Source organism: Bombina bombina, chromosome 6 (assembly GCF_027579735.1).
Source record: "Bombina bombina isolate aBomBom1 chromosome 6, aBomBom1.pri, whole genome shotgun sequence".
In the NCBI taxonomy this organism is placed as follows: Eukaryota; Metazoa; Chordata; class Amphibia; order Anura; family Bombinatoridae; genus Bombina; species Bombina bombina.
Genome location: NC_069504.1, coordinates 17,995,308 through 18,067,396, shown reverse-complemented (window position 1 = coordinate 18,067,396; position 72,089 = coordinate 17,995,308). Strand labels below are relative to the sequence as shown.

Sequence of the window (72,089 nt, the reverse complement as noted above, 5' to 3'; positions counted from 1 at the left end):
CACTCCTCTCAGGTAACCCCTCTTGGCTACCCCAACGTTGGCATACCTAGCCAGTCTATTGTTCTTCCAGAAGCCCTTCCCTTAGGCCGTTCCTTTCATATGCATTCAATACACTATTTTAAGGTCTAGGAGGCTTCATTCCTTTTACCAATTACCACCAAACCAATTTCTTAACACTTAACTCTATTTTACTGATCCAACCTTATTTAAAATAAAAACACGGTCAAAGTTGTTATGGCAAAATATGGAAAGGTCATGATTTATTAAATAAATTGAATTTTGCCATTTTACTTTTAAGTTTTGTAGAGCAAAATTCAGCCATATCATAAATCAACTTTACAATCCACAAAAATGCCACTGCAGTAACAAGAATTTTGGGACCCACATCCTGTTCATGGGTTGGTGGGAGCTGTTCCACGTCTATGGAGATGGGAACCGTCACGAAGGAGAAATTGTGTGGTATGGGCACTACATTGATAACCTCCTGTTTATCTGGAAAGGTGATGAGAGGAGTCTATTGGACTTTGTCCAGGGCCTAAACATCAATGATGCTGGTATCAGCTTCACCTTGGAGTTTGATAAGCAGGAGGTCAATTTTCTGGATGTTACATTAAAAGGTATTCATGGAAAAGAAATAGAGACAAAAGTCTTCTATAAACCTATTTCGGGTAACTCCTTACTACATGCTAGGAGTTGCCATCCGAATACAGTTTTTAAAGCAGTTGCCAAAGGGCAATTTATTCGCCTAAAGCGTAATTGCTCCAGCAAAAATGTCTATCAACAGGAAGCAGGTAACCTTACAAAAAAGCTGAGAGAGCGAGGGTATTCGAGGAAAGTGATAGAACAGACCAGAGGAGTGGTAAATAAGATTGAAAGAGAAGACCTATTAAAAAATAAAAGTAGAAGTACCAGCCAGAGAGCGTCTAGACAAAATATGGAGAAGGAAAGCTGTAGGGTTCTGTTCATAACAGATTACTCTAATCAGTACAATGAAGTATGCAGAATAGTAAAATCTCACTTCAATATGTTGGCAGCAGATGATGACCTAATGGGGTAGTGAAAAGGGGCTGCAAATTTGCATATCAAAAGAACAGATCAATAGGCAATATGATAGCACACACAGATATCTGAAAGTGGTTCCTCATGGTTAAGACTCAATGGCACATACAAGTGCAATTTTGCAGCTTGTAAAGCCTGTGAAAAGGTGACCACAGGAAACCAGTTTCAGTCTACAGGAGAAAATTTCTCCAAAAAGAATTGTTTACACTGTCGTTCAGCTTATGTGATATATCTTATCACTTGCTCTGACTGTCGGCTACAGTATATAGGGTTAACAACAATAGAGGCAAGGACAAGAATGAAGGAGAATTTGTTAGATATTAAACAAGGAATACTTACTACTCCATTAATCAAACATTTCACACAATTACACAACAAAAGATAAGATAGTTTCAGCTGGACCATCATTGAACAAGTGAAAAATACGAGTAGAGGTGGTAACAGGGCTGAAAAATTAGCAAGAATGGAGATTTATTGGATCTTTCGTTTGAAAAGGGACTCAATTCTCAGTATGACCTGATCAATTTTTGGTAATACATTTGCTATTCTGATAGAATATCTAAGTTAAAGGAGCAAGAATTGTACTGTATAGTTTAGAGTATGTCTGCATCTAGTAAATTTCAGGGACATAAAAGTATTTGCATCTCGTGAATCTTAGGGGTGTAAGAGGGGGTCACTTCCATTATTATATATGTATTGCTGGAATAACGATATCCTCAGCAAACTTGGAATATGAATCCAGATTAAAACTGATTGTTTATAGTGATATTACCTATAAATTTTAAATGCTGGCTTACTAGGCATTGACAAATGTTAAACCAATAAGAAGGGACACATAGTGACCTCATAATGGTTATATAGTGTAAGGAATAATATAAACTCTGCACACGAAATATAACTAAACACACTAAATAAGTGATTGAAAGTATTTAGGTGTAGGTTCATATCAGAGGCCATGAATTGGTTAAATAACCAGTGAGATCTGTATGGGTGGAATTTGGGCCGATCGCACAGCTAGAGCATGTTTTTAAGGAAGCACTATACTAGTGCTATGGCTTAGAGTACGGCGTAAAGCCGAAACGCGTCAGCCGTTAACTATTCTAGCTAGGGACCTTGTTCTGTCTCTCACTGTATGCTGATGAATTACAACTGTCTCATTAAATAAAAGTGGTTTTAAGCAGATCCGGTGCTCCTTGTTCTTCGTTGTTTAGAGGTACTTCAGCCTCTAGGATGAAGAGGAACAAACATTTCCAGGCAAATTAAAGTATGATTGTAAACTGCAGTGGTTTATTTTCCTGAGTTAAACACCAAGGCCCAGATTAGAGGTGGAGTACTGTTATGCAGGGAGCCCTTTCTAAAAATAGCACACAATCTGGTATTAGACGTCCACAATAAAACAGAAATACGGCATAATATGGCCCACATCCCTTCAGCATGCCCTATACTTTTACTTTGTATCGTGACCTCGCTAAACATCGCTTATATTACCAGTTGTGAGATATCTGCTCTAGCACAAATAGCAGCACATGAGACCGGAAATAAAGTGTTAGGGCTAAAATAAAAGTATAACAAAACACATGTAAACTAAAAAGTTCTCTCAGCAACAGCACTTAAAGTGATAGGTACAGCTGAAAACATACGCCTATGCTGTGCATCCAATGTCAACCCAAGAAAACTGCGTTCATAGCATCTCTATAATACATTCCTTTATTTTCATACCACAAATGACATAGCAACGTTACAAGCAAAGCATGATTAAGGGTGTTTGCCGAAACGTCAATATGTATTTTGTGCTATTATAATGAAGGATTGTTTTATGGTGGTGCTGTTTTCGTGGACAAAACACAAGTAAAATATATTAAAGTATTTTGCTCAAATGTATAATTATTAAAAGTAATATATATATTTTTATTAAAATAAATCTTTAAAAAAAAGATTTAAATAGATATGGTACATGACAATTTTGTCTGAGAAGGGTCCAAAGGTGTGTATTTGTATGTGTTTATGTATATATGTGTATGTATGTATACACACACGGTAATATATTCAGAGATATTACCAGTGCCATGTGCTAACTCAGTAAGGCAGAAGGAGATAAGATCATGTGACGGATACCGGCTACCCCGACTGGGTAGCTGCGCCAAAGAGCCCTGCTTTCTCCCTGGAGCCTGCAGCTGTATAGCTGGAAAGTGATTATAGCCAGAGCCCACTCAAATAATCAGAAAAGACCAGTATTCAGGTCAAACAAGAACAGACTTTATTGTGAAACACACACTGCTTATATACACATTCAGGGCCTTATCTGATCCCAAGATCTCCCGACAATCCCGCCCCTCCAGACAGTCTGGCACCTCCATAGAAGCAATAGTCCCATAGAGTCCCAGTGATAAAGAGGTTTCGCGGTGATTACGGGGGATAGTCCAAAAAGCAGCATGATCCGTTACTGGGGATCGGAGTTACAGCCTTGGAAAGATATGGATGTGGGGGTGTCCAAAACACCCGGTTTCCAAGGGAGCCCCATTCTCACAATCACCTCACCTCTGGTCCTCCCTAGGGGCTACCAATCCCCAAATGAGCGGAGCTCTGGGGCAACTGGCTGCTGGAGCGACCTGGGGTAAAGCTCAGTGGGTATCCAGTGCAGCCAGCCGGCAGTTCCAGAAGCCCAGCCAGCTGAAGAGGGTAGATGCTTTCCTCCATCCCATTTCAACCTCTGCAGAATCAGGTTCGCCAAGATGTTCCAGTATTTGCTGCCTACACCATAGAAGCTCTTCTTCTGTATCTGCATGTAGAGGGGGGTAGAGCGCCTCCTCTCCCTTGTTTCCTGGGGCTGCTGAAGGTGCTGGGCCGAGGCCATCAAGGGATGGAGAAATCGTCTCCTCCCCCAAGAGGCAGAGCCAGTTCCATGGAAAGGAGACAGCCGGTCTCTTTCCCTGTTGCTCTGCCCTGTTGCCATCTCTTTGGCTGGAGGCTCCCCCAAAAAAGTAAATTAAATCCACAATCTCTGGGTCCTGGGTCTGGGGAGAGAAGACGACTACCTCCTCTCCCTGGGACTCCAGAGATGTCACAGGTGTAGGGCAGAAGTCAGCGGCTCTCTGCCCTGTTGCCAGCGCTTCTGCTGTGGTGGTTCCCTTGTAAAAGACCATAAGCTCAGGCCCAGGCTGCTGATCGAGATCTAGCAGCTCTTGGTAGCTCATTCCTGGTGACCACTCGTCTGAGGAAAAGTCCAATACATTCCTGATCACTATACTATAGCTCCCTGCAGACTCTGTGGCATGCTGCTGAACGAGATCTAGCAGCCTCTTGTATGCCTTTTCCAGCACCCATTTGTGGGCAGCTAGGTAATCCAGATCGTCTTGCAGCCAGGCTACCACTGAGAGATTCAGCAGTCTCTCTCAGTACCTACTAATGTCCTGCGATCTCCCCTCCACTTCACTTCCAAAGTCTGGGTCCCCTACAAGCTTTATAATAGTAATCCAGGGCCGCCAAAGTCAAAGCCCTCTGTAGGATCATCCTTCTCCATATCTGGACATACTTGGGCCGCATACCACCGTAGTACTTGGAACCATTCCTCTACCTACATCTCTGTCTGGACCATAGCCATTCCCCCCTGGATTGCTCTCCCAGGAAAAGCTCTTGTGAGTTCACCTGGAGCCAGTACCTTTCCTCTGCGGTAGGCAGAACTTTTCCATAACAGTCCTGCTCCTGTTGAAAAGCCTCCCACCGTTGCCGGCGGATAATGTCCCTCCATTTCAGCTCATCCTGTTCAGAACCAGGACCATCCAGCTGGGCCGGCGCATCTATCACTCTCCATAGGAACTTGACTTCCATAAGTGCAAGCTACTGTGGCACTTCTCCTCTGTCAGCAGGAACCATGTGGAAGAAGCAGATTCCTCCGCTGCCAGCCAATGTGACTGATACCGGCTACCCCGACTGGGTAGCTCCGCCAAAGGGTCCTGATTCCTCCCTGGAGCCTGCAGCTGTATAGCTGGAAAGTGATTATAGCCAGAGCCCACCCAAATAGCCAGACAAGACCAGTATTCAGGTGAAACAAGAACAGACTTTATTGTGAAACACACACTGCTTATATACACATTCAGGGCCTTATTTGATCCCAAGATTTTCAACCCCTCCAGACAGTCTGGCACCTCCATAGCAGTCATAGTCCCATAGAGTCCCAGTGATAAAGAGGTGGAGGTTTCGGGGTGATCCCGGGGGGAGCAGCAGCACTTCCAGGGTGTCATTGGAAAGGTCCCCAGATGCCACAGTCCAAAAAGTGGCATAATCCATTACTGGTGACAGGAGTGACAGCCTTGGAAATATGTGGAGGTGGGGGTGTCCAAAAAGCTCCCTCCCGACAATCACCCCACCTCTGGTCCTCCCTATGGGCTACCAATCCCTAAAAGCGTGGAGCTCTGGTGCAACTGGCCGCTGGAGCGACCTGGGGTAAAGCTCAGCAGGTATCCGGTGAGGTGCTGCCGGCCAGCCAGCCAGCCGGCACTTCCAGGTGCCCAGCCAGCCGGAGAGGGATTAGGCGGGTGTCCAGAATGATGCAGTTACAGGAGCCCGGGCAGCCGAGAAAGGTTTTCCCGGTCAGGGATCAGCTCTTTTGTGAGAAGGTACAAACAATAAAGTAGCAATATTAAGAGTCTGGGAGATCCCCTAAGCCCTGTGATGGCCAATTCCATTGTAAAAGGGAGTGAGCTGGGCAGTAGGGGGTGGGGTATAGCCTTGGCAATCTGGTATCTGTGACAGATCAGTTAATTCATGGTTAAAAACATGGTGTAAAAATGAGGGGTTTGACTTTTTAGAGCACTGGGCTGACTTTTCACTAGGTTACAATTTGTACAGTAAGAATGGATTGCACCTGAATGACATGGGTGCAGGTGTGTTGGGGGAGAGGATGGTAGCTCATTTAGATAATCTTTTAATCTAGGCAAAGGGGGGAGGTTCAATCCAAGCATAAAAGAACAGACAGATCAGTCTGTGTATATGACACACCTAGAAAATGTCAAGGAAGAGATGACAGATGGGTACACATAGGAAATGTCACATTAGAAAGTTTGGAGGAAAGCACACCAAGTAACAGCAGAAAGCAAAAGAAAATTAAATGTATGACAGCAAATGCAAGAAGCATGACAGGTAAAATGGGGGAGCTGGATCTCTTTATTGCAGAGGAGGACTATGATATTATCAGTATAACTGAAACTTGGTGTGATGATTTACATGACTGGGCAGTTAACTTAGAGGGTTATACTTTATTTCGGAGGGACAGGAATAATAAAAGGGGAGGAGGAATTTGCATGTATATTAAACTTGACCTTAAACCTACAATAAGGGAAAACATTTATGATGATACAAGCAGTGGCGGAACTACTGGGGATGCAGAGTCCGAGACTGCGTCCAGGCCCAGGAGGTCCCCCCTCAGGGGGAGCCCACCTGCCTTCAGCACAAACATTTTTTTTATTATTTGATTTAGCTGCTGCTGCTGAACGCTACATGCCGCCATCATAGGCAGCGTTTAGACAGCAATAAATCACAGAGCATGCTTCTTCCTATGTGTGTGCTTGCTGTGCCGCTACACAGGTTAGCACAGTCTTTGCTAAACGATTCCTGAGCTCCCATAAATATGCCGTTGGCTGAGCTCTTAATTGACGCCTTCTCAGGATTTCCCATTAGCTCTCTGCACTCTGACATCACTGAAGGAAGCAGCAACTATCCATTAACCCTGTGAAAGACACAAGGCTTCTTCTCAGTGAGTTATAAAATTCTAGTGTTAAAAAGTTTTTACTGATTAATTAATTAGCCCAATTTATGCAGGAATTTCCTTTGTTTTAGTTTTTTACTGCCATCAAAATTGTACATATAAATCTTTATAACACTAAATTAAGTCTCTTCTTATGGCTAGATCTATTTTTATTCAGAATCTTGTGTTGCTTGTAGTTTTCAGAAACTATTGGTGTACATTGATAAGAATTACCCACTTGATGATGCTTTGGTATTATTATCTATTTACTCTTGATATATCTCTATAGCTATGTCATCTATACCTATATATCTCAAGAGTAAATAGATAATAGGGATTGCTGGTCTACATGCTGTGGATCCGCTTCAATGTTCATAAATCATTCAAGATCTCCTCCCTCACACTTCCACTATAACCTGCCCTGATCTCGCTACAGCCCACTATAACAAAACTCTCTCCTCTGCACTAGACACACTTGCCCCTCCCTGACTGCGCAAAACATCACGCCGTAAGTTACAGCCCTGGCACTCTCAGCAAACATGCTATTTGCAAAAATGCTCTCGTACTGATGAGCGTGTCTGGAGGAAAACTAATTCGGAACCTGATTTCATACACTATAAGTTTATTCTTCATACACTTCTGCCCTTCACTTAGCCAAGCAAACCTACTTTTCTCATATCTACTCTTTCCTCAAACCCTAAACGACTCTTCTCCACCTTTAACTCTCTCCTCTACCCACCTGCTCCACCCCCCCTCCCGTCTGTCATTAGTGTTCAAGACCTGGCAGACTACTTTTTAAACAAAACACTTACTATCCGAAGCAACATCCCAACACCAACCTGCAATATTCCAACAACAGTATTTAAAATTATATTTATACAGCGCCAACATCTAAAGGATACAAGCTCCCAAAATGAGATCCCTAAAAACGCAAAGAGAATAGCTATATCAGTGACGTGCGGTGGGGTCAGAGGCGGGTGAGGCATTAGCCATGATACGCCAGAGAAACATATATATTAACCCAATGAAGGAAATTTAAATTAAACTAAAGCATTGTTTCTCAACGGTGGTCCTCAAGTATTCCCAACAGGCACGGTTTTCATTATAGCTGAACCAGTACACAGGTAAAATAATCAGCTGATGGATGAGAGCAAGTTAGTAACCATGGTGTTACTGACTTGCTGATTACTTCACCTGTGCACCGATTCAGCTATAATGTAAACCTGGCCTGTTGGGGGTACTTGAGGACCGTGGTTGAGAAACAATTCTGTGGCACAGTACCAGTTAATTAGAAATTACTACTGTGTTGTAAAAAGAGAAATAATTTACTATGGTAATAATAATAAGATAATTTACTATGGTAATGGTAGGTCTGAATGCAATTTCTTTTTCAGCTTCTCACACTAAGAGTGGATTTGTGGCACCTCTTAGTATGCTAAGAGGTGCCACAAATCCACTCAGTGCGAGAAGCTGGAAAAAGACATTGCATGCTTCCCTGCTCAATGGAGCACACACAAACTGACCTTGCAAAACTTTTAGCCTGGATTGCTAAATAGAGTTTAAAAGGTGCAAACTCCAATACCAGCAGATAAAATGCATATCTTAAACACAGCTGCAATACCAGCAAATACAATTTTGTATATATGACTGATCATGTGTGTGTTTGTAAGTGTGACTGTTGTCTGTATGTTTGTTAGTTTAGTGTATTTGTGTGACAGTGATGTGGTTAGTGTATTTGTAGATGTCACTGTGTGTATGCATGACTGTGATGTGTGTGTTTGTAAGTGTGACTATGTGTGTGTACTGTATTTGTGTGTTTGTAAGTGTGACTGTGTTTTTGTATGTTTGTTAGTGTACTGTGCTGTGTGTGTGACTGCATTGTGTGTATGTTTGTTAGTGTATTTGTGTGACTGTGCTTGTAAGTGTGACTGTGCTGTGTGTATATTTTTGTGTGTTTGTGTGCTTGTAAGTGTGACTGTGCTGTGTGTATATTTTTGTGTGTTTGTGTGCTTGTAAGTGTGACTGTGCTGTGTGTATATTTTTGTGTGTTTGTGTGCTTGTAAGTGTGACTGTGCTGTGTGTATATTTTTGTGTGTTTGTGTGCTTGTAAGTGTGACTGTGCTGTGTGTATATTTTTGTGTGTTTGTGTGCTTGTAAGTGTGACTGTGCTGTGTGTATATTTTTGTGTGTTTGTGTGCTTGTAAGTGTGACTGTGCTGTGTGTATATTTGTGTGTGTTTGTGTGCTTGTTTTAAATTTCTAAATTTGTATTAGATCTGCAATCAGTAAAATACCTTAAAATAAATCCCTAAAGAGAAAACAAACAAAAATATAACTTCCACTTATATACCTGAGCTCCTCATTTTTATAACTATTAAAAACAAATAAACCTAAACATCAAAAATTCACTAAACAAGAAATTTTCTCTGCATACAACAAAATAAGGGTTAAGGATTTTAGAGCACAATCTTTTTTTTTTCTCTTCCAATTCTCTTTATTGAGAAGATGCAGATTGACATAAAATAAAAAAATGTTACAGTGTGAGGGTAAAAAAAAGTAAGTTTCTCCCCCCCCCCCCAATTTCCTTCTCTTATTAAAAAAAAACAAAATACAAATACATGTCATCGATAATAACAAATATTAAGAGCAATCTCACTTACCATATACCTGTAACTAATGTTTTGCTGACAGAAGGTATATACTAGAAATGACCACTAGAGGTCCTCAGACCCACAAAAAAATCCCTTTTGTGGAAGGGAAAATGTAAATAGGATCGTTTCCTGTGATTAGAATATTAATAAAAAAAAAAACCCCAACTAACGGCTAGCAAATAGTTTAGCAGTGGGCCAGCACTGAGCATTTGCATAATATTCACTGCCTCATTTGCCTCCTGTTTCCCTTTGCAATTTTGGGTTGAAAAGCTTACTTGAATTTAGCAGAGGTATTGAAACAAATATGTCTTGGGCTGACCGGCTGTAGACTCATTTTATTATTACTTTACTGTAATAATAAAATGAGACTGCAGCAGTGCAGCCCAAGACATATTTGTTTCAATACCTCTGCTAAATTCAAGTCTCTGCTACATGTGCAGGAGCGCAGCCAATATTACCATTCCAGAGCAACATGCTGGGCAATCCGGTCACCCTAGTCTACAGAGTTAACACTGTATTGAATTGAAACAAATATATCTTGGGCTGTAGTCTCATTTTATTATTACAGTAAACAAAGTAATAATAAAATGAGTCTGCAGCCCAAGACATATTTGTTTCAATAATACAGTGCTAACTCTCTCGGTCTGTGACTTGCTGACCGGGTCCTGTGTAGACTAGCTGGGCTAACAGTGAGGAAAATCTACCTGACCCGGTGCCAGGCACTGCTCTTACCTGTGTTGTTGATCAGTCTCCTCTCCTGGCTGGATGCGACACCCGCCACCGGTCCGGTCCAAACTCCACTGCACTAGCTAGTAGTTGCAAATCCTTCCCAAATTGATTTGCGTGCGTTTAGGCTGCATCCTGACCTGACAGTGAAGGTGAAGTAGGAGTGACCCGACCCAATCAATTCCTTCCCGCCCGGCACTCAGCCCAGAGACTCAGACTTGCTGATGTCTGATTGGCTGAGAGGCGGCCAGGGCTCCAGAGGCTTTCAGAGTCAAGCCTCCGGTGGGAGCAGTATGGGCCGCATTGAGAGCACTTATTCTCCTCTTGGTGGCAGTCTCTCAGCGGCCCATACACTTCCACAGTCAATACATTCATATTGCGCAATGGAAGGATAGCTGGCCTCTACTTCCTTGCGCAATATGAATATATTGTATATTACTATTACGTTTTTTTATACAAGTTAACACAAGCACAACTAGTCATAACAAAATAATAAAGTACTGAATTTGGTGGATGGGTGGGGGGGTCACCATTTTATTAAAAAAAAAATGAAAAAAAAAAAAAGATTTTTATTTATTTTTTTATAAAAAGGCTGTAATACATAAATTGGCCAGGGGAGGCACTGCCTCACCTGCCTCCTATGAGTGCATGTCACTGAGCTATATATATATATATATATATATATATATATATATATATATAGAAGAAGGGAGTGCCAAACATAGGTTTAAGTATCTAAATATATTAAAAACTATAATTAAAAATATATTTATTATAACACTCACATATAATAGGGTACCCTATACACATTAAAACCAATAAAAACAATAGAGTAAGTTAGCTCTCAAATGTAAGAGGACATAACCAATGCAACATAAAAATAAATATAAATGTAAATTGTAGTGATTTAAAAAGTCCCAAGTGATAAAGAATGTCCTAATGGATTATAATATCCTTATCAAGTGTCCTATAAAGTGTCCTGTGTCCTGTGTGTCCAAGTGAGATCCTTGTATGAATAATCAAAAAATGTGTCCAAAGTTTGTCCAAAGTTCCAGATAGTAAAAATAAAAATAATAATAAAAAAATATAAAAATATAAAAAATATATAAAAATAAAAATAAAGTGTATACATATATATGAAAAAAATAATCCAAAATGGTTGATCAAAAAACCAATGGAATCCAGTATGAAGTGTTACCTGTGGAAACAAAAATCACATAGTGCAATAACGCTAATTCAAATGAAAACTTAATTGGAAATAGGCTTACCCTATATTTAGACTTGAGCAGTCACTACGTCAACGCATTTTGGCCCCAAACCGGGCCTTTCTCAAGATGTCAACTGCTATTAATAACATGGCTTAAATAGCCTATAAAGACCAATAAGAATGGAGGCAGTTTCCCGCCTCAAATTGCCATTACAAGTGTCATGAAAATCCTATAATGCCCTTAGATTAAATGGTGACCGTTCATGCTTATAACTGGGTAACTTCTGGTATCGATCATATTGTTACAAACCGATTAAATTTTAAAACCAAAGCTACAAATCTTCGTGATGTAAATTGCTCATACTGTTCATTGTCAATAAATGTGACAGAAGGGTCTAGATCATTAATCCATATTCAGATATTAGATTCTATAAGAGACATTACGTCACTTCCGGGTGACGCGTCACTTCCGGTTTGCCGGATTGTTCGTGATTTCCGGTTCCAGCTATGTCATCGTAGCTGGTAGTATGTTGGAATTCTGGGAAATGTAGTTTTCATGAATGATTGTTTTTTAAGGGTGTTATTAGAAAATCAAATAATTGTCAATATACATATGTATATATATTGAAGGCTAATATTCATTATCAGTATGCTTGAGTCTAAAATACAGATAGTTATGTTCATTTTAATATTAAGGATCGGTGGGAAGATTTAATCTGTATATACCACTAATACAAATAACAATAAATTATATAGATAAAATATTATACCGAAATACAGTAATATATGGCAATGATTTGTAAAGTAAGAACAATAAGACAATTATAAAAATTATAAAAATTGTAAAAATGTATTGATTTCCTCAAACCCTAAATGACTCTTCTCCACCTTTAACTCTCTCCTCTACCCACCTGCTCCTCCCCCCTCCCGTCTGTCTTTAGTGCTCAAGACCTGGCAGACTACTTTTTAAACAAAACATGTACTATACGAAGCAACATCCCAACACCAACCTGCAATATTCCAACAACAGGCCCAGTTACTCCCTCTGCCACCCTCTGCATCTTCCATTCAGCCACTGAGAATTAAGTTTCTTCCTTACTATCTTCCTCACGCCTCACTACTTGCCTGCTTGACCCTATCCCTTCCCATCTAATACCCTCCCGGTCTTTTACATCTTCAACCTATCTCTCTTTACCCGTTCATTCCCATCTTCTTTCAAACACGCAAAAGTCACTCCCATACTCAAAAAACCATCTCTCGACCCTAATTCTCCTGAAAACTTACCGCCCCATATCACTGCTTCCACTAACATCAAAACTCCTTGAAAAACTAGTTTACAATTGCCTAACCCACTTACTGTCCACCAACTCCTTGCTTGACCCCCTGCAATCTGGATTCCGCCCACAACACTCAACTGAGACTGCCCTTACCAAGGTTACAAACAATCTTATTTCTGCTAAAAGTAATGTCCTCTACTCTATACTCATCTTACTTGACCTCTCAGCTGCCTTCAACACAGTTGACCAGTCCCACCCCCTCCTCGTACAGATACTTAGCTCTTATGGCCTCTGTGACACTGCTTTTTCTTGAATTCACTCCTATCTTTCTCACAGATCTTTCACTGTGTTATTCGCCGGGGACTCCTTCTCTCCAATGCCTCTGTCTGTTGGAGTACCTCAAGGATCTGTTCTGGGTCCTCTACTCTTCTCCATTTATACTTCTTCACTGGGTAAACTTATCAACATTTATGGTTTCAAATATCCCCTCTATGCTGATGACACCCAGATCTACCTCTCAACCCCTGCTCTCTCTCCCTCTATCCTTTCTCATGTCAGCGACTGCTTATTTTGTATTTCTAAGAACAGGAGAAGTGGACCGAGCGCTACACCCAGGGCCTTAAGCTTATTAACTATATAGCCTCCTAGAAGGCTAACAATATAAAAGTTAAAATGGGGAGAGAGTAAGCGCTAAAAAGCTTAAAAGGCTAGTAAAAAGTACATTTTAATACATATAAAAATTTACAAATGGCAATCAGACGCATGGATCCATGTCTGATTTAACAAAAAAGTATATATAATAAACAAATCTAAAAGTATCTAAAAATATCCAATGGAGTAAAGCATGTGACGCTGACTTAGTGAGCCAGTGATGAGGAGTTACAAGGACATGTACATCCAATAATATAAACAACCTAAGTGAGTGATTGAGTGCACACAATAGCTGTCAACAAAGAAAAATAGCATTCAAAAAAATAGTGTTCACAAAAATTGGCGTACATAAAAAATGTTCAAATGTTCAACCGGTTATATGTAAGTGAATCCAGTAGTGTTTCCTCCAAAGTGACGTGTAGAAATATAACGTGAAGTCAATAATAGTAGAATGTAAACGTTGAGTGGGTCAAATTATTGTGGTTCAGCTTCTAAATTAAAAAATTGTAAATCCGTGAGGTGTATAAAAATAAAAATAAAAATAACTTGTGAAAAAATCCACGTGGAAAACTTGAATTCAAATGATAAACAAAGGTCAAAAATCAAAAGACAAAAATATCAAAAGACAAAAATAGAAAATCAGTGATAATATTAAAAAGCACTAAAGATCTAGTGCTTTTTAATATTATCACTGATTTTCTATTTTTGTCTTTTGATATTTTTGTCTTTTGATTTTTGACCTTTGTTTATCATTTGAATTCAAGTTTTCCACGTGGATTTTTTCACAAGTTATTTTTATTTTTATTTTTATACACCTCACGGATTTACAATTTTTTAATTTAGCAGCTGAACCACAATAATTTGACCCACTCAACGTTTACATTCTACTATTATTGACTTCACGTTATATTTCTACACGTCACTTTGGAGGAAACACTACTGGATTCACTTACATATAACCGGTTGAACATTTGAACATTTTTTATGTACGCCAATTTTTGTGAACACTATTTTTTGTGAATGCTATTTTTCTTTGTTGAAAGCTATTGTGTGCACTTTAATCACTCACTTAGGTTGTTTATATTATTGAATGTACATGTCCTTCTAACTCCTCATCACTGGCTCACTAAGTCAGCGTCACATGCTTTACTCCATTGGATATTTTTAGATATTTTTAGATTTGTTTATTATATATTTTTTTGTTAAGTCAGACATGGATCCATGCGTCTGATTGCCATTTGTAAATTTTTATATGTATTAAAATGTACCTTTTACTAGCCTTTTAAGCTTTTTAGCGCTTACTCTCTCCCCATTTTATCTGGTATTTCTTCCTGGATGGCCTCTCACCACCTAAAGATTAACAAGTCCAACACTGAGCTCCTTCTAATCCCCCCCTCAATTTCTACGCTGACTTCTGACTTTTCTATCCCTGACGACGGCATCACTATTTCCCCATTGCCCCAAGTCCGCTGCCTCTGAGTTACACTTGACTCAAATATATCCTTCATCCCCCACATCCAATAGCTTTCTACATCCTGCCGCAACCACCTACGCAACATTTACAAGATTAGCCCTTTTCTGAGCGCTAACACCACAAAGCAAATAATCCACTCCCTTGTTATTTCCCGACTTGTCTACTGCAATAACCTACTTACTGGCCTTCCTCTTTCATGCCTTTCGCCCCTTCAATCCATCCTAAATGCCTCTGCCAGGCTAATCCACCTTTCCCATCACTGTATCTGCTGCACCTCTCTGCGAGTCCCTTCATTGTCTCCCCATTCACAGCAGAATTAAATTCAAAATCCTCACCCTTACATACAAAGCTCTCACCAACGCCCCTCCCCTCTACCTATCCTCTCTAATAAACAAGTATACTCCAGCCCGCCCACTAAGATCCAACAATGACCTGCTCCTTGCATCTTTGACTATCATCTCCTCCCATGCTAGACTGCAGGACTTCTGTTGTACCCTCTGAAACACTCTCCCTCATGCTGTCAGGCTTTGCCCTAATCTTTCTTCATTCAAATGCGCCCTGAAGACTTTTTTGTTCAGAGAAGCCTACCACCCAACTTAATAAGAAATTAATTTTACTTACCTAACAAAATTTCCCTCATCTAACTCTGCATTAAAGGGCCACTAAACCCAAAATCTTTCTTTCATGAATCAGATAGAGAATACAAATTTAAACAACATTACAATTTACTTCTATTATTTATTTTGCTTCATTTTTTAGATATCCTTAGTTGAAGAAAAAGCAATGCACATGGGTGAGCCAATCACACAAGGCTTCTATGTGCAGCAACCAATCAGCAGCTGCTAAGCATATCTAGATATGCTTCTCAGCAAAGAATATCAAGAGAATAAAACAAATGAGATAATAGAAGTAAATTAGAAAGATGTTTAAAATTGCATTCTCTTTCTAAATCATGAAATAAAAAATGTGGGTTTCATGTCCCTTTAACATCATTCTCAATCTTGTAATCCTCACCTCCTGTTTTTCAACCTCCTACCCTTTTATATTGTAAGCAGGGCTGCCATCAGGGGGTGAATATGGTAACTCCTGTCAGGGGTCCCATGAGGCAAGCACAACTATTATTTAACAAAATATATATATATTTGTTTTTACATTTTGTCAGCCACCAGAGGGCGCTACAGCAGAGTGCTATTGAGTGTGGGAAATGTCATTACAAGGAATAAAACATTAGCATTTGAGAGGATTTTTGAGTGTGCACTAAACCACTATGCACAGTGTGAGACAGACTTGGCACTTCAGTTTGTACAGTGTGTGCCTGAGTCAGGTGGTAGATCACTTTCTTTTGCAGAGTAGGTAGGATTTTCTTAGTAAATGTTTTTATGTATTTGTGCAATATATATATATATATATATATATTACATTACAGTTTACTGCCCCTTTATGCATGGACTTTCCAGATACCAGGAGGCATTTTATCTAAGATGATTTTTACATCTGCATAAAATGTTATACTCTCAGGCTAAGATTGCTCAGTGTTTGAAATGAGACAGGTTAACTTAACACTGTTCAGTTTACACTACAGCTGACTTCATTTTGAAATACATAGAAACAAGTCTAAATCCTGCATTTAACCATGTTTAATGGTATGAGATCTAGTGCCACAGCTTATATTTCCACCAAGACCATATAGAGTACAGCATTTTTAAAATCCATAAGTACAGCTGACAGGTGTGAACATTTGTACACCAGATATGAAGTGGTGCTCTTGGTTGGGGAAAATAGGGGGGGGACCCCAAACATATGTCAACCTTTTAAAAGTACTTTTCTTTTTCCACCCGTTCTGACAGATCAATAATGTACAATATTGAATTCACAAAAGTATGTTTGTTTGCACATTTACAAATATGATTCTTTAAAAAGTGATCGCTTAATTTCTGCTATTTTTTTTACCATGCATGTCCCACACTGTTGGTTTAGGGGATGGTAATGTGCAGAAATTTTACCTCCTGTGAGTGTTTCTGTGGGTGTCTGTGTTTATGTCTTTGTTGGTGTCTCTATGAGTGTGTATGTATTTTTTTACCTGTGGATCTCTCTGTGAGGGTTTGTGTGTCTGCCTTTGTGCATTATCTGTAGTTGTCTCTGTGAGGGTGTGTGTGTATGTATGTCTTTGTGTATTTTCTGTGGGTGTCTCTCTGTGTGTGTGTCTATGTATTTGTGTATTTTCTGTGGGTGTCTCTCTGTGTTTTTCTATGTCTTTGTGTGTTTTCTGTGGGTGTCTGTGAGTGTGTATGCCTTTGTGTGTTTTTTGAGGCTGCCTCTATGGGTTTTAGTTGGATGTATGTGCAAGTTTGAGTTTGTGTGTGTGTCCATTGTCTGTTCCTTTTTAGGACATTTTGACCTTACTACTGATTATTTACATCTTTCTACAGAATTTGAGACTAATGAGACCTTTCTGGAAGTCACCAATCCACCACTTAACCTTTAAATTATTGTTTAGGCATTTCAAGGTCCTTCCTTTCAGCCACTGCATGCTGTTGTCATCATATAGTTGAAATCTTCCTTGAGAAAAAGATAATCAAAATTCCATATTTTGTCTTGTTAATCTCCTTTTTTGACAAAAATGTAGCCTACCTCCTTAATTGTCAGGACAATGTAAACAAGTGCTTAGTGTCTGTGTGGGTGTCTGTGTCTGAGTGTGTATGTGAATCCTTATGTGTGAGTGTGTGTTTCAGTGTATGAGTGTGTCTGTGTATTTCTTTGCATGCCTGCTAGACTGTCTATATGTGAATCCTTATGTGTGAGTGTGTGTTTCAGTGTGTCAGTGTGTCGGTGTGCTTCCGTGTTTGTGTGTTACTACCTTTACAACATTTCCAAGTTTGACAACACTTAAGAATAAAGTGAATATACGTTTTAGTCACTTGGTAAAAAATTGCACATGTCAAATGGGGTGGGGGGGATCTGATCAATGGTTAAGTAAGGGGCCCCAAAATTTCTAGTGGCAGTCCTGATTGTAAGTTCCCACGGGAATAGGGCCCTCAATTCCTCCTGTATGTGTTTGTAAATTGTGTCCTGTCTCTTACAAGTTTTATATCATTGTTTTATTTAAATGAATTGTACAGCGCTGCAGAATATGTTGGCGCTTCATAAATAAAGTATTATAATAATAATAGTAAAATATATATATATATAAATGTGTGTGTGTATGTGTATGTATGTAAGTGTATGTATGTAAGCGGCATATTTTGTGAAATATTAATACAGCAGAAGCCATGTATGTGTGTGCACGTAGGTGACTGTGGGTCCTTATGAATGTCTGTGACCCGGGGGGGGGGGGGGGCCTTTATGGATTCTTGCACCGGGGCCCTGAAGTTTATAGTTACGCCTCTGTATACAGGAGATAATGTATAGACCCTATGAGACCTATTTATCAAAGGTCTGGCGGACCTGATCCGACAGTGCGGATCAGGTCCGCCAGACCTCGCTGAATGCGGAGAGCAATACACTCTCCGTATTCAGCATTGCACCAGCGATGTCTGTCCGCCTGCTCAGAGTTATGGAGCAGCAGTCTTTAGACCGCTGCTTCATAAATGCTGTTTTTGGCGAGTCTGAAGACTCGCCAGAAACACGGGCCCTCTAGCTCCGTTCGGAGCTTGATAAATGGGCCTCTATGGGTCTAAATAGGGAGTGGGAGGGGAAACCTAAAGAAATATTACTAGGAACGTGCTACAAGTCCCCCAACATTAGTGGCATGGAGGAAACGCAACTACTAATGCAAATAAGTAAGGCTGCTAATAACAGTGCTGTAATTATGGGAGATTTTAACTACCCTGATATAAACTGGGCCAGTAAAACTAGTAATTCAGCTAAGGGGGATAGATTTTAAATGCTCTCAGGGATAACTTCTTGTCACAATTAATAGAGGAGCCAACTAGGAGTAAGGCTATATTGGATTTAGTGCTATTAAACAATACAGATATAATATCAAATAATACAGATATAATATCAAACAATACAGATATAATATCAAACAATACAGATATCAAACAATACAGATATAATATCAAACAATACAGATATAATATCAAACGATACAGATATAATATCAAACAATACAGATATAATAACAAACAATACAGATATAATATCAAACAATACAGATATAATATCAAACAATACAGATATAATAACAAACAATACAGATATAATATCAAACAATACAGATATAATATCAAACGATACAGATATAATATCAAACGATACAGATATAATATCAAACAATACAGATATAATATCAAACAATACAGATATAATAACAAACAATACAGATATAATAACAAACAATACAGATATAATATCAAACAATACAGATATAATATCAAACGATACAGATATAATAACAAACAATACAGATATAATATCAAACAATACAGATATAATATCAAACAATACAGATATAATAACAAACAATACAGATATAATAACAAACAATACAGATATAATATCAAACAATACAGATATAATAACAAACAATACAGATATAATATCAAACAATACAGATATAATAACAAACAATACAGATATAATAACAAACAATACAGATATAATATCAAACAATACAGATATAATATCAAACGATACAGATATAATATCAAACGATACAGATATAATATCAAACAATACAGATATAATAACAAACAATACAGATATAATATCAAACAATACAGATATAATATCAAACAATACAGATATAATAACAAACAATACAGATATAATATCAAACAATACAGATATAATAACAAACAATACAGATATAATATCAAACAATACAGATATAATAACAAACAATACAGATATAATAACAAACAATACAGATATAATAACAAACAATACAGATATAATATCAAACATAGAAGTCACAGAACATTTGGGTAACAGTGATCATAACATGGTCACATTTGAAATCGCTTTCCATAAGCAGTGTCTTAAAGGTTTAACTAAGACTTTTAATTTTAAGAAAACAAAATTCAATGATTTAAGGAAATCATTAAATAACATAAATTGGGACAAAGTATTCTCTAATAAAAATACAGAGGATAAATGGATAACATTAAAAATAAATATACACATCAACACATTCCACATGGTTATAAAAGTAAAAGAAATGTTTTCTTTATTAAGGACAGATTAAAACAAATTGTAAAGTTTCGTGGTTTCTCCCTTAGTCATACACGTGTTACACATATTCCATCTATCTGGCGCCAATCTCATTATTTTTATTCATCTACCACCATCTAGTGGACTTTTTGTTACACACACAATCCTAATTTATCAATTCAAAAGTGATACTTTTTTGTTATTACAGCTAGATACATTTAATATCACATTGTAACTTATTTAAAAACAATGATTGATCACATATTCTTTGCCTACAAAAAAGGAAGATGTCAGCTACGGAAATCTATATATTAAAGGAATACAGATACGTTATAAAAAAAAAAGATAAAACAAATTCCTTATTTAGACCCTTAGGAATTCATGTCTCCAACCTATGGATCCACTGCATTTCCCTCAGCTTTAAACGTTTTTTTTCTTTCCATACCATTCAGTGGTGGTTCCACATAAATCTATTATTTGCCACTTCATTTGGATAAGACTATATCCTTTTTCAAGGAAATGGTTGGATACAGGGGCCTCTTGATTTTTGCAACTAGTATTTGATCTATTCTGACTAAGCCTGTCTCTTATTTTTCTTGTGGTCTCTCCTATGTAAATAAGGGAACATGGGCATATAATGAGATAAATAACAAACTTAGATTCACATGTGTGGTACCCATTTATTTTAAACCTCCTTCAATTCTGAGGATTGTAGAAAGATTCACCTTTTATTATAGAGCTACAGCTCATGCAATTCAAGCATGGATAACTACCTGTCTTTTTTCTCCCAATATAGGTTTGTATCTTTACCTTTTTTGGGCCTATGTCTGTACTGACCAGGTGGTCCATAAGGCTTCTTGCTCTTCTATGCGCTGCTAGTGGTGGATTCTGAAAGGACAACATTTGTTCATTACAGTCTTTTAATATGTGCCAATGTTTGTTAATGACATTAGATATTCTGTGGCTTAGACTATGTTGTGTTACAAAAGCCATTCTTTCCTGTTTATCCTTTTTATTTTTAATACTGATGGCACTTTCCCCTTTGGTTATTTATTTCACCTACTGTTTGAGTAACTCATCTTTTGATTAACTTTTGTTGCATCTCTTTCAATCTATGTTCCAACCCATTCTCTTTACTGACTAATCTTTGAACTCTTAAAAGTTGACTCTTAGGTAAAGGGTTGACTAATTTTCTGGAGTGGAAACTATTGTAGTGTAGCAGGGTATTCCTGTCTGTTTTTTTGACAGGTCAAATGTTAATTGGTCATCTCTTTTATATACACAGTGTCAAGAAATGCAATGGATTCTTCACTGTATGCGACTGTAAATTCTAGTCCAATCACTGCAGAATTTAGTTCATTGACAAATGCCATTAGGGATCCACTGTCTCCCCACCATATGCCAAATATGTCATCTATGTAGTGCCACCATATGGCACCAAATTTAATAACTTATCTGTATTCCTTTAATATTGTATAGATTTCTGTTGCTCACATCTTCCTTTTTTGTAGGCAAAGCATATGTGATCAATCATTTTAAATATGTCACAATGTGAATATAAATGTACCTAGTTGTAATAACAAATAAGTATCACTTTTGAATTGATATATTTGGATTGTGTGTGTAACAAAAAGTCCACTAGATGGCGGTAGAGGTATGAATATAATGAGATTGGCGCCAAAATACCATTAAATAGATACATGGAATATGTGTAACACATGTATAACAAAGGGGGAAACCCTGAAATGTTACAACTTGTTTTAATTTGTCCTTAATAAAGAAGAAATGTATTAACAAGGTGCTGTGGACCACTACTTGTGTATCTTTACATTGATGGGACTTGGCAGTGTCCCTGGTCAATATGAGCACCGGGATATGCACTGATGGCTGTACTATACTGGATGTGCTACCGTAAATGCTATCTTGACTGGAGTTGCAAACTGGATTTCGCCTTTGTGACCGAGATTTTAATAATTTAGTGTAGCGGGTCTCGGTACCCCAGACTGGGTATACCCGCTAAGTCAGCCTCCTCCCACCAAATGCCAACCAATGAACCTCCACTGGATACCTGCCGCTATTAGAATAAAACCGCTGCAAGTTGTTATAGCTACCCCGAAGAACATTAGCTGAGACTGAATGCTTGAGGGTCAAAATAGGAACTGCTTTATTGCACAGAAAACACAGCTTTTATACATTTCCAACAAAGGGGGGTAGTCACCACATGATCAATAGAAACAAATATTATACAATGAGACAAACATCAGACAATGGTTAGTTAAATAAGACTCTAATCACATCCTGACTTACAAAAAGACAATGGATGACTCACACATTAACATAAAAAGACACTTCACACCTAGACTAGATATGCAGACATTTAACAGCAGGAGGTTCCATCATTAGAGCAGGAGGTTGCAATCAGCTCAAACATTCTGAGTCTCTGGTCTAGAGGGGGGGGGGGGTTGGGGCAGGCAATGCGCAGGGGGTTGGAGCAGGCAATGCTGAATTGGGCTGTCACCTTATACGCCAACAAAACACAGGAACCCCAACTCTGTATCAGGGCCCTCCAGTTCTCAGAGTCTCTGGGAATTCATGGAAACGGGGTAAACCTGAATCCAGGGTAAAAGTACTCCAAATGTACCCTGGGCACCCGCCTCCCAAATCATAGATTCCCCTCAAGTTCCTGGGTCCATAGTCGGTGGAGAGGAGGATGACCTGCAGTCCTCTCCAAGTACAAAAGTAACGGAGGCTTCCGTTACATGCAGTGTTAAAACTGAAAAACCCTGTGTAGTGTCCATGTTTTCTCTTTGGGGTCATGAATGAGCAAACCCATGTGAAAGTCCAGTCATGAAGTCGCTTTTTAAAAGTCTGGTATTTTTTATAATTTTTCTCACATAGACTCAATATTAGCCTCAACTATAAAACTTTTAGTATAAATCTAATCCCACTGATACTACATTATTGATTTGTAGTGCTTTCAATTTATATAAACCCCCGTAACACTGTCTTTCAATGTATTCGGAGGAATATCAGAAACCTAAAGTACATTTAAAGCCTGTACTTTCAAACAAGTGAGCATCTTGATAAAGGCCGGTACGGCTGAAACGCGTAGAACTACTCACTTCTAACCTAAGGGAATTGATAGTAGGACAGGTGCATGAGTCACTTTGTGGTTAACGAGTGTACTTTATATGCGTAATCCCTGCCCCAAAGTCTATCAGCAACCCTAATATCCTGTTCAGTATGGTTCCTAACAGGTGCATGATACTCTACGGATCCCATGAGTACACAACATATTGGTAATCCCTGAGACAGAACCTTTCCTAAAGAAGTGTCCCTACTTTTTTAACATTTGGATGGATGCTTGAATACTCATAATGCAGCTACTTTTAGTTAGGATATCATCCGAAAGCCAGCACTCCTAAGCCGCTCCTGCATTGGCTCCAGCCCGGTACAGCTGCTTTTTGATTGGCTTAAAGCGTGAACACGTGACCATACAACCACAATTAAACAACTCAGCCGGCAAACGCAAACTACAACGGACAGACAAGTTGGAGAGAAACTGCACTCATAAGGTATCACCTATTAAGTTGTAAATACCCCAAAAGGAACGTTTTTCATTGCAGATACTCTGGGACATTCCCTATTGTTTGTTGAGATCTGTTTAAGATCAGTTCCTCGCTTATTTGTGCCTATATACTGAATATGTTTTCTATAGCATTGTGATTTCTTGATTTTGGTTTTATTTTCCTCAATGGATACCTCTCTTATCTCTTTAATTTGTGATCTTTCTCTGTGTTTTTTTCTTGGTTTTTATTTTCTTTTTGGCCTGTATGACCCCTAGCACCCTCCCTTAACTTTTTTGCAGACCAATATAACACTAATTTATCTTTCCCCCCAGCTGACTTAAAGTATACTCACAACAAGTCTAAGGAACATTCACAGACCCACATTTGCAGCTGAAACTGCTCTCTGCATCAGGTAGTTACAGGAAGATAGTTACCCTCCCACCCTACCCCTCACCCCACCCACCCCAGGTTCATTCCCCAATTTATAGATAGTCTCCCACACACCTTTCATTCTCCCGAACTGACAGCTGCAAACACTAATCAGCTCATCCTTCCATTCACTTAACCCTTTAGAATACATACCCTCTCTCCCTACAAATAGCTATATATCCCACACCAATAGTGTGTGAATATATATGTGTATGTGTGTGTATGTATACATATATATATTTATTTTTTATATTGTACTATTATTGATTTATTTTCACCTACACATCTCATAGCACTAACATGTATAAAAGTATGACCATACTGATATTCGTGACAACTATTTTCTCACTCCAATTTTGTTCACTTCATTACCGCCATAATCACCCACCTCAAACTGGAAAACAAATTATCATACACCATGGCCTGCTCTGTTGCTGTAACTTATCTGCTGAGTGCTGGTGGAGAGTTATAAAAAATAGCCCTCCTACCCCCACCACACAAAATTATAAAGTATGCCATTCACTATATAGCCAAACAAAAACTATGTCCAAATTCCTATTCCTTATGCTACTTGCCCTTGCAAATGATGTAGAGTCTAACCCTGGTCCCCCAGCAAATTCCATTCCTAGCCTTCCAGCTAAAAAAGGCCTCTCCTTTGTGCACTGTAATATACGCAGCTTATTTCCAAAAATCGATGCACTGCAAGCTTGGTGTTTACAATACAAGCCAAAAATCATTGTTATCTCTGAATCATGGCTAACTGCAAAAATACCTGACTCTGCCATTGCAATACCTGGGTATTCATGCCATAGAATTGACAGAGCAAAGAGAGGAGGGGGCATTGTAATTTATGTTGACAACTCCACAAAGTTCACCCCCATACAAAAATCTAGCTCTCCTGCCACCTTTGATTTCCTTTCTGGCAAAATTGAGATCCCGTGCAGTAAATCAATCATTGTTGCAGGAATCTACCACCCACCAAGCTCCCCTGTGCATTCCATTTCGGACATAGCACAGCTCCTTAGTGAATCCATAACTCAAAACCCAAAAAGTGAAATTTTGGTTTTTGGAGATTTTAACATCGATTGGCTGAATCCAAAAAATAACAGTTGTTGCTCGCTGTTTAAATCTTTGCAGCTAACGCAATTAATCTCCTCCCCAACTCGCATAAACATCAAAAGCCATAATCATACCCTGCTCGACTGGATTCTCTCCACTTCTCCCGACCGAATCCAGGAGGCAGGTGTTCTCCCTAACAATTTCAGTGACCACTGCTTAGTGTACTGCGTGCGCAAAATAAAGGCAACTAAATCCTCTCCCAAGGTTAAAATCACCAGGTCCTTCAAAAAATTTAATCTTCAATCATTTCTAAATGACATCAAGAACCTCCCCTGGCACAGATTAAACCTAATCCCAGATCTAGACTCTGCAGTTGAATTCTTTCAGTCTGAACTCCTACAAGTTTGGAATTTACATGCACCGCTGCGTAAGGTGAGAGTAAAAGGAGCACACTTGAATTGGATCACAGCTGACCTCATACAAATGTACCAATTTCGGGATTCATTGTGGTCAAAGTTCAAGCATACTGGCTCTATGAATGATCACTGTGTATATAGAAATTGGCGAAATATATGTACTAAACAAACAAAATTGGCTAAGGCGCAATATTTCTGTGAAAATCTGAACAATAATATATGTAACCCTAGAAAGTTTTGGAAACTCATAAATAACTTACAAAATCCACCAATCCACTCCCAACCCTCCACTGTCAATGTGGATAACCAAAACCTGCAACTCCCCTTAGAAGTAGCAAATGCCTTTAACAATTATTTTGTAGGATGCTCCACCACCCTGATTGACAAACTAATAAATGGCACACATCCTGAAGCTACAAATGTGGATCAGGCCCCACTAAAACAGCAAAGACCCAATATAGAAAAGTTCAATTTTAGACCTGTACCCTTCAATGTCATTAAGAAACACCTCGATAATCTAAAAATGAAAAACCAGTCAGGACCTGATCAAATCCCAGCAATGCTGTTGAAGCTCAGTGCGCCGGCAATTGCTAAGCCTGTTGCAACCCTAATTAACGAATCCTTGGTGTCTGGATACATACCCAAACTCTGGAAAACTGCAAGAGTAGTGCCTATTCATAAAAGTGGGGAGTTAACCTTGGTTTCTAACTATCGTCCTATATCACTGCTCCCTGTATTGTCAAAAATCCTAGAAAAATGCGTCCATACGCAATTATGCGAGTATTATCAACTTTCTAACTATCTGACCCCTGATCAATCAGGTTTCAGACCAAATCACTCCACTACAACTGCCCTCCTAAAAGTTTGCAACGACATCCAAACTGCCATGGAACAAGGAGACCTAACTGGAGCTATTTTCCTTGATTTTGCAAAGGCTTTTGACACAGTGGACCATGACCTACTACTTCTCAAACTAAAAAACTCTGGTATTGCTGATCACCCGTTAACCTGGTTTAAATCATATGTATCGGATCGATCACAATATGTCTCTGTCTCTAACAGTGACTCCCTCCCTCTCCCAGTCACGTGTGGTGTTCCCCAAGGTTCCATTCTCGGCCCCCTACTATTCACATTATTTATAAATGATTTGCCTAATGTCTGCAAATCCTCAACTGTACACATGTACGCAGACGACACGGTAATCTATGCAAACAAATCTGATCTGCTGCAGCTTGAAACAGTGCTCCAAGACCAGTTCACAGAGGTAGAAAAGTGGATCTCAAAAAACAAACTCTTCCTAAACACTGACAAAATGGTCACAATGATCTTTGGAACGGGACCTAAAATACATAAATTACAAAATTCCCATCTTCGCATAAAAACAAAATCGAATTGCACGCTGACCGCAGTCCACTCTTTAAATACTTAGGTATGTTGTTAGACCCCAATCTATCTTTTGGACTCCACATTGAAAAAATTGCCTCTAAACTTTATCCAAAACTAGGTGCCCTGTACTGAAACAAATCTTGCCTCAGCCCTACAGTAAAGGAAAAGATTGTACAGCAAATGCTGATGCCTATCTTGGATTATGGGGACATAGTATATGCACCTGCACCGCAAACTCATCTTAATAAACTTAATACATTGTATAACTCGTTCTGCCGCTTTGTGCTACAATGTAACTACAGGACCCACCATTGTGACATGCTAAAAGAACTAAACTGGCTGTCGCTGGAATCCAGACGCACCTTTCCTGCCTTGTCTTTAAGAGCCTTTCTGGGAAGCTCCCACCCTACCTGAGCAGAATGCTCTCCCCTGCTATTCCCACCTCCTATAACCTCCGATCCAATAACAGCACATTATTTAGCTTGCCTCCATACAAAAAGAAAGCAGCTCGATCCTCCTTTTCCTACAGAGCGCCACAATTATGGAACGACCTCCCATACACTTTAAAAACTTCCCCAAGCCTAAAATCCTTTAAGAGATCCCTCTATACATATCTCAAAACAGAATGCTCCTGTCATGGTTGATTATATATTTTGTACCTGCTCTATGTTAAATGTTTGCATATATTGTGTATTATTATTGTTTCTGTATTTTATTGTACCCTATTGTATCAATGCAATGTTTTGTGGTCCCAGGACATACTTGTAAACGAGAGAAATCTCAATGTATCCTTCCTGGTAAAATATTTTATAAATAAATAAATTTTATACTCTGTATGCCTCAGTGATACTATGTTGTTTGCAATACAAATAACCAATATGTGATATCAACACACTTTCACTAATATTGATAAACAATATTTAGACATCACCCCATACAACAGAGAGGGTACCATATATATATTTATTTATTTTATTATCAATACAATGTAGACATTGTTTGTTTTTATTGATGCCGGCATCGTTTCTAATATATTATCAGATTTGTATTTCTATCTTTATTATTAATCAATATTGTCACAAATAAATTATTTTTTACACATTTAACATTGTTTTTTACTATATACTTTTCACTATTGCACCAATTGATTTACATAGTAGCCACTGCCTAGGAGATCTCTTTCTGATTCTTTTAGCACTCCCCTTATCCTTGTTCTTTATTGCTTTTTAAAAGCACATATTGAGTAATCCTTGTGTTGTATCTCAAATAATCCTGTTTTTTGTGATTCTGTTTGAAAGCCCAGTCATGAAGGGACAGTTCCTTTGGAAAGTCTGGTTATAAAGGTACATTTCCTTTTAAAAGACCTGTTAGGAAGGTGCGGTTCCTTTTAAAAGCTCCAACAACAATGTCCACAGCACCAATGTAAATGTTATGACTTCTTTATTAAGACAGTAAAAACAGCGACGTTTCGGGGGTGATCCCCTTAATCATGCTTGGGTTAATGAATAAACTACAAGCCTTTTAAATCTCATTTTTCACGCCACTATCTGGGTGATGGAAATGTTCTCCTCTTTTAATGAAACTGCAACTCATACAGTTTAAGCTAGGAAAGCTACCTGTTCTTTTACTACCTATGCAGGTTTGTTTATGTTCCCTACTGGGTCCTATGTCAGTCATAGTTGAAAGAAATATAGGATAAATAGGTTCTACATATGCAAAACTACGCATGTGGTATAAAAGGTTTAGTGCCCATGTTCCCTGGTAAATATAGGGAAATGACCTGTAAGGTCAGGGACAGAATGAGCCAGCACCGCTCCAATATTCGATGCAAGAATTTAGAAACATTTTCTGGAGAAGGGCCACCATATAAGCCAAATGAGATGGCAAGTTATAGATCACATATGGCCACCCAGAAATTGAATGGACGGAGAAAAATGACTTAAACAAAGGGAAATGTGGCGGATACACAACTTGGAGACATTGGCACCTAGGAGCCTTAATAAAGATTATGACCTTACAATCTTTTCATAATTAATAGGATCTCAGGTAGGGAATGGTGAAAAGTGTAGCAAATTCAAAATGAGTCTTAGTATTATGTACATGAATGAGTTGTATAAAGGAAAAGTATACAGTATACAGTATATATATTAAATAATGTGAAGATTTGTAAAGTGTAATGACATAATATGTCCACAAGATGAAGTATGCGCTCAGTTTTTTTGCCTCTGGCGTGAAAAATTAGATTTAAAAGGCTTGTAGTTTATTAATTAACCCATGCATGACTAAGGGGATCACCCCTAAAACGTCGCTGTTTTTACTGTCTTAATAAAGAAGTCATAAAATTTACATTGGTGCTGTGGACATTGTTGTTGTGGTGATTCCTGTAGGGGCTTGACAGTGTCCCTGGTCTAAACGTGCACCTTTCTGTTCAGTAGTGCTGTGCTACTTATTGCTAAAATAGATTGTCGCTGCTGGGATACATGCACACTGAAGGTATGGATAAAGACAACACTGTTGGGACAGATGGCACTAAGATAGTCGCATTCTCAGAACTACACGCTGCACGGATCATGACCCTATTAGAGGTCTCAAGGGATTTCCTCAGAACTGTGCCAATGGAGAATACTAGTAAGGAATATGAATAGCTGAAAATCAGACAGAAATGGGATTTGCATGCTGCAACGTTGTCTGAATACTATAGTGTATAAAGAATACAGAGGGGCTCCGGATGAGTACCTGTCTTACCCTATTGTAAGACAACAAAGAATTTTGGGACAAATTCAAAGCCATTCTTAGTAAATGTTCCTATGACATTATGGTACAGACTGTCGAATCCCTATTGAAGGAGATGGAGGTGCAGAAGGAAAATATTAAATGTAACAAGGTGGAACTATTAAAATCTATGTCCACTGAGGAGCTGGAGAATTTAGAGAAACGGATAAAGGAGAATGTAAAGACCAAACAACAATAAATGAAATATACATATTCATCTTTAGACATGTACAGTATGTATACACAGTATATACTACAAATAAGTACCAGCATAACTCTAAATAAATCTAGATAGCCCTTAGGTTGACGGTATAGGAAAACCTAATTGTTACCGCCTTCCAGTGCACGGAGAGTCAAATAAATAATGTTGCAAAGAAACAAGAGATACATTAGTGACTCTTAAACCAGCACTCGGGTATCATAAGGAATTAATTAGCAAGGCTGAAGGATCACAAAGGGAAACCAGGTGTGCTGATAAAATGAAACGTGCGTGTGTTCACTATAACAAGTATACAATGATACAGACAGTGGCAACTATACAATAGTAATGAGTCCCAAATGGATATAGGAACTCTTATATGAGCAGAGTCCTATAAATTACACCCTTAGAGGCCTCTAAAAATCGGGTCGCAAAATCCTATAAATCCATAGGTTGAAATAAGGGCAAATGTTTGCCATAGTGTGGCCCTGAGATGAAGGACCTTATAATCAATGAACAGTCCGCTACAGTAATTTGCAACAGAGCACAATCCTGGAACTGTAAACTTGTATTATAGACTGGAGTAGTTATCACCGCATTGACAAATGTAAAGTACAGCTTATGTATAACAGGGTAGCACTCTTAAGAAATTGCTTAGGGCCAATTAGATCCATGTATCATAGTTTTCAAACGAACCTCCCTTATGTTAGTATTCATTAAAGCTGTGAGCAATTATTTCTATGCGTTTATTTCCCTTGAAACTCCATATAGTTACCAAATCTATGTTCCGTAACGATTTAAGGCACTTAGTGGTCACCCACGCCTTACATCTCTCCACTATTTATATTACTACGCTTATGTCCATTTTTATGCCATTTTGTTTTTTGCATGTGTGTGTGCTTGTACGAGTGTGTATGTATGTGTGTCTGTGGGTGTACGTGTGTCTGTGAGTGTGTATGTATATATATATATATATATATATGTGTATGTCTGTGTGTATGTATATATATGTGTCTGTGTGTGTGCTTGTGCGAGTGTGTATATATGTGTGTCTGTGTGTAGGTGTGTCTGTATATATATATATATATATATATATTTATATATATATATATATATATATATATGTGTCTGTGTGCGTGTATATGTATATGTGTAGCAAAAACAGAATTTATGCTTACCTGATAAATTTCTTTCTCTTGCGATGTATCGAGTCCACGGATTCATCCAATACTTGTGGGATATTCTCCTTCCCAACAGTAAGTGGCAAAGAGAGCACCCAAAGCAGAGCTGTCTATATAGCTCCTCCCCTAACTCCACCCCCAAGTTATTCGACCGAAGGTTAGGAAGAAAAAGGAGAAACTATAGAGTGCAGTGGTGACTGAAGTTTTTTTAATAAAATATACTACCTGTCTTAAATAGACAGGGCGGGCCGTGGACTCGATACATCACAAGAGAAAGAAATTTATCAGGTAAGCATAAATTCTGTTTTCTCTTACAAGATGTATCAAGTCCACGGATTCATCCAATACTTGTGGGATACCAATACCAAAGCTTTAGGACACGGATGAAGGGAGGGACAAGACAGGAACCTAATCAGAAGGCACCACTGCTTGTAGAACCTTTCTCCCAAAAATAACCTCCGAAGAAGCAAAAGTATCAAATTTGGAAAATTTGGAAAAAATAGTAAGCGAAGACCAAGTCGCCGCCTTACAAATCTGTTCAACAGAAGCCTCATTTTTAAAAGCCCATGTGGAAGCCACTGCTCTAGTAGAGTGAGCAGTAATCTTTTCAGGAGGCTGCTGGCCAGCAGTCTCATAAGCCAAACGGATGATGCTTTTCAGCCAAAAAGAAAGAGAGGTTGCCGTAGCCTTTTGACCTCTCCGCTTTCCAGAATAGACAACAAACAATGAAGAACAATGAAGAAGTTTGACTGAAATCTTTAGTTCCTTGTAAGTAGAACTTTAAAGCACGAACCACATCCAGACGTTTCTTCTTGGAAGAAGGATTAGGACACAGAGAAGGAACAACAATTTCCTGATTGATATTCCTATTAGAAACAACCTTAGGAAGGAATACAGGTTTGGTACGCAAAACCATCTTATCCGCATGGAAAACAAGATAAGGTGAGTCCCATTGTAAAGCAGACAATTCAGAGACTCTTCGAGCCGAAGAGATAGCTACTAAAAACAGAACTTTTCAAGATAAAAGCTTAATATCTATGGAATGCATAGGTTCAAACGGAACCCCTTGAAGAACTTTAAGAACTAAATTTAAACTCCATGGCGGAGCAACAGGTTTAAACACAGGCTTGATTCTAACTAAAGCCTGACTAAACGCCTGAACGTCTGGAACATCTGCCAGACACTTGAGTAAAAGAATAGACAAAGCAGATATCTGTCCTTTTAAGGAACTAGCTGATAATCCCTTCTCCAAACCTTCTTGGAGAAAAGACAATATCCTAGGAATCCTAATCTTACTCCATGAGTAACCTCTGGATTCACACCAATAAAGATATTTTCGCCAAATCTTATGATAGATTTTCCTGGTGACAAGCTTTCTAGCCTGAATCAGGGTATCAATGACTGACTCAGAGAAACCACGCTTTGATAAAATCAGGCGTTCAATCTCCAAGCAGTCAGATGCAGAGAAAGTAGATTTGGATGCTTAAATGGACCCTGAATTAGAAGGTCCTGCCTCATTGGCAGAGTCCACGGTGGAAAGGATGACATGTCCACCAGATCTGCATACCAAGTCCTGCGTGGCCACGCAGATGCTATCAAAATCACTGAAGCTCTCTCCTGCTTGATTCTGGCAACCAGACGAGGAAGGAGAGGAAATGGTGGAAACACATAAGCCAGGTTGAAGGACCAAGGCACTGCTAGAGCATCTATCAGTGCTGCCTGGGGATCCCTTGACCTGGATCCGTAGCAAGGAAGCTTGGCGTTCTGACGGGACGCCATCAGATCTAATTCTGGTGTGCCCCATAGCTCAGTCAGTTGGGAAAATACTTCCGGATGGAGCTCCCACTTCCCCGGATGAAAAGTCTGACGACTTAGGAAATCCGCCTCCCAGTTCTCCATCCCTGGCATATGGATTGCTGAAAGATGGCAAGAGTGAGTTTCTGCCCATCTGATTATTTTGGTCACCTCCATCATCGCTAGAGAACTCCGTGTTCCTCCTTGATGATTGATATAAGCTACAGTCGTGATGTTGTCCGACTGAAATCTGATGAATTTGGCCGCAGCCAGTTGAGGCCATGCCTGAAGCGCATTGAATATCGCTCTTAGTTCTAGAATGTTTATCGGGAGGAGAGCCTCCTCCTGAGTCCATAAACCCTGAGCTTTCAGGGAGTTCCAGACTGCACACCAGCCCAGTAGGCTGGCATCTGACGTTACTATGACCCACTCTGGCCTGCGGAAACACATTCCCGGGACAGGTGAACCTGTGACAACCACCAGAGAAGAGAATCTCTGGTCTCCTGATCCAGATGTATCTGAGGAGATAAATCTGCATAATCCCCATTCCACTGTTCGAGCATGCATAGTTGCAGTGGTCTGAGGTGTAGGTGAGAAAATGGAACTATGTCCATTGCCACTACCATTAGTCCGATTACCTCCATACACTGAGCCACTGACGGCCGAGGCATGGAATGAAGAGCTCGACAGGTGGTTACAAGTTTTGAGTCCCTAGGAAGGAAACTCTTGTGAGAGGGAAGAGATAACTCTTTTTTATGTTCACCTTCCACCCATGAGATCTCAGAAAAGCCAACACGATGTCCGTGTGAGACTTGGCTAGTTGGAAAGTTGACGCTTGAATTAAGATGTCGTCTAGATAAGGCGCCACAGCTATGCCCCGCGGTCTTAGAACCACCAGAAGGGACCCTAGCACCTTTGTGAAAATTCTGGGAGCCGTGGCCAACCCGAAGGGAAGGGCCACAAACTGGTAATGCCTGTCCAGAAAGGCGAACCTGAGAAATTGGTGATGATCTCTGTGAATAGGGATGTGCAGATATGCATCCTTTAAATTCACGGTGTTCATATATTGACCCTCCTGTATCAGTGGCAGAATAGTCCGAATAGTCTCCATCTTGAAAGATGGAACTCTGAGGAATTTGTTTAGAATTTTGAGATCCAAGATTGGTCTGAAAGTTCCTTCTTTTTTGGGAACCACAAACAGGTTTGAGTAAAACCCTAGCCCTTGTTCCGCTTTTGGAACTGGGTGAATAACTCCCATGGTATGTAGGTCTTCTACACAGCGTAAGAACGCCTCTCTCTTTGTCTGGTTTGCAGACAATTGAGAAGTCTAGAAGATATCCCTGGGAAACAATTTCTAAAGCCCAGGAATCGTGAACATCTCTTGCCCAAGCCTGAGCGAAGATAGAGAGTCTGCCCCCTACTAGATACGGTCCCGGATTGGGGGCTACCCCTTCATGCTGTCTTAGAGGCAGCAGCAGGCTTCTTGGCCTGTTTACCCTTGTTCCAAGCCTGGTTAGGTCTCCAGACTGACTTGGATTGAGCAAAATTACCCTCTTGCTTTGCAGCCGGGGAAGAGGAAGAGGGACCACTCTTGAAGTTTCGAAAGGAACAAAAATTATTTTGTTTGGTCTTCATTTTATTTGTTTATCCTGAGGGAGGGCATGGCCTTTCCCTCCAGTGATGTCTGAAATAATATCCTTCAGTTCAGGCCCGAATAGGGTCTTTCCTTTGAAAGGGATGTTCAAAAGTTTCAATTTTGACGACACATCAGCTGACCAGGACTTAAGCTATAACGCCCTGCGTGCTAAAATGGCAAAACCTGAATTCTTTGCTGCTAATTTAGCCAGTTGAAAAGCAGCATCTGTAAGGAAAGAATTAGCCAACTTAAGGGCCTTAATTCTATCCATAATATCCTCTAATGGGGTCTCCATCTGAAGAGCCTCTTCCAGAGCCTCTAACCAGAAAGCAGCTGCAGTAGTTACAGGAACAATGCACGCAATAGGTTGGAGAAGAAAACCTTGATGAACAAAAATTTTCTTTAGGAGACCCTCTAATTTTTATCCATAGGATCTTTGAAAGCACAACTGTCTTCGATAGGTATAGTTGTACGCTTGGCGAGAGTAGAAATCGCTCCCTCCACCTTAGGGACCGTCTGCCACGAGTCCCGCATGGTGTCAGATATGGGGAACATTTTCTTAAAAACAGGAGGGGGAGCGAACGGAATACCTGGTCTATCCCACTCCCTAGTAACAATATTCGCAATCCTCTTAGGTACCGGAAAAACATCAGTGTAAACAGGAACCTCTAGGTATTTGTTCATTTTACACAATTTCTCTGGAACCACTATAGGGTCACAATCATCCAGAGTCGCTAAGACCTCCCTGAGCAACAAGCGGAGGTGTTCAAGCTTAAATTTAAAGGCTCAGACAGCAAATCCTTTACCCCTACTTCATAACATTGTGAGGGTATATCGGGTACGGCAACTAAAGCGTCAGAAGGCTTAGCATTTGTTCTTAACCCAGAGCTATCACGCTTCCCTTGTAACCCAGGCAGTTTAGATAAAACCTCTGTGAGGGTTCTATTCATAACTGCGGCCATGTCTTGTAAGATAAACGAAGTAGACGCACTAGAGGTACTTGGCATCACTTGTGCGGGCATTACTGGTTGTGACACTTGGGGAGAGCTAGATGGCATAACCTTATTTCTTTCTGTTTGAGAATCATCTAGCGCTATATTTTTAAGTGCTGCAATATGCTCTTTAAAATTTATAGACATATCAGTGCAAGTAAGACACATTCTAAGAGGGGGTTCCACAATGGCTTCTAAACACATTGAACAAGGAGTTTCCTTGATGTCAGACATGTTAAACAGGCTAGTAATGAAACAAGCAAGCTTGGAAAACACTTTATTCAAAGAAAAACAACACTTAGAAAAAACGGTACTGTGCCTTTAAGAGAAAAAAAGGTGCACAAATTCTGCAAAACAGTGTAAAAAAGCAGTAAACTTTTCGAAATTTTTACAGTGGATAATTAAAGCTTTGGTAAGATTGCCCCAACAGTCAAATAAACGATTAACCCCTCAATGCAAAAACCGGATTGACAAAACGTCAAAAAACGGAAAAAAGCACAGAGACAAATATTATTAATTGTGTTGAAGTAAAAGAATACATTCTATCTAATATCTTTGAACAAAGTATAGAAAATGAAAGAGCAGATAAAACTTTGTATTGGTGTATGAAACAAATGTATATCTGAATTTTAGAAATTTTATGAATTGATCAATATAGTGTTGCAACACTTAGGGATTGTGATTTATTTTATTTTGGTATTATCATGTTTTTATTTTGAAAATAAATTGAAGAAGAATTTTTCAATTATCCTGTCAAAGGTCTAGTTTTTTCTACATATTTAGCTAACGACTTCCATACACACCTTTATCCCTTTTGCAGATTAAGCGCCTAATCTCCATAACTTTTTCACTATATGTAAATGAGTGTGTGTGAGCGCATGTGTGTATGTATATGCGTGCTTGTGCGAGTGTGTATGTATGTGTGTCTGTGGGTGTATGTGTGTCTCTGTATGTATATATATATATATATATATATATGTGTCTGTGTGTATGTATATATATATATATATATATATATATATTTATATATATATGTATATATGTGTGTCTGTGTGTGTGTGTGTGTGTGTGTATATATATATATATATATATATATGTGTCTGTGTGTGTGTGTATGTATATATATATACATGTGTCTGTGTGTGTATATATATATATATATATATGTGTGTGTCTGTGTGTATATATATATATATATATAAATATATATGTGTGTGTCTGTGTGTGTATGTATATATATGTGTGTCTGTGTGTGAGTATGTATATATATATATGTGCGTCTGTGTGTGTGTATGTGTATATATATATATATATATATATATATATGTGCGTCTGTGTATATGTGTATATGTGTGCTTGTGTGAGCGCATGTGTGCATGTATATGTGTGTTTGTGTGAGCGCATGTGTGCATGTATATGTGTGTTTGTGTGAGCGCATGTGTGCATGTATATGTGTGTTTGTGTGAGCGCATGTGTGCATGTATATGTGTGTTTGTGTGAGCGCATGTGTGCATGTATATGTGTGTTTGTGTGAGCGCATGTGTGCATGTATATGTGTGTTTGTGTGAGAGCATGTGTGCATGTATATGTGTGTTTGTGTGAGCGCATGTGTGCATGTATATGTGTGTTTGTGTGAGCGCATGTGTGCATGTATATGTGTGTTTGTGTGAGCGCATGTGTGCATGTATATGTGTGTTTGTGTGAGCGCATGTGTGCATGTATATGTGTGTTTGTGTGAGTGCATGTGTGCATGTATATGTGTGTTTGTGTGAGCGCATGTGTGCATGTATATGTGTGTTTGTGTGAGCGCATGTGTGCATGTATATGTGTGTTTGTGTGAGCGCATGTGTGCATGTATATGTGTGTTTGTGTGAGCGCATGTGTGCATGTGTATGTGTGTTTGTGTGAGTGCATGTGTGCATGTATATGTGTGTTTGTGTGAGCGCATGTGTGCATGTATATGTGTGTTTGTGTGAGCGCATGTGTGCATGTATATGTGTGTTTGTGTGAGCGCATGTGTGCATGTATATGTGTGTTTGTGTGAGCGCATGTGTGCATGTATATGTGTGTTTGTGTGAGCGCATGTGTGCATGTATATGTGTGTTTGTGTGAGCGCATGTGTGCATGTATATGTGTGTTTGTGTGAGCGCATGTGTGCATGTGTATGTGTGTTTGTGTGAGCGCATGTGTGCATGTATATGTGTGTTTGTGTGAGTGCATGTGTGCATGTATATGTGTGTTTGTGTGAGTGCATGTGTGCTTGTATATGTGTGTTTGTGTGAGTGCATGTGTGCATGTATATGTGTGTTTGTGTGAGCGCATGTGTGCATGTATATGTGTGTTTGTGTGAGCGCATGTGTGCATGTATATGTGTGTTTGTGTGAGCGCATGTGTGCATGTATATGTGTGTTTGTGTGAGCGCATGTGTGCATGTGTATGTGTGTTTGTGTGAGCGCATGTGTGCATGTATATGTGTGTTTGTGTGAGTGCATGTGTGCATGTATATGTGTGTTTGTGTGAGTGCATGTGTGCTTGTATATGTGTGTTTGTGTGAGTGCATGTGTGCATGTATATGTGTGTTTGTGTGAGCGCATGTGTGCATGTGTATGTGTATTTGTGTGAGCGCATGTGTGCATGTATATGTGTGTTTGTGTGAGTGCACGTGTGCATGTATATGTGTGTTTGTGTGAGTGCATGTGTGCTTGTATATGTGTGTTTGTGTAAGTGCATGTGTGCTTGTATATGTGTGTTTGTGTGAGCGCATGTGTGCTTGTATATGTGTGTTTGTGTGAGCACATGTGTGCATGTATATGTGTGTTTGTGTGAGCGCATGTGTGCATGTATATGTGTGTTTGTGTGAGCGCATGTGTGCATGTATATGTGTGTTTGTGTGAGCGCATGTGTGCATGTGTATGTGTGTTTGTGTGAGCGCATGTGTGCATGTATATGTGTGTTTGTGTGAGCGCATGTGTGCATGTATATGTGTGTTTGTGTGAGCGCATGTGTGCATGTATATGTGTGTTTGTGTGAGTGCATGTATATGTGTGTTTGTGTGAGCGCATGTGTGCATGTATATGTGTGTTTGTGTGAGCGCATGTGTGCATGTATATGTGTGTTTGTGTGAGTGCATGTGTGCATGTGTATGTGTGTTTGTGTGAGCGCATGTGTGCATGTATATGTGTGTTTGTGTGAGCGCATGTGTGCATGTATATGTGTGTTTGTGTGAGCGCATGTGTGCATGTATATGTGTGTTTGTGTGAGCGCATGTGTGCATGTATGTGTGTTTGTGTGAGGGCATGTGTGCATGTATATGTGTGTTTGTGTGAGCGCATGTGTGCATGTATATGTGTGTTTGTGTGAGCGCATGTGTGCATGTATATGTGTGTTTGTGTGAGCGCATGTGTGCATGTATATGTGTGTTTGTGTGAGCGCATGTGTGCATGTATATGTGTGTTTGTGTGAGCGCATGTGTGCATGTATATGTGTGTTTGTGTGAGTGCATGTGTGCATGTATATGTGTGTTTGTGTGAGCGCATGTGTGCATGTATATGTGTGTTTGTGTGAGCGCATGTGTGCATGTATATGTGTGTTTGTGTGAGCGCATGTGTGCATGTATATGTGTGTTTGTGTGAGCGCATGTGTGCATGTATGTGTGTTTGTGTGAGCGCATGTGTGCATGTATATGTGTGTTTGTGTGAGCGCATGTGTGCATGTATATGTGTGTTTGTGTTAGCGCATGTGTGCATGTGTATGTGTGTTTGTGTGAGCGCATGTGTGCATGTATATGTGTGTTTGTGTGAGCGCATGTGTGCATGTATATGTGTGTTTGTGTGAGCGCATGTGTGCATGTATATGTGTGTTTGTGTGAGCGCATGTGTGCATGTGTATGTGTGTTTGTGTGAGCGCATGTGTGCATGTATATGTGTGTTTGTGTGAGCGCATGTGTGCATGTATATGTGTGTTTGTGTGAGCGCATGTGTGCATGTGTATGTGTGTTTGTGTGAGCGCATGTGTGCATGTATATGTGTGTTTGTGTGAGCGCATGTGTGCATGTGTATGTGTGTCTGTGTGAGCGCATGTGTGCATGTATATGTGTGTTTGTGTGAGCGCATGTGTACATGTATATGTGTGTTTGTGTGAGCGCATGTGTGCATGTATATGTGGGTTTGTGTGAGCGCATGTGTGCATGTATATGTGTGTTTGTGTGAGCGCATGTGTGCATGTATATGTGGGTTTGTGTGAGCGCATGTGTGCATGTATATGTGTGTTTGTGTGAGCGCATGTGTGCATGTATATGTGTGTTTGTGTGAGCGCATGTGTGCATGTGTATGTGTGTTTGTGTGAGCGCATGTGTGCATGTATATGTGTGTTTGTGTGAGTGCATGTGTACATGTATATGTGTGTTTGTGTGAGCGCATGTGTGCATGTATATGTGTGTTTGTGTGAGCGCATGTGTGCATGTATATGTGTGTTTGTGTGAGCGCATGTGTGCATGTATATGTGTGTTTGTGTGAGCGCATGTGTGCATGTATATGTGTGTTTGTGTGAGCGCATGTGTGCATGTATGTGTCAGTAGGAGTCATCACCCTGTCCTGTGGTTTATTCCTTCTCACAATGATACAGAAATGTGCAAAAGCCCAACAGCACAATACACTGACCACAGGGAACTAGGGAATTTTTGTCTCTTGGCTACAAAATTAGGGCAGTTCCATTTTTTTTATATCACGGTCTCTTGTGCTGTTTTCTAGTATGGCTTTTGCAATGGATTTGTTCTAAAGATTTTAAAAAACAGAAAATATACATTAAAATAAAAAAAATAGAGAGAGAAATGTTTTCTTTTCTTTTTTGTTTTGTTCTTTTTCTTTTCTTTTTTTTAAAGAGGAGGGATAAATAATATAATATGTACATTTTTTATGTATAATATAGCATATATATGTATGTATTGCAAGTTGGGGGGGGCCTTTATGGATTCTTGCACTGGGGCCCCGAGGCTTCTAGTTACGCCTCTGTGCACATGCACTATCCGACATACAGTTGTTAGTGCACCATCGGCTTAGTGCTTGAGCAATAAAAAATAACTTTGAACATGTAATACAGTCAAGTGCAAAAATAGAAGTGCTCGAGTGATGTTAATGCACAATATCTAGGCCATTCTGTTGTGACCAAACAGCACATCATTGTTCCCATTGTCCAGTTTGAACCCAAATGAATATTGTATAATACGTATTAATGAGCTGGTTCCCTGTGGTCAGTGTATTGTGTTGTTGGGCTTTTGCACATTTCTGTATCATTGTGAGAAGGAATAAACCACAGGACAGGGTGATGAGTAACTGACAGGGGCAAGTGCTCCGTATAAAACATAATCTTCCTTTCTATGGCACCCCCTGCACATTGGTATTCACAGAGCAATCTCACAGGATCTGCAGGTTTAGACACTGAGCTTAATATTCCCTATAAATGTCTGTTTATTGTCATGTTATGTCTGGGTTTGTGTCAATATAAATCTCATGTTGTTCTGTTTAACCAGGTGTGCGCAGTGTGAATCAGCTTGGCGGTGTGTTTGTGAATGGCCGCCCGCTGCCCACGTGTAAGAGGAAGAGGATAATAGAGCTGGCATCTAGTGGCGTACGTGCTTGTGAGATCTCCCGAATCCTACAGGTAACACTGATCTGCTGCTAAATAACAAACTTCCCAGCAAAGTAACTAAACTGCATGTGTACAATAACCTAACATACAAAACTCACCAAACTGTTATTTGTGATAAATGTGTTTAATTAATGCTATATCACTAAATATAGATTTTTTATTCAACAATGCAATACTTACTTTTTTTCATAAGGTGGTGAGAGTCCACAATCCATTACTCCTGGGATTCAAATCCTGGCCACTAGGAGGAGGCAAAGATTCCCAAAACTTCCAACAGCACTTTATCCCTCCCACCTCTCTGGCATTTCCCCCTCAGAGAGCTGCTACTGAGACACTGGGGGGAGATTGGAATATTGGGTAGTGGCAGAATTACTCCTAGTGAAGGAGTTAGTCACAAGCCTGCCACAGGTGTAACAGGGACCGGTCCCTTGCTTCCTCTTGTTGAGTCATCTATAAATACTCAATACGAAACGGAGCACTGATTCACAGAAAGGAGGTGTCAAAAGCCTCCTATCAGGAACCTGCTAGCCAGTATATCCCTGTAACACGCTACAGGCTTAAAAGGGCAGTATCAAAATGTAAATATAAATATCAAAGTTAAATATAAGAGTAATCTACACAGATTTAATTAATAAAATAAAAGAATAGGCAGACAAAACACGTGAGTGCATAAATAATAAAAAGCATTTTATAAAACACATTCCATAAAAGGCATTTCATAAAAACAAAACGTAAAATCATCTCATAATGCAGCCAAACAGTCTGAAGAAAGCTTCCAAAATAAAGTCCAAGCACTTCCAGATAGAGTTTATATTGTTGTCTAGAAGCAAAAGGAGACAACTGAAAGGTCCCATTACAAGCGGTAAAGTAATAAGGAACGGTGTAAAAGCCGGAACGGAACAGGCCGGAACAGGCCTTTTAATTAACCCTTTAACTACCAAAATAGTGCCTGGAACCAAAAATAACAGCCCGGAACAGCACCTTCCCAGAAAACCAGATACACCAAATTCACAAGTCACCCATGACTAAATGTAATAAGTGTAATCAGCCACAAACCATCCACAGCAACCACGTTCCAATACCCATTCCGGCCTGTAAAACGCTTTTTCATGAAAAGTGACGGAACGGCACCTTCCCAGCAACATATACAGACCAAATTCACCAGCCACACATAACTAGATGTGATAAGTGTAGTCAACCACAAACCATCCACAGAAACCACGTTCCAATACCTGTTCCAGTCTGTAAAACGCTTTTTCATGAAAAGTGACGGAATGGCACCTTACCAGCAAACCAGATACACCAAATTCACCAGTCACACATGAATAAACATAATAAGTGTAATCAGCCACAAACCATCCACAGAAACCACATTATGATATCTGTTCCGGCTTTTAATACGCTTTTTTATAAAAAAGTGACGGAACGGCACCTTCACAGCAACATATACAGACCAAATTCACCAGCCACACATAACTAGATGTGATAAGTGTAATCAGCCACAAACCATCCACAGCAACCACGTTCCAATACCCATTCCGGCCTGTAAAACGCTTTTTCATGAAAAGTGACGGAACGGCACCTTCCCAGCAACATATACAGACCAAATTCACCAGCCACACATAACTAGATGTGATAAGTGTAATCAACCACAAACCATCCACAGAAACCACGTTCCAATACCTGTTCCAGTCTGTAAAACGCTTTTTCATGAAAAGTGACGGAATGGCACCTTCCCAGCAAACCAGATACACCAAATTCACCAGTCACACATGAATAAACATAATAAGTGTAATCAGCCACAAACCATCCACAGAAACCACATGATATCTGTTCCGGTCTTTAATATGCTTTTTTATAAAAAGTGACGGAACGGCACCTTCACAGCAACATATACAGACCAAATTCACCAGCCACACATAACTAGATGTGATAAGTGTAATCAACCACAAACCATCCACAGAAACCATGTTCCAATACCCGTTCCAGCCTGTAACACACTTTTTCATGAAAAGTGATGGAACGGCACCTTCCCAGCAACATATACAGACCAAATTTGGTCTGTATATGTTGTTGATAAGGTGCCGTTCCGTCGCTTTTCATGAAAAAGCATATTACCGGCCAGAATAGATATTGGAATGTGGTTTCTGTGGATGGTTTGTGGTTGACTACACTTATCACATCTAGTTATGTGTGGCTGGTGAATTTGGTCTGTATATGTTGCTGGGAAGGTGCTGTTCCGTCACTTTTTTATAAAAAGGTGTATTAAAGGCCGGAACAGATATCATAATGTGGTTTTTGTGGATGGTTTGTGGTTGATTACACTTATCACATCTAGTTATGTGTGGCTGGTAGACATGTGCGGTTCGTTTCGGATTTATTCGGAAATTCGGTAAATTCGGTAAATTCGGAGATTCGGATCGATTCGGATTTCCGAATTAAAATACTTCCGAATCTACCGAATGAATCCGAAATAGCTGCCGTATCTCCGAATAAATCCGAATTAGCTCGGTAAAATTCGGCATTTCCCCATAGGAAACAATGGGAGTTTCGGCTGAAAAAAAACTAACACCGCAGCCCCATTGTTTCCTATGGGGAAACACTAAGTCTGCACCTAACACCCTAACATGTACCCCGAGTCTCTAAACACCCCTAATCTGACACTTATTAAACCCTAATCTGCTGCCTCCGCTATCGCTGACACCTGCATTATTTTATTAACCCCTAATCTGCCGACCGAATATCGCCGCCACCTACATTATAACTATTAACCCCTAATCTGCTGTCCCTAACACCGCCGACCCCTACATTATAGTTATTAACCCCTAATCTGCCCCCCCCAACGTCGCCGCAATCTAACTAAAAGTATTAACCCCTAATCTGCCGACCCGATATCGCCGCCGCCTACATTATAGCTATTAACCCCTAATCTGCTGTCCCTAACACCGCCGACCCCTACATTATAGTTATTAACCCCTAATCTGCCTCCCCCAACGTCGCCGCAATCTAACTACAAGTATTAACCCCTAATCTGCCGACCCGATATCGCCGCCGCCTACATTATAGCTATTAACCCCTAATCTGCTGTCCCTAACACCGCCGACCCCTACATTATAGTTATTAACCCCTAATCTGCCCCCCCCCAACGTCGCCGCAATCTAACTACAAGTATTAACCCCTAATCTGCCGACCGCAAATCGCCGCAACTATAATAAATGTATTAACCCCTAAACCGCCGCACTCCCGCCTCGCAAACACTATAATACATTTTATTAACCCCTAATCTGCCCTCCCTAACATCGCCGCCACCTACCTACAATTATTAACCCCTAACCTCACGCCCGCACCGTCGCCGCTACTATAATAAGGTTATTAACCCCTAAACCTAAGTCTAACCCTAACACTAACACCCCCTAACTTAAATATAATTTAAATAAAACGAAATAAATTTACTATAGTTAAATCAATGAATCCTATTTAAAACTAAAGACTTACCTGTAAAATAAACCCTAATATAGCTGCAATATAACTAATAGTTACATTGTAGCTATTTTAGCATTTATATTTATTTTACAGGCAACTTTGTATTTATTTTAACTAGGTACAATAGCTATTAAATAGTTATTGACTAATTAATAGCTACCTAGTTAAAATAAATACAAATTTACCTGTAAAATAAATCCTAACCTAAGTTACAATTACACCTAACACTACACTATCATTAAATAAATGAATCATATTTAAAACTAAATACTTACCTGTAAAATAAACCCTAATATAGCTACAATATAACTAATAGTTAAATTGTAGCTATTTTAGCATTTATATTTATTTTACAGGCAACTTTGTATTTATTTTAACTAGGTACAATAGCTATTAAATAGTTATTGACTAATTAATAGCTAACTAGTTAAAATAATTACAAAATTACCTGTAAAATAAATCCTAACCTAAGTTACAATAAAACCTAACACTACACTGTCATTAAATAAATTAACTACAAGTACCTACAATTATCTACAATTAAATAAACTAAAGTACAAAACCCCCCCACTAAATTACAAAAAATAAAAAACCACTAAATTACAAAAAATAAAAAAATATTACAAGAATTTTAAACTAATTACACCTAATCTAAGCCCCCTAATAAAATAACAAAGCCCCCCAAAATAAAAAAAATGCTCTACCCTATACTAAATTACAAAAGTTAACAGCTCTATTACCTTACCAGCCCTGAACAGGGCCCTTTGCGGGGCATGCCCCAAAGAAAACAGCTCTTTTGCCTTTAAAAAGAAAACACAATCCCCCCCCCCCCACATTACAACCCACCACCCACATACCCCTACTCTAACCCAAACCCCCCTTAAATAAACCTAACACTACCCCCCTGAAGATCTCCCTACCTTGAGTCGTGTTCACCCAGCCGGGCCGAAGTCTTCATCCGATGGGGCAGAAGCGGACATCCAGACCGGCAGAAGTCTTCATCCAAGCGGGGCAAGAAGAGGTCTTCCATCCATCATACAAGTACCAAAATACAAACAAACACTAAATTACCAAAAATAATAAAATATTACAATAATTTTAAACTAATTACACCTAATCTAAGCCCCCTACTAGCTATTAATATAGCTTCAATATAACTAATAGTTACATTGTAGCTATTTTAGGATTTATATGTATTTTACAGGCAACTTTGTATTTATTTTAACTAGGTACAATAGTTATTAAATAGTTAATAACTATTTAATAACTACCTAGCTAAAATAAATACAAATTTACCTGTAAAATAAATCATAACCTAAGTTACACTTACACCTAACACTACACTATCATTAAATTAACTAAATAAATGAATCCTATATAAAACTAAAGACTTACCTGTAAAATAAACCCTAATATAGCTGCAATATAACTAATAGTTACATTGTAGCTATTTTAGCATTTATATTTATTGTACAGGCAACTTTGTATTCATTTTAACTAGGTTCAATAGCTATTAAATAGATATTGACTATTTAATAGCTACCTAGTTAAAATAATTACAAAATTACCTGTAAAATAAATCCTAACCTAAGTTACAATTAAACCTAACACTACACTATCATTAAATAAATTAACTACAAGTACCTACAATTAAATACAATTAAAAAAACTAAACTAAAGTACAAAACCCCCCCCCCACTAAATTACAAAAAATAAAAAAATATTACAAGAATTTTAAACTAATTACACCTAATCTAAGCCCCCTAATAAAATAACAAAGCCCCCCAAAATAAAAAAATGCCCTACCCTATACTAAATTACAAAAGTAATCAGCTCTATTACCTTACCAGCCCTGAACAGGGCCCTTTGCGGGGCATGCCCCAAAGAAAACAGCTCTTTTGCCTGTAAAAAAAAAACACAATCTCCCCCCCCCACATTACAACCCACCACCCACATACCCCTACTCTAACCCAAACCCCCCTTAAATAAACCTAACACTACCCCCCTGAAGATCTCCCTACCTTGAGTCGTGTTCACCCAGCCGGGCCGAAGTCTTCATCCGATGGGGCAGAAGAGGGCATCCAGACCGGCAGAAGTCTTCATCCAAGCGGGGCAAGAAGAGGTCTTCCATCCATCAGAAAAGTACAAAAAAACAAAGAAACACTAAATTAGCAAAAATAATAAAATATTACAATAATTTTAAACTAATTACACCTAATCTAAGCCCCCTACTAGCTATTAATATAGCTACAATATAACTAATAGTTACATTGTAGCTATTTTAGGATTTATATTTATTTTACAGGCAACTTTGTATTTATTTTAACTAGGTACAATAGCTATTAAATAGTTAATAACTATTTAATAACTACCTAGCTAAAATAAATACACATTTACCTGTAAAATAAACCCTAACCTAAGTTACAATTACACCTAACACTACACTGTCATTAAATTAACTAAATAAACTAATCCTATATAAAACTAAATACTTACCTGTAAAATAAACCCTAATATAGCTACAATATAACTAATAGTTACATTGTAGCTATTTTAGCATTTATATTTATTTTACAGGCAACTTTGTATTTATTTTAACTAGGTACAATAGCTATTAAATAGATATTTACTGTTTAATAGCTACCTAGTTAAAATAATTACAAAATTACCTGTAAAATAAATCCTAACCTAAGTTACTATTAAACCTAACACTACACTATCATTAAATAAATTAACTACAAGTACCTACAATTAAATACAATGAAATAAACTAAACTAAAGTACAAAAAAAACAAACACTAAATTACAAAAAATAAAAAAAATTACAAGAATTTTAAACTAATTACACCTAATCTAAGCCCCCTAATAAAATAACAAAGCCCCCCAAAATAAAAAAAATGCCCTACCCTATACTAAATTACAAAAGTAATCAGCTCTATTACCTTACCAGCCCTGAACAGGGCCTTTTGCGGGGCATGCCCCAAAGAAAACAGCTCTTTTGCCTGTAAAAAAAAACACAATACCCCCCCCCACATTACAACCCACCACCCACATACCCCTACTCTAACCCAAACCCCCCTTAAATAAACCTAACACTACCCCCCTGAAGATCTCTCTACCGTGTCTTCACCCAGCGGGCCGAAGTCTTCATCCGATGGGGCAGAAGAGGACATCCAGACCGGCAGAAGTCTTCATCCAAGCGGGGCAAGAAGAGGTCTTCCATCCATCAGAAGTCTTGATCCAGGCGGCATCTTCTCTGTTCATCCATCGGGAGCGGAGCGGCAACATCCTGAAGACATCCCACGCAGAGCATCCTCTTCTTTCTTGATCCGACGACTAGGTGACTGTACCTTTAAGTGACGTCATCCAAGATGGCGTCCCTTGAATTCCGATTGGCTGATAGAATCCTATCAGCCAATCGGAATTAAGGTAGGAAAAATCTGATTGGCTGATTCAATCAGCCAATCAGATTCAAGTTCAATCCGATTGGCTGATGGAATCAGCCAATCAGATTGACCTCGCATTCTATTGGCTGTTCCGATCAGCCAATAGAATGCGAGCTCAATCTGATTGGCTGATTCCATCAGCCAATCGGATTGAACTTGAATCTGATTGGCTGATTGAATCAGCCAATCAGATTTTTCCTACCTTAATTCCGATTGGCTGATAGAATCCTATCAGCCAATCGGAATTCAAGGGACGCCATCTTGGATGACGTCACTTAAAGGTACAGTCACCTAGTCGTCGGATCAAGAAAGAAGAGGATGCTCTGCGTGGGATGTCTTCAGGATGCTGCCGCTCCGCTCCCGATGGATAAACAGAGAAGATGCCGCCTGGATCAAGACTTCTGATGGATGGAAGACCTCTTCTTGCCCCGCTTTGATGAAGACTTCTGCCGGTCTGGATGTCCTCTTCTGCCCGATCGGATGAAGACTTCGGCCCGCTGGGTGAAGACACGGTAGAGAGATCTTCAGGGGGGTAGTGTTAGGTTTATTTAAGGGGGGTTTGGGTTAGAGTAGGGGTATGTGGGTGGTGGGTTGTAATGTGGGGGGGGTATTGTGTTTTTTTTTACAGGCAAAAGAGCTGTTTTCTTTGGGGCATGCCCCGCAAAAGGCCCTGTTCAGGGCTGGTAAGGTAATAGAGCTGATTACTTTTGTAATTTAGTATAGGGTAAGGCATTTTTTTATTTTGGGGGGCTTTGTTATTTTATTAGGGGGCTTAGATTAGGTGTAATTAGTTTAAAATTCTTGTAATTTTTTTTATTTTTTGTAATTTAGTGTTTATTTTTTTTGGACTTTAGTTTAGTTTATTTCATTGTATTTAATTGTAGGTACTTGTAGTTAATTTATTTAATGATAGTGTAGTGTTAGGTTTAATAGTAACTTAGGTTAGGATTTATTTTACAGGTAATTTTGTAATTATTTTAACTAGGTAGCTATTAAACAGTAAATATCTATTTAATAGCTATTGTACCTAGTTAAAATAAATACAAAGTTGCCTGTAAAATAAATATAAATCCTAAGGTAGCTACAATGTAACTATTAGTTATATTGAAGCTATATTAGGGTTTATTTTACAGGTAAGTATTTTGTTTTAAATATGATTCATTTATTTAGTTAATTTAATGACAGTGTAGTGTTAGGTGTAATTGTAACTTAGGTTAGGGTTTATTTTACAGGTAAATTTGTATTTATTTTAGCTAGGTAGTTATTAAATAGTTATTAACTATTTAATAGCTATTGTACCTAGTTAAAATAAATACAAAGTTGCCTGTAAAATAAATATAAATCCTAAAATAGCTACAATGTAACTATTAGTTATATTGTAGCTATATTAATAGCTAGTAGGGGGCTTAGATTAGGTGTAATTAGTTTAAAATTATTGTAATATTTTATTATTCTTGCTAATTTAGTGTTTGTTTATTTTTTTGTACTTTTCTGATGGATGGAAGACCTCTTCTTGCCCCGCTTGGATGAAGACTTCTGCTGGTCTGGATGTCCTCTTCTGCCCCATCGGATGAAGACTTCGGCCTGGCTGGGTGAACACGACTCAAGGTAGGGAGATCTTCAGGGGGGTAGTGTTAGGTTTATTTAAGGGGGGTTTGGGTTAGAGTAGGGGTATGTGGGTGGTGGGTTGTAATGTGGGGGGGGGGTATTGTGTTTTTTTTTAACAGGCAAAAGAGCTGTTTTCTTTGGGGCATGCCCCGCAAAAGGCCCTGTTCAGGGCTGGTAAGGTAATAGAGCTGTTAACTTTTGTAATTTAGTATAGGGTAGGGCATTTTTTTTTATTTTGGGGGGCTTTGTTATTTTATTAGGGGGCTTAGATTAGGTGTAATTAGTTTAAAATTCTTGTAATATTTTTTTATTTTTTGTAATTTAGTGGGGGGGGGGTTTGTACTTTAGTTTAGTTTTTTTAATTGTATTTAATTGTAGGTACTTGTAGTTAATTTATTTAATGATAGTGTAGTGTTAGGTTTAATTGTAACTTAGGTTAGGATTTATTTTACAGGTAATTTTGTAATTATTTTAACTAGGTAGCTATTAAATAGTCAATATCTATTTAATAGCTATTGAACCTAGTTAAAATAAATACAAAGTTGCCTGTACAATAAATATAAATGCTAAAATAGCTACAATGTAACTATTAGTTACATTGCAGCTATATTAGGGTTTATTTTACAGGTAAGTCTTTAGTTTTATATAGGATTCATTTATTTAGTTAATTTAATGATAGTGTAGTGTTAGGTGTAATTGTAACTTAGGTGATGATTTATTTTACAGGTAAATTTGTATTTATTTTAGCTAGGTAGTTATTAAATAGTTATTAACTATTTAATAACTATTGTACCTAGTTAAAATAAATACAAAGTTGCCTGTAAAATACATATAAATCCTAAAATAGCTACAATGTAACTATTAGTTATATTGAAGCTATATTAATAGCTAGTAGGGGGCTTAGATTAGGTGTAATTAGTTTAAAATTATTGTAATATTTTATTATTTTTGGTAATTTAGTGTTTGTTTGTATTTTGGTACTTGTATGATGGATGGAAGACCTCTTCTTGCCCCGCTTGGATGAAGACTTCTGCCGGTCTGGATGTACTCTTCTGCCCCATCGGATGAAGACTTCGGCCCGGCTGGGTGAACACGACTCAAGGTAGGGAGATCTTCAGGGGGGTAGTGTTAGGTTTATTTAAGGGGGGTTTGGGTTAGAGTAGGGGTATGTGGGTGGTGGGTTGTAATGTGGGGGGGGAGATTGTGTTTTTTTTTTACAGGCAAAAGAGCTGTTTTCTTTGGGGCATGCCCCGCAAAGGGCCCTGTTCAGGGCTGGTAAGGTAATAGAGCTGTTAACTTTTGTAATTTAGTATAGGGTAGGGCATTTTTTTTATTTTGGGGGGCTTTGTTATTTTATTAGGGGGCTTAGATTAGGTGTAATTAGTTTAAAATTCTTGTAATATTTTTTTATTTTTTGTAATTTAGTGTTTGTTTTTTTTGTAATTTAGTGGGGGGTTTTTGTACTTTAGTTTATTTAATTGTAGATAATTGTAGGTACTTGTAGTTAATTTATTTAATGACAGTGTAGTGTTAGGTTTAATTGTAACTTAGGTTAGGATTTATTTTACAGGTAATTTTGTAATTATTTTAACTAGGTAGCTATTAATTAGTCAATAACTATTTAATAGCTTTTGTACCTAGTTATAATAAATACAAAGTTGCCTGTAAAATAAATATAAATGGTAAAATAGCTACAATGTAACTATTAGTTATATTGTAGCTATCTTAGGGTTTATTTTACAGGTAAGTATTTTGTTTTAAATATGATTCATTTATTTAATGATAGTGTAGTGTTAGGTGTAATTGTAACTTAGGTTAGGATTTATTTTACAGGTAAATTTGTAATTATTTTAACTAGGTAGCTATTAAACAGTAAATATCTATTTAATAGCTATTGTACCTAGTTAAAATAAATACAAAGTTGCCTGTAAAATAAAAATAAATCCTAAAATAGCTACAATGTAACTATTAGTTATATTGCAGCTATCTTAGGGTTTATTTTACAGGTAAGTCTTTAGTTTTAAATAGGATTCATTTATTTAACTATAGTAAATTTATTTAGTTTTATTTAAATTATATTTAAGTTAGGGGGTGTTAGTGTTAGGGTTAGACTTAGGTTTAGGGGTTAATAACCTTATTATAGTAGCGGCGACATTGGGGGCGGGAGATTAGGGGTTAATAATTGTAGGTAGGTGGCGGCGACGTTGGGGGGGGCAGATTAGGGGTTAATAACTATAATGTAGGGGTCGGCGGTGTTAGGGACACCAGATTAGGGGTTAATAGCTATAATGTCGGCGGCGGCGATATCGGGTCGGCAGATTAGGGGTTAATACTTGTAGTTAGATTGCGGCGACGTTGGGGGAGGCAGATTAGGGGTTAATAACTATAATGTAGGGGTCGGCGGTGTTAGGGACAGCAGATTAGGGGTTAATAGCTATAATGTAGGCGGCGGCGATATCGGGTCGGCAGATTAGGGGTTAATACTTGTAGTTAGATTGCGGCGACGTTGGGGGGGGGGCAGATTAGGGGTTAATAACTATAATGTAGGGGTCGGCGGTGTTAGGGACAGCAGATTAGGGGTTAATAGCTATAATGTAGGCGGCGGCGATATCGGGTCGGCAGATTAGGGGTTAATACTTGTAGTTAGATTGCGGCGACGTTGGGGGAGGCAGATTAGGGGTTAATAACTATAATGTAGGGGTCGGCGGTGTTAGGGACAGCAGATTAGGGGTTAATAGCTATAATGTAGGTTGCGGCGATATCCGATCGGCAGATTAGGGGTTAAATAATGTTATTATAGGGTTTGCGATGTGGGGGGGCCTCGGTTTAGTGATTCATAGGTAGTTTATGGGTGTTAGTGACTTAGTGTACTAAATGGGTGTTAGTGTACTAAAACATACCGAATTTCGGAACGGAATAGAACCGAATTCAGCCGAATCAGAATAAATCCGAAACGAATTTATTCGGATCCGAATAAATCCGAAACGAATTTATTCAAATTTTGCCGAATCCGATTCGATCCGAAACGAAATTTGAAAAGTCCGAATCGATCCGAACCGAAAACGAACCGAATTTTTTAGCCGTGCACATGTCTAGTGGCTGGTGAATTTGGTCTGTATATGTTAATGGGAAGGTGCCGTTCCGACACTTTTCATGAAAAAGCGTTTTACAGGCCGGAATGAGTATTGGAACGTGGTTTCTGTGGATGGTTTGTGGCTGATTACACTTATTATATTCAGTCATTGGTGACTTGTGAATTTGGTGTATCTGGTTTTCTGAGAAGGTGCTGTTCCGGTCTGTTATATTTGGTTCCAGACACTATTTTGTTAGTTAAAGGGTTAATTAATTATTATATCACAAAGATTCTTTTTCCTAAAATTGTTCTCAAAAGTCTCTAACACATCCCATTATATTTTGAATCAATTTCCTTCATAAAAGGCCTGTTCCGGCCTGTTCCGTTCCGGCTTTTACACCGTCCCAAGTAATGAGCAAGATGGTGTATTCAGGTACTTACGCCGGATAGTGTAGTTCCCAAGCTTGTAGATTCTCAATCATCTACATCATGCAACGGTATTGCCAGGCTCCCAATCTTTGGTCCAGACCCGGTATAATATTCTTTTGAGCAACTCAGGGTTATTCTGGGATGTCTTATTAACGGCTGTAAAAGTATAGCGTATACCTCATATCAAGACAGACAGTTACTGCTCCCCTTCGTACACCTGCTCCTACAGGTGCTCCTCAAAGCCAAAATTCACAACTAACAAATTGAGCAACACGTTTCTGAGGTCTCCCTCCTTTCTCAAGCTCAAGGAGGAAGGGGAGCAGTAACGGTTTGTCTTGATATGAGGTATACGCTATACTTTTACAGCTGTTAATAAGACATCCCAGAATAACCCTGAGTTGCTCAAAAGAATAATATGCCGGGTCTGGACTAAAGATTGAGAGCCCGACAATACCGCCGCTTGATGTAGATGACTGAGAATATACAAGATTGGAAACGACACTATCCGGTGTAAGTACCTAAATACACCATCTTGCTCATTACCACTTGTAACAGGACCTTTCCGTTGTCTCCATTTGCTTCTAGACAACAATATAAACTCTATCTGGAAGTGCTTGGACTTTGTTTTGGAAGCTTTCTTCAGACTGTTTGGCTGCATTATGAGATGATTTTACGTCTGGTTTTTATGAAATGCTCTTTTTTATTTATGCACTCACGTGTTTTGTCTCTCTATTCTTTTATTTTATGAATTAAATCTGTGTAGATGACTCTAATATTTAGCTTTTATATTTATATTTACATTTTGATACTGCACTTTTTAGCCTGTAGCGTGTTACTGGGATATTGGGACAAATCAGTATTAAACTGACAAAAATGTACATCTGTTTAGCACTCATATTCCTGCGACATCATTATGTGGATAAGTATAAGGCTATCCTACATACTAATTAATGCCTGTGATTAGCATAAGGCTATCCTTTATACTAATTAATACATGGAATAAACATAAGGCTATCCTACATACTAATTAAAGCCTGGGTTAAGCATAAGACTATCCTATGTACTATTTCATATTTGGGATAAGCATAAGACTATCATACATACCAATTAATGCCTGGAATAAGCATGAGGCTATCCAACATACTAATTAATGCCTGGAATAAGCATAAGGCTATCCTACATACTAATTAATGCATGGGATAAGCATGAGGCTATCCTACATACTAATTAATGCCTTGGATAAGCATAAGGCTATCCTGCATACAAATTAATGCCTGGGATAGGCATAAGGCTATCCTACATACTAATTACGGCCTGAGATAAGCATAAGGTTATCCTACATACTAATTTCTGCCTAGGATAAGCATAAGGATATCCTAAATACTAAATACTGCCTGGGATAAGCATAAGGATATCCTACATAATAATTAATACCTAAGATAAGCATAAGGCTATCCTAAGTACTAATTAATGCCTGGGATAAGCATAAGACTATTCTACATACTAATTAATGCCTGGGATAAGCATAAGGCTATCCTACATACTAATTAATACCTAGGATAAGCATAAAGCTATCCTATGTACCAACTAATGCCTCGGATAAGCATAAGGCTATCCTACATACTAATTAATGTATGGGATAAGCATTAAGCTATCCTACAAACTAATTAATGCCTGGCAAAATCATAGGGGCTATCCAACATACTATTTAATGTCTGAGATAAGCATAAGGCTATCCTATGTACTAATTAATTCCTGGGATAAGCATAAGACTATCCTGCGTACTAATTAATGCCTGGGATAAGCATAAGGCTATCCTACATACTAATTAATGCCTGGGATAAGCATAAGGCTATCCTACATACTAATTAATGTTTGGGATAAGCATAAGGCTATCCTACGTACTAATTAATACCTGGGATAAGCATAAGGCTATCCTATGTACTAACTATTGCCTTGGATAAGAATAAGGTTATCCTACATACTAATTAATGCCTGGGATAAGTATAAGGCTATCCTACATACTAATTAATGCCTGTGATAAACATAAGGCTATCCTACATACTAATTAAAGCCTGGGATAAGCATAAGGCTATCATATGTACTAATTCATATTTGGGATAAGCATAAGGCTATCCTACATACTAATTAATGCCTAGGATAAGCATGAGGCTGCCCTACATACTAATTAATGCCTGGGATAACCATAAGGCTATCCTATGTACTAATTAATATTTGGGATAAGCATACGGCTATCCTACATACTAATTAATGCCTGGGATAAGCATAAGGCTATCCTACATACTAATTAATGCCTGGGATAAGCATAAGGCTATCCTACATACTAATTAATGCCTGGGATAAGCATAAGGCTATCCTGCATACTAATTAATGCCTGAGATAAGCATAAGGCTATCCTACATACTAATTAATGCCTGGAATAAGCATAAGACTATCCTGTGTACTAATTAATGCCTGGGATAAGCATAAGTCTATCCTACATACTAATTAATGTATCGCCCATATACAATCAGTGACTGCCTGCCTTTTTACCTTCAGTATCTCCCATGTGTCCAAAGTGACCGTCTAAATAGAATAGTCTATAACTCTGGTCCAGATAGCCCACAAATCAACACAGAACAATAAACACAAACAAAACAATTGTGTTTAAAACAAATAATTTTAAAATCCCTCGGCTGTAACGTTCCTGTATAGACTGTCAGGTACAGAAGACTCACTGGGACATTAAAAGTTCTCACTCAATTAAAACCTGGCATATGCATAAGGCTATCTTACATACTAATTAATGTCTGGGATAAGCATAAAGCTATCCTACATACTAATTAATACATGGGATAAGCATACGGCTATCCTACATACTAATTAGTGCCTGGGATAAGCATAAGGCTCTACTACATACTAAATAATGCCTGTGATAAGTATAAGGTTATCCTGCATACTAATCAGGGGTCAAGTCCTACAAGAAAAAAGTGTGGGAACTCACCAAGACTTTCACCCCCCTCACAATTAATATATATATAGACTGTATTTATATGTATATAATCTATACACTTTTGTTAATGAAAGCAAATTAAATCTAATGAAGGGTTAAATGGCCTAAGAATCCTTCTCTGTCACAGAGTCTCACCCACTTCAGGTGCAATAGTCCTATTTCTGCTGAGGGGAGCTAAATAACCCCAGAGCAAGCCACACAGAAATGTAAGCGCCATGTGTTACACAAATTGTGGGGTGATCACACAGCAGGACCGCTGACAGTCTTACGTTTAATGTATATTGTAGGAAGTGTTATTGCCCATTACTAGAGGATCTCAAAATCCCTCTAACTAGACTGTGCTCCAGCTCCTCCCACCAGCTGCAACAGTGTTTACTGAAGTGTTTCTGTTCTCTGTCCAGAGGGAACTTAGTTCCACCTGCAAAAATAGTGCAGGAACTCCCATAGGTGCCCAATTTGACCCCTGATACTAATTGATGCCTGGGGTAAGCATAAGGCTATCCTACGTACTAATTAATACCTTTGATAAGCATAAGGCTATTCTATGTACTAATTAATACCTGTGATAAGTATAAAGTTATCCTACATACTAATTACTGCCTGGGATAAGCATAAGGTTATCCTACATACTAATTACTGCCTGGGATAAGCATAAGGCTATCCTACATACTAATTACTGCCTGGGATAAGTATAAGGTTATCCTACATACTAATTAATGCCTGGGGTAAGCATAAGGCTATCCTACGTACTAATTAATACCTGTGATAAGCATAAGGTTATCCTACATACTAATTACTGCCTGGGGTATGCATAAGGTTATCCTACATACTAATTACTGCCTGGGATAAGCATAAGGTTATCATACATACTAATTAATGTCTGGGATAAGCATACGGCTATCCTACATACTAATTAATACCTGGGATAAGCATAAGGTTATCCTACGTACTAATTAATGCCTGGGATAAGCATAAGGCTATCCTACATACTAATTACTGTCTGGGATAAGCATAAGGTTATCCAACATACTAATTACTGCCTGGGATAAGCATAAGAATATCCTACATACTAATTACTGCCTGGGATTAGCATAAGGATATCCTACATACTAATTAATGACTGGGATAAGCATAAGGATATCCTTCATACTAATTACTGCCTGGGATAAGTATAAGGCTATCCTACATACTAATTAATACCTGGGATAAGTATAAGGTTATCCTACATACTAATTACTGCATGGGATAAGGATATCCTATGTATTAATTAGTGCCTGGTATAAGTATAATGTTATCCTACATACTAATTAATGCTTGGGATAAGTATAAGGTTATTCTATGTACTATTTAATGCCTGGTGTAAGTATAAGGCTATCCTACATACTAATTAATGTCTGGGGTGAGCATAAGGCTATCCTACATACTAATTAATGTCTGGGATAAGTATAAGGCTATCCTACATACTAATTAATGCCTGGGGTGAGCATAAGGCTATCCTACATACTAACTATTGCCTGGGATAAGTATAAGGATATCCTACATACTAATTAATGCCTGGGGTGAGCATAAGGCTATCCTACATACTAACTATTGCCTGGGATAAGTATAAGGATATCCTACATACTAATTAGTGCCTGGGATAAGCATAAGGCTATCCTACATACTAATTAATGTCTGGAGTGAGCATAAGGCTATACTACATACTAATTAATGCCTGGGATAAGCATAAGGATATCCTACGTACTAATTAATGCCTGGGATAAGTATAAGGTTATTCAATGTACTAATTAATGCCTGGGATAAGTAAAAGGTTATTCTATGTACTAATTAATGCCTGGGGTAAGCATAAGGCTATCCTACATACTAATTAATGCCTGGGGTGAGCATAAGGCTATCCTACATACTAATTAATGCCTGGGATAAGTATAAGGCTATCCTACATACTAATTTATGCTTGGGGTGAGCATAAGGCTATCCTACATACTAACTAATGCCTGGGATAAGTATTAGGATATCCTACATACTAATTAATGCCTGCGATAATCATAAGGCTATCCTACATACTAATTAGTGCCTGGGATAAGCATAAGGCTATCCTACATACTAATTAATGCCTGGGGTGGGCATAAGGCTATACTACATACTAATTAATGCCTGGGATAAGGATAAGGATATCCTACGTACTAATTAATGCCTGGGATAAGTATAAGGTTATTCTATGTACTAATTGATGCCTGGGATAAGTATAAGGTTATTCTATGTACTAATTAATGCCTGGGGTAAGCATTAGGCTATCCTACATACTAATTAGTGACAGGGATAAGCATAAGGAAATCCTACATACTAATTAATGCCTGGGGTGAGCATAAGGCTATACTACATACTAATTAATGCCTGGGATAAGCATAAGGATATCCTACATACTAAATAATGCCTGGGATAAGCATAAGGCTATCCTACATACTAATAAATGCATGGGATAAGCATAAAGATATCCTACATACTAATGAATGCCTGGGATAAGTATAAGGTTATTCTATGGACTAATTAATGTCTGGGGTAAGCATAAGGCTATCATACATACTAATTAATGTCTGGGGTGAGTATAAGGCTATCCTACATACTACCTATTGCCTGGGATAAGTATAAGGATATCCTACATACTAATTAATGCCTGCGATAATCATAAGGCTATCCTGCATACTATGTAGTGCCTGGGGTGAGCATAAGCCTATCCTTCATACTAATTAGTGCGTGTGGTGAGCATAAGGCTATCCTACATACTAATTAATGCCTGGGATAAGCATAAGGCTATACTTCATACTAATTACTGCCTGGGATAAGCATAAGGCTATCCTACATACTAATTATTACCTGGGATAAGCATAAGGCTATCCTACATACTAATTAGTGCCTGGGGTGAGCATAAGGCTATACTACATACTAATTAATGCCTGGGATAAGCATAAGGCTATACTACATACTAATTACTGCCTGGGATAAACATAAGGCTATCCTACATACTAATTAGTGCCTGGGGTGAGCATAAGGCTATCCTACATACTAATTACTGCCTGGGATAAGCATAAGGCTATCCTACATACTAATTAGTGCCAGGGATAAGCATAAGGTTATCCTACATACTAATTACTGCCTGGGGTGAGCATAAGGTTATCCTACATACTAATTAGTGCCTGGGATAAGCATAAGGTTATCCTACATACTAATTAGTGCCTGGGGTGAGCATAAGGCTATACTACATACTAATTAGTACCTGGGGTGAGCATAAGGTTATCCTACATACTAATTAGTGCCTGGGGTGAGCATAAGGCTATACTACATACTAATTAGTGCCTGGGGTGAGCATAAGGCTATCCTACATACTAATTAGTGCCTGGGGTGAGCATAAGGCTTTACTACATACTAATTAGTGCCTGGGGTGAGCATAAGGATATCCTACATACCAATTAGTGCCTGGGGTGAGCATAAGGTTAACCTACATACTAATTAGTGCCTGGGGTGAGCATAAGGCTATCCTACATACTAATTAGTGCCTGGGGTGAGCATAAGGCTATCCTACATACTTATTAGTGCCTGGGATAAGCATAAGGATATCCTACATACCAATTAGTGCCTGGGGTGAGCATAAGGTTAACCTACATACTAATTTGTGCCTGGGGTGAGCATAAGGCTATCCTACATACTAATTAGTGCCTGGGGTGAGCATAAGGCTATCCTACATACTAATTAGTGCCTGGGGTGAGCATAAGGCTATCCTACATACTAATTAGTGCCTGGGGTGAGCATAAGGCTATCCTACATACTAATTAGTGCCTGGGGTGAGCATAAGGTTAACCTACATACTAATTAGTGCCTGGGGTGAGCATAAGGCTATCCTACATACCAATTAGTGCCTGGGGTGAGCATAAGGTTAACCTACATACTAATTAGTGCCTGGGGTGAGCATAAGGTTAACCTACATACTAATTAGTGCCTGGGGTGAGCATAAGGTTAACCTACATACTAATTAGTGCCTGGGGTGAGCATAAGGCTATCCTACATACCAATTAGTGCCTGGGGTGAGCATAAGGCTAACCTACATACTAATTAGTGCCTGGGGTGAGCATAAGGCTATCCTACATACTAATTAGTGCCTGGGGTGAGCATAAGGCTATACTACATACTAATTACTGCATGGGATAAGCATAAGGTTATCCTACATACTAATTATTACTTGTTATAAGCATAAGGATATCCCTTATTAAGCTTATACTTTATAGGCAATATGGGCAGACTTTTGGACTGAACAAGATATATGCATTTGGTTCCTTTGTGAGGATTTGAATGCGGCAGTAGGCTGCTGGGCCGCTTGTGTCGAATTGATTCTTGTAAAAGATCAGCACACAAAGATCTGGATTTGCACAAGAATAAATTCAGCTGTGAAAAGAATAGCACAAGCGGCCACTTTTTACGCATTTGAATCCTCACAAAGGAATCACATGCAAAGAACTAGTCTGAACTTAGATTTCACAGCAATTTATTCATCTTTTTACCACAGTGATGGCTCCTAAAATGCACATTTGTTTAAGTTCTATTTGTCTATTATTATAAATGGATTTCATGCTGTATTGTTTATGTGTTATATCCTACATCTATATATTTACTAAATATTACTTTTCTATACCTTCTCTTCGGCCAGACACAAATACAGCTCACAGCTCTTATAACTTTATGCCTATGACGTTGCAGGTGTCCAATGGATGTGTCAGCAAAATCCTTGGCCGGTTTTACAAAACTGGCTTTGTAGAACCCAAGGCTGTTGGAGGCAGCAAACCGCGGCTGGCTACCCCTCAGGTCGTTATGAAGATTGCGCAGCTGAAGTGGGACAATCCGTCTATCTTTGCCTGGGAGATTAAAGAGAAGCTGATGAGTGACGGAATCTGCCCTGAAGACAAAACCCCGAGTGTAAGAGATAAGTAAAGTCTGTGTGAGCATTAGAGGGAAACTTAAAGGGACAGTCAACCATAGAATTGTTATTGTTTTAAAAGATAGATAATCCCTTTATTACCCATTCCCCAGTTTTGCACAACCAACACAGTTATATTAATATACTTTTTACCTTTGTGATTACCTTGTATCTAAGCCTCTGCAGACTGCCCCTTATCTCAGTTATATTAATATACTTTTTACCTCTGTGATTACCTTGTATCTAAGCCTCTGCAGACTGCTCCTTATCTCAGTTATATTAATATACTTTTTACCTCTGTGATTACCTTGTATCTAAGCCTCTGCAGACTGCTCCTTATCTCAGTTATATTAATATACTTTTTACCTTTGTGATTACCTTGTATCTAAGCCTCTGCAGACTGCTCCTTATGTCAGTTATATTAATATACTTTTTACCTTTGTGATTACCTTGTATCTAAGCCTCTGCAGACTGCTCCTTATCTCAGTTATATTAATATACTTTTTACCTCTGTGATTACCTTGTATCTAGGAACCTTCTTCCAGCCCCCTGATCACATGACTGTGACTGTTTATTATCTATTGTCTTGCAGTTAGCATTGTTTTGTGCTAAATCTTAAATAACTTTCTCTGCCTGAACACAGCGTTATCTATATAGCCACGTGTACTTTCTGTCTCTTTGTGTTGAAAAGAGATTTAAAAAGCATGTGATAAGAGGCAGCCCTCAAAGGCATACGGCTAGATTTAGAGTTTTGTCGGTAACGACCCGAAAAGCTAACGCTGGCTTTTTTCTGGCCGCACCATAAAAATAACTCTGGTATTGAGAGTCCACATAAAGGCTGCGTTAGGCTCCAAAAAAGGAGCGTAGAGCATATTTAACGCAGCTTCAACTCTCGATACCAGAGTTGCTTACGGACGCGGCCAGCCTCAAAAACGTGCTCATGCACGATTCCCCCATAGAAAACAATGGGGCTGTTTGAGCTGAAAAAAAACCTAACACCTGCAAAAAAGCGGCGTTCAGCTCCTAACGCAGCCCCATTGTTTGCTATGCGGAAACACTTCCTACGTCTGCACCTAACACTCTAACATGTACCCCGAGTCTAAACACTCCTAACCTTACACTTATTAACCCCTAATCTGCCGCCCCCGCTATCGCTGACCCCTGCATATTATTATTAACCCCTAATCTGCCGCTACGTAAACCGCCGCTACTTACATTATCCCTATGTACCCCTAATCTGCTGCCCTAACATCGCCGACCCCTATATTATATTTATTAACCCCTAATCTGCCCCCCACAACGTCGCCTCCACCTGCCTACACTTATTAACCCCTAATCTGCCGAGCGGACCTGAGCGCTACTATAATAAAGTTATTAACCCCTAATCCGCCTCACTAACCCTATAATAAATAATATTAACCCCTAATCTGCCCTCCCTAACATCGCCGACACCTAACTTCAATTATTAACCCCTAATCTGCCGACTGGAGCTCACCGCTATTCTAATAAATGTATTAACCCGTAAAGCTAAGTCTAACCCTAACACTAACACCCCCCTAAATTAAATATAATTTAAATCTAACGAAATTAATTAACTCTTATTAAATAAATTATTCCTATTTAAAGCTAAATACTTACCTGTAAAATAAATCCTAATATAGCTACAATATAAATTATAATTATATTATAGCTATTTTAGGATTAATATTTATTTTACAGGTAACTTTGTATTTATTTTAACCAGGTACAATAGCTATTAAATAGTTAAGAACTATTTAATAGTTACCTAGTTAAAATAATTACAAAATTACCTGTAAAATAAATCCTAACCTAAGTTACAATTAAACCTAACACTACACTATCAATAAATTAATTAAATAAAATACCTACAATTACCTACAATTAACCTAACACTACACTATCAATACATTAATTAAATACAATTCCTACAATTACCTACAATTAAACCTAACACTACACTATTAATAAATATATTTAATAAACTACCTACAATTATCTACAATTAAACCTAACACTACATTATCAATAAATTAATTAAATACAATACCTACAAATAACTACAATTAAATAAACTAAAGTACAAAAAATAAAAAAGAACTAAGCTACAAAAAAATAAAAAAATATTTACAAACATTAGAAAAATCTTACAACAATTTTAAACTAATTACACCTACTCTAAGCCCCCTAATAAAATAACAAAGCCCCCCCAAATAAAAAAATACCCTACTGTGATGATCTGCTGTAGCAGATATTGTTGCAGTGAAAATATTAAGTTTGTATCTCTTTTCCTGAATATAGTCAAGCAATATGGTCTTAATAACCTGACTAGTCAGTAGTGAGAGTTACTGTTATAGATTTAAGCGCAGAGTCTAAATCTGAATTGTCTTTCCAGATTAGATAATATAAGTACTTCAATAAGACAAGTAATGATAAAGAACAGATCAGAATGAGATATGATCACACAGGTGATTAATGAGTTAACTTCAGACGAGATATAACTTCTGTTAATTATGTATCCTCTTCACGCACTCACACATACAACCTTAAAATATATACAAGTCCATTCACATATCCTTTCGTCAGGTATTAGGCAAACTTTGAGATGATGGTTTTAGATTCCTGAGGTAAGTAACATAGAATTAGGATAAAATTATATGCAGCGTTTTTGAGCGGAGAGAACTTGTACCTGACGACCGGTCCGGTCGGCGTCTTCAGTGTGAGTGCGGCTTCCGGATTGCGGTAAGTAGTTCCGGCGGCTTCGTGATCCAAAAAGCAAGTTAAGTCCGTAAGAACAGACAGGTTATGAAAGATGAAAAGTTCGTTACAACAAATGATAAGTGATAACGAATACCAGGGGGAAAGTAACAGTCCAATAATGAGAATATATTACGAGAGAAAAGTCAAGTAGCAAAATTAACTAGAGAAAAACAAAATCACTCTAGTAACAGCAATTTCCAGACAAGGAATGCCTGACCCAAATGTGCTATAAATAGGGAGTAACCTGTTAAAGGCGGGATATACCTTAAAAGTATATCACACACTCCCCCCTTCAAGGTCTCCCCACATCAGCAATGGTTGGTTTCAAAGGGTATCGTTTGTGAAAACACTGTATCAAACGTGGTGCATGGATCTCAGATTGTCTTTGCCATGAATTATCCTCAGGTCCAAAACCTCTCCACTTCAGAAGGTATTCCAGATGACGACCACAAATTCTTGAATCCAAAATCCTCTCAATTTCATATTCCTCCTGATCATCTATTTGAATAGCAGGGGGTTTAAGGTTTTCATCCTTATTTGTTGCTTTGTATGGTTTTATTAATGATACATGAAATTTGGGATGTATCTTATAGGAAGGTGGTAATACCAATCTGACAGTAGAAGGATTTACAATTTTGTCTATCACAAAAGGGCCAATAAATTGGTTTGCTAATTTCTTTGAAGGTACATGCACCTTTAGGTTTTTAATCGATAATAAAACTTTGTCACCAATTTTATATAGAGGACTAGGTCTATGATGCATGTCATAATACCGCTTCTGATAATTCTTGGCTTCCATGAGGTGAGTTTTAACCAACGCTAAACGTTCCTGTAGCTTACTTGAGTAGTCTTTGGCAACTGTTGAATTCACCTCAGTATTGGTAATCAATATGTTAGTTGGATGATATCCATAAGTTACATAGAAAGGAGTCATTTTTGTTGATGTTGAAATTGAGTTGTTATATGAAAACTCGGCCATGGGTAAATAATTAATCCAATCATCTTGAAGATGGGATACGTAACACCTTAGATATTGCTCTAACGTTTGGTTTAATTTTTCTGTCATTCCATTAGTTTGTGGGTGAAATGCTGTTGAATACCTGGAGTTTATTTTCAACAACTTACATAAGGATCTCCAGAATGCTGAAGTAAATTGTGTTCCCCTGTCTGTGATAATAGTTGTTGGAAGCCCATGTAACTTTACAATATGGTTTAGAAAAACATTGGCAGTGATGTAAGCGTTAGGTAAGCTTTTCAATGGTATAAAATGTCCCATTTTTGTTAAGTGATCTATTACTACTAATATTGTATTATATCGGTGTGATAAAGGTAAGTCTACAATGAAATCCATTGAAATTGTGGACCAAGGCCTATCAGGAACTGGCAGTGGGTTTAACAATCCAATCGGTCCCCTGTGATCAACTTTATTTCTAGCGCAAGTATCGCATGAAGTAACATATTGTTGGATGTCTTGATCCATTTTTGGCCACCAGAAACTTCTTCTTGTTTTTTCTATTGTTTTTTGTATGCCTGTATGTCCAGATAAGGGTTCGTTGTGAGTGTTTTTTAATATATGGGTTCTCATTACTTCCGGAACATATAACTTGTCTTTGTGATAATAAAGACCTGTTTCTGGGTTTTTAATACAATTCTTAGGATAATCATCCTCTTTCTGTATTACCTTTATTATTTCCTTCTCCAGAGGAGTTAGTACTCCAATGAATCTTTCAGCTGGTATAATTGGAACTATTGCATCATGATGTGATTCTTCTTGTATTCTAGATAGAGCGTCTGCCTTTACGTTCAAGTGTCCAGGTTTGTATGTAATTATAAAATTGAATCTGTCCAAAAATAGGGACCATCTTACTTGTCGAGCAGACAAGGTTTTGCTTTTCTTTAAGTATTCTAAATTCTTGTGATCTGTGAACACTTTGAATGGTTTCTCAGTTCCTTCTAATAAATGCCTCCATTGTTCAAGAGAAGTTTTTATGGCTAATAACTCCTTATCTCCTATGCTATAGTTAATTTCGGCAGGAGAAAATCTTCTGGAATAGTAACCAACTGGGTTCATCTCTGTCTGTTCCTTATTGTATTGTGAAAGGATGGCTCCAATTCCAGAACTGGAAGCGTCTACTTCAAGTACATATTGAAGATTGTTATCTGGTATGTGGAGCAGTGGAGCTTTAGAAAATTTTTCTTTTAAGAAATCAAAAGCTATCTGTGCCTGTTCTGTCCATTTATACCTTTGTTTCTTACTGGTTAGTTCAGTCAAAGGTTTAACGATGTTAGAAAAATTATCAATAAATTTTCTATAGTAATTCGCGAATCCGATAAATCTTTGCAGAGCTCGTATTGATTTTGGTATAGGCCATTGCAATATAGCGGATACTTTTTCGGGGTCCATTTGAATCCTGTTGGGTGTTATGATATAACCTAGGAACTTTATCTTCTTCACATGAAAAAGACATTTTTCTTGCTTTGCGTATAGTTTATGCTCTTTTAATCTTGTTAAAACCCATCGAACATGTTTTTCATGTTCTTGTGGATTCTTCGAGTAAATAAGTATATCATCTAGATATACAATGACACAAACATCCAGTAAATCATAGAATATTTCATTAATGAAATGCTGAAAGGTCGCTGGGGTGTTGGTTAACCCAAATGGCATAACATTGTATTGATATAAACCGTATCTGGTCCTAAATGCAGTCTTCCACTCATCCCCTTTTTTGATCCTAATAAGGTTATACGCACCTTTCAGATCTAGCTTGGTGTAAATGTTTGCTCCTTTCAATCGCTCTATGAGCTCTGGAATCAATGGTAAACGATATCTGTTTTTTATTGTAATGGCATTAAGAGCCCTGTAGTCAATTATTGGTCTTAACGATTTATCTTTATTTTTAACTAGAAACATGCCTGCTGCTTCTGGGGAAGTTGAATGAGAAATGAATCCCTTTCTTAAATTCTCATCCAAATATGTCCTCAGGAATTTTAGTTCTTCTTGTGATAATGGATACATTTTCCCATGTGGTATCTGCTACCCTGGAACAAGGTCTATAGGACAATCAAAACTCCTATGTGGGGGCAAATTTTCTGCTTCCTTTAGATTGAAAACCTCTGCCAAATCCTGATACAAACCTGGTATTCCTTCTTCAAGTGAAGCTATAACAGTATGAGGGTAACAAGTTTTATTGCAATAGGAAGAGGTTAGTGTAAGTTCTGAGTGTTTCCAGTTTATTACCGGATTATGTAGTTGTAACCATGTATACCCTAAGATTAAGTTATGTAATGCAATAGGTATTACATCAAATTTTATGTATTCTGTGTGACCTGTATTGGATTTAACTAGTAAAGGTACAGTATGATGTGTAATAGGACCTTTTTTTTATCAAAGTTCCATCAATAGACTTAACATACACAGGTGTTTGCTTGCACACTAAGGGTATTTTATTTTTTTCAACAAACACAGAATCAATATAACTTCCTGATGCCCCGGAATCAATCAACGCCCTGGTTAGGATATTTTCCTGATCCCACTGTAAAGAGAGAGTTAATGTCAATTGTTTATCATCCGAGATATGACAAATGTGATTTGGGTCTTTATGCTTACCCTTCTTTTGTTTCTGAAGTATTGGACACTCAGATACAGAGTGCTCCTTGTTTGCACAGTATAAACACAATTTTTCTATCCTCCTCCTTATCTTTTCTTCATGAGTGAGAGGTCCTTTAATCGCTCCAATTTCCATAGGTGTAGAATATAGTTGTGGTTTTTCTGAAGTTGAATTATAAGTGATGGTTCGCCTTGTTGATGAGTCATATGAGACCCTTTCAGCACGCCTTTCTCTAAGCCTTCTATCAATAGATGTACTTAATTTTATTAGAGCTGGTAAAGTATCTGGCAACTCCTGACGTGAAAGCTCATCTTTTAATGTTTCAGAAAGACCCAGCCTATACTGATTTTTAAGGCTAACCTGGTTCCATTGAGAATCTACTGCCCACATTTGGAAGTCAGTAGTATATTCTTCTACTGTACGCTTCCCTTGTTTAAGTGAGCGTAACTTGGATTCAGCTATTATCTGTGTGTCAGTATCTACATATAAGTTAGACATGGCTTGGAAAAATTCTTGTAATGAATCCAATATGGGATCATTGTTCTCATAATATCTGTTTGCCCACGTTCTAGGTTCACCTTGTAAAAAAGAAATAGTGGTGCAAACTTTGATGCGGTCAGTATGGTAAGTACGTGGTCTTAAAGTGAAAAGAAGATGGCAAGCATTTTTAAAATCTCTGAATTCATGTCTCTTGCCTGTAAACGTTTGAGGGTATTGTATGTGGGGTTCTGGTATGTCAGGTTTAGCAGTTACATAGTCTTTGACTATAGGTTTTAGTGCTGCATTTTCTGCTTGAACCTCAGTTAACCCTCTTGCAAGATAATCTAATTTTTGTTGGATATTAGTAAACTGATTTTTTATTTCAGTTGGATCCATTGTATGAAAATCTATAACAGTATACAACTTAATTCACTGTGGTCTGGAAATTATGTGATGATCTGCTGTAGCAGATATTGTTGCAGTGAAAATATTAAGTTTGTATCTCTTTTCCTGAATATAGTCAAGCAATATGGTCTTAATAACCTGACTAGTCAGTAGTGAGAGTTACTGTTATAGATTTAAGCGCAGAGTCTAAATCTGAATTGTCTTTCCAGATTAGATAATATAAGTACTTCAATAAGACAAGTAATGATAAAGAACAGATCAGAATGAGATATGATCACACAGGTGATTAATGAGTTAACTTCAGACGAGATATAACTTCTGTTAATTATGTATCCTCTTCACGCACTCACACATACAACCTTAAAATATATACAAGTCCATTCACATATCCTTTCGTCAGGTATTAGGCAAACTTTGAGATGATGGTTTTAGATTCCTGAGGTAAGTAACATAGAATTAGGATAAAATTATATGCAGCGTTTTTGAGCGGAGAGAACTTGTACCTGACGACCGGTCCGGTCGGCGTCTTCAATGTGAGTGCGGCTTCCGGATTGCGGTAAGTAGTTCCGGCGGCTTCGTGATCCAAAAAGCAAGTTAAGTCCGTAAGAACAGACAGGTTGTGAAAGATGAAAAGTTTGTTACAACAAATGATAAGTGATAACGAATACCAGGGGGAAAGTAACAGTCCAATAATGAGAATATATTACGAGAGAAAAGTCAAGTAGCAAAATTAACTAGAGAAAAACAAAATCACTCTAGTAACAGCAATTTCCAGACAAGGAATGCCTGACCCAAATGTGCTATAAATAGGGAGTAACCTGTTAAAGGCGGGATATACCTTAAAGGTATATCACACCTACCCTATTCTAAATTACTAAAGTTCAAAGCTCTTTTACCTTACCAGCCCTGTACAGGGCCCTTTGCGGGGCATGCCCCAAGAAGTTCAGCTCTTTTGCCTGTAAAAAAAAACATACAATACCCCCCCCAACATTACAACCTACCACCCACATACCCCTAATCTAACCCAAACCCCCCTTAAATAAACCTAACACTAAGCCCCTGAAGATCATCCTACCTTGTCTTCACCTCACCGGGTATCACACCGATCCGTCCTGGCTCCGATATCTTCATCCAACCCAAGCGGGGGCTAGACATCCACTGAAGAAGTCCAGAAGAGGGTCCAAAGTCTTCATCCTATCCGGGAAGAAGAGTAGATCCAGACCGGCAACCATCTTCTTCCAAGCGGCATCTTCTATCTTCATCCGATGAGGACCGGCTCCATCCTGAAGACCTCCACCGCCGACCCATCTTCATCCGGCGACGTCCAACTGAAGAATGACGGTTCCTTTAAGGGACGTCAGCCAAGATGGCGTCCCTCGAATTACGATTGGCTGATAGGATTCAATCAGCCAATCGTAATTAAGGTAGGAATATTCTGATTGGCTGATGGAATCAGCCAATCAGAATCAAGTTCAATCCGATTGGCTGATCCAATCAGCCAATCAGATTGATCTCACATTCTATTGGCTGTTCCGATCAGCCAATAGAATGCAAGCTCAATCTGATTGGCTGATTCCATCAGCCAATCAGAATATTCCTACCTTAATTCCGATTGGCTGATAGAATCCTGGTCCTCATCGGATGAAGATAGAAGATGCCGCTTGGAAGATGATGGTTGCCGGTCCGGATCTACTCTTCTTCCCGGATAGGATGAACACTCTTCTGGACCTCTTCAGCCGCCGGAAGATGGATCGCCAGCCCCCGCTTGGGTTGGATGAAGATTTTGGAGCCAGGACGGATCGGTGAACCTGGTATGGTGAAGACAAGGTAGGATGATCTTCAGGGGCTTAGTGTTAGGTTTATTTAAGGGGGGTTTGGGTTAGATTAGGGGTATGTGGGTGGTGGGTTGTAATGTTGGGGGGGTATGGTATGTTTTTTTTTACAGGCAAAAGAGCTGAACTTCTTGGGGCATGCCCCGCAAAGGGCCCTGTTCAGGGCTGGTAAGGTAAAAGAGCTTTGAACTTTAGTAATTTAGAATAGGGTAGGGCATTTTTTATTTTGGGGGGCTTTGTTATTTTATTAGGGGGCTTAGAGTAGGTGTAATTAGTTTAAAATTGTTGTAATATTTTTCTTATGTTTGTAAATATTTTTTTATTTTTTGTAACTTAGTTCTTTTTTATTTTTTGTACTTTAGTTAGTTTATTTCATTGTAGTTTTTTGTAGGTATTGTATTTAATTTATTTATTGATAGTGTAATGTTAGGTTTAATTGTAGGTAATTGTAGGTATTTTATTTAATTAATTTATTGATAGTGTAGTGTTAGGTTTAATTGTAACTTAGGTTAGGATTTATTTTACAGGTAAATTTGCAATTATTTTAACTATTTTAGCTATTAAATAGTTCTTAACTATTTAATAGCTATTGTACCTGGTTAAAATAAATACAAAGTTACCTGTAAAATAAATATTAATCCTAAAATAGCTATAATATAATTATAATTTATGTTGTAGCTATATTAGGATTTATTTTACAGGTAAGTATTTAGCTTTAAATAGGAATAATTTATTTAATAAGAGATAATTAATTTCGTTAGATTAAAATTATATTTAACTTAGGGGGGTGTTAGTGTTAGGGTTAGACTTAGCTTTAGGGGTTAATACATTTATTAGAATAGCGGCGAGATTTGGTCGGCAGATTAGGGGTTAATAATTGAAGTTAGATGTCGGCGATGTTAGGGAGGGCAGGTTAGGGGTTAATAAATATAATATAGGGGTCGGCGGTGTTAGGGGCAGCAGATTAGGGGTACATAGCTATAATGTAGCTGGCGGCTCTTTGCCGTCGGCAGATTAGGGGTTAATAAGTGTAGGTAGCTGGCACGACGTTGTGGGGGGCAGGTTAGGGGTTAATAAATATAATATAGGGGTTGGCGATGTTAGGGCAGCAGATTAGGGGTACATAGGGATAATGTAGCTGGCGGTGGCGTGCGGACGGCAGATTAGGGGTTAATAAGTGTAGGTAGCTGGCGGCGACGTTGTGGGGGGCAGATTAGGGGTTAATAAATATAATATAGGGGTCGGCGGTGTTAGGGGCAGCAGATTAGGGGTACATAAGGATAACGTAGGTGGCGGTCGGCAGATTAGGGGTTAAAAAAATTTAATCGAGTTGCGGCGATGTGGGGGGACCTCGGTTTAGGGGTACATAGGTAGTTTATGGGTGTTAGTGTATTTTAGAGTACAGTAGTTAAGAGCTTTATGAACCGGCGTTAGCCCAGAAAGCTCTTAACTACTGACTTTTTTCTGCGGCTGGAGTTTTGTCGTTAGATTTCTAACGCTCACTTCAGACACGACTCTAAATAACGGAGTTAGAAAAATCCCATTGAAAAGATAGGATACGCAATTTACGTAAGGGGATCTGCGGTATGGAAAAGTCGCGGCTGAAAAGTGAGCGTTAGACCCTTTTTTGAGTGACTCCAAATACCGGAGGTAGCCTAAAACCAGCGTTAGGAGACTCTAACGCTGGTTTTCACGGCTACCGCCAAACTCCAAATCTAGGCCTTAGAAATTAGCATATGAGCCTACCTATGTTTAGTTTAAACTAAGAATACCAAGAGAAAAAAGCAAATTTGATGATAAAAGAATATTGGAAAGTCAATTAAAATTAAAAGTCCTATCTAAATAATGAAAGTTTAATTTATACTTGACTGTCCCTTTAAGGGACATGAAGTCATTTCTCTGAGTTTACAATATAGTTAAACAGTTTTAGTTCTTTTTTTTGTCT

The 72,089-nt window shown here is 38.5% G+C and overlaps 1 protein-coding gene across 1 annotated transcript; it reads left to right on the top strand.

Annotated features, from left to right (window-relative positions):
* The first annotated feature begins 29,295 nt into the window (after nucleotides 1-29,295).
* PAX4 (paired box 4) lies at nucleotides 29,296-61,052 on the top strand. The gene is made up of 3 exons (XM_053719143.1): nucleotides 29,296-29,428; nucleotides 40,902-41,032; nucleotides 60,822-61,052. Exons 1-3 carry the CDS (start codon nucleotides 29,296-29,298, stop codon nucleotides 61,050-61,052), a joined length of 495 nt encoding a protein of 164 aa, XP_053575118.1.
* The last annotated feature ends 11,037 nt before the right edge of the window (nucleotides 61,053-72,089 follow it).

Excerpts from the sequence above, each read along its gene's own strand:
- PAX4 (XM_053719143.1), top strand. The coding sequence starts at position 29,296 with ATGGATAAAGACAACACTGTTGGGACAGATGGCACTAAGATAGTCGCA. Across the intron at positions 29,429-40,901 it reads TGTGCCAATGGAGAATACTA|GTGTGCGCAGTGTGAATCAG; the intron begins GTAAGGAATATG and ends CTGTTTAACCAG. Across the intron at positions 41,033-60,821 it reads AGATCTCCCGAATCCTACAG|GTGTCCAATGGATGTGTCAG; the intron begins GTAACACTGATC and ends ATGACGTTGCAG.